This window comes from Equus przewalskii, chromosome 12 (assembly GCF_037783145.1).
Source record: "Equus przewalskii isolate Varuska chromosome 12, EquPr2, whole genome shotgun sequence".
Classification (NCBI taxonomy): domain Eukaryota; kingdom Metazoa; phylum Chordata; class Mammalia; order Perissodactyla; family Equidae; genus Equus; species Equus przewalskii.
Genome location: NC_091842.1, coordinates 27392244 through 27463764, shown reverse-complemented (window position 1 = coordinate 27463764; position 71521 = coordinate 27392244). Strand labels below are relative to the sequence as shown.

Genomic DNA, 71521 nt, shown 5'->3' with positions numbered 1-71521 from the left:
CTGCGCCTTCAAGGGTGGCCTCAGCAGCCATCAGAGCTGCCTCAACTGACGTCACATGCTTTATGGCATGGCTCCCGTCCCATGACTGACGGATCCAGGAGGCATAAAGGACTGTCCCAGGTCTGACGCGCCCTGCATCGAAGCTCTAGCTGTCCCTCGGGCCGCTTCCTGCTTCCTGTCTCTCCCTTCCACAGCTGTTGCTCCCGAGAGGCCTCCTCAGTAAGCACGCTTTGCGCTAAAGTCCGTCTCAGGGGCTGCTTCCTGGGAACCCACGTGTGACGTCACATGTCATCATCTCCTCCTTGGGAGATAACCGCTATGAACGTTTTGGCACTTTCAAGGCGATGCTTTAAAATTGTCTCCCTCTTGGGGCTGGCCCCGTGGCCGAGTGGTTAAGTTCGCGCGCTCCGCTGCAGGCGGCCCAGTGTTTCGTTGGTTCGAATCCTGGGCGCGGACATGACACTGCTCATCAAACCATGCTGAGGCGACGTCCCACATGCCACAACTAGAAGGACCCACAACGAAGAATATACAACTATGTACTGGGGGCCTTTGGGGAGAAAAAAGGAAAAAAATAAAATGTAAAAAAAAAAATTCTCTCCCTCTTTCTACATGTCATCCTTTTTGTTTTGTTTCTACAAAGCCGGGATCGCTCTGCACAAACTCCTTCTGTCAGATATGGTATCATGTGGTGGTTAAGAGTGCAGCCATGAAGGACAAGTGGCTGGGGTTCGAATCCCAGCTCTGCCACTGCCCGGGCTGGAAATCTTTGACACGTCATGGGATCTCTTGGAGCCTCATTTCCCTTGTCTACAAAATGGTGGATAATAACAGTTCCATCTTTCTAGGGCTGTTTTGAGGATTCAGTGAGTTCACACACATAAAGCATTTCGAACAGTAATACAGAGTAAATCCTCAGTAACTATTAGCTGCTGTTATGATTTCATAGCTGGGGTTCCTCAATATATTGTAACATTTTTCCATGATATCTGATATTCTCTATCATTTTTAATCTCTTCATGGTATTCTGTTCTAAGAGTGTACCGTAGTTTATCTCACCAATCTCCTATCCTGGAAGGACATTCTCGGCAGAGGGATCAACATGTGCAAAGGCCAGGAGGCAAGAGAGCATGTGGATCTGAGACTAATTCAGCATGGAGGGAATCGGCAAGGGGAGAGTAGGCTCAGAGCCCTGGGGGCCTCGGGCTGAGGTTTGGGTTTAACCCTGAAGTTCACGGCCGCCAGGGAACAATGGCTGTCTAATGGTGGAGTTGCAGATGCTGTGACATCTGGGTCCGGGAAAGATATTTACAAGGAACAGGAGTCTTCCTGGGGACACATTAGGGGTCAGGTTGGACTCGGTCTGGGAGGCTTCTGTGGTGGAGACAGAAGGCAGGGCAGGGGACCAGGTGCTGTCTACCCATTTGCCTCCGGAGAAGCAGCTGTCGTCTGCCCCCTAATAGCAGCCTCACTTCCTGAGCTCTCAGGACGCTGCAGGCTCCCTGGGCCTGAACACACTCCTCAAATTGAATTCCCAGAGCGGGCAAACAGACCGTCAGGTCGTCATTAGCTGTTGCGGGCAGAGTCAATTCACTTGCAGTGAGGGATCATTAGTGAGGGCGAGGAACTCAAGTGCTGGGCCAGAGGGAAGGTGAGCTCATCCGGAGGAGGCCGTGCCTGCTTCCTTTGCACTTTTGCAACCAACAAGCAAACGACATTCATAAACCCCGTCTCGGATGAAAGAAAAGAAGCTCTTGGTGGAGGCTGTTTTGGATTTTGAATCTGATGAAACATTTATACCCTGGAGAAGGCTAGGCTGTGGGAGGAGGAGAGTGTCACCATATGAGGTTGTGCAGGTTGGGCACTGAACAACCCATTTGCATTATAGCCGATGGGATTGGCAGCCCCAAGGGCTGGGCAGTGTTCAGCTGGAATGGTTTCATGCAGCAGCCCTCAGGTAGGTTCCTGGGAGAGGACTGAACCAATTACTTCCGGGTCTGGGAAGGAGGTAGACCTTGGCTTTCTGGTTCTTCACAAGGAAAGAAATTAGAATTTCCCCTGTGTTTGCAAAGGTGGGAATGTATTTATGCTTGGAAATCCTTGTCCCTAACAATGATTAACTTGGCCAACTTGTAAAAAATGTGTATTTTTATATTTGAATAGGCAACATGGCCATGTAGTTCAAAATTCAAAAGGCACGAAAGGGCTTCCAATGACAAGGCTTCCTTCGGTTCTGTGCCCTGGACGGCAGGGGCTTGTCCCTGGGGCAGAAGCGGTGCCAGCGTGTCCTTAGCCTTGGGCTGCTCTTAACCTCACTTCAAGACTTTGAGGAACCTTCTCAGCCCGCCTCCTCACTGTAGCTAACCATCCTTTGTGGTGGAATTTGTCATTCACTCACCAACCTGCCAGTCTGCTTCCCTCTCTCCTCCCTTCCTCCTCCCTCCTCTCTCTTTCCTTCCTCCCTCTTTGTTCTTTCTGGATCCTGGGGGTGGGGGGAGGTGGGGGGGGACAAGGGTTGCGTTATTCATCCTCCTTTGTGCTAGCAGATTATCGTCATTTATCTGGACAAAGCCCTCTTTTGTTTTATTACTAATTAATTAATTCGCCTTTATTCCATCTCTTTCCAGCAACCCATAGACAGCGTTTCTAAAGTCTAGTTTACATCCGTTTGCTTATATGTGTTCTTGTAAACAGGTAGCCATGCATTTTTTAAAAATTCAAGAAAACACCGAGTATCCACCCCGGGTTAGGCCTCGTGCTGGGTCTTGGGGTGACGCTTAGGGGAACACGAGACAGGCTCTTGTTGCTCTGAAGGAGTCTCGGGGTGGGGGTCATTTGGGAGTTCTCCTTTGCCCCCTGTTCCTACACAAATAACTTCCTGAGTGTTCTTGCTGCCCCTCCATCTCCTCTCATCTCTGCCTTCCTCTCTCCCTGTTCCCCGTTCTCTTACTTAACGCTTGCTCCGGCCGGCCGCATTATGTATTGCATCTCGAGAATCTCCAGCCCAGCTCTGTAAAGCGGTGGCCCCAGGCTTGCTGGGGCGTCCAGAGGGGCTGCTGCTCTCTCCACTCCGCCACATAGACTCACCTCCTCTGTGCGTTGCCAATGATGGCTCTTTGTCTGAAGAGTTGGTAGATGTGGGGAAGGTGGTTCATACAGCACATATTCCGCAGAAACCCGACGAGCTTCCCATGAACCACCTGTGGTTTTGCCCATCACGTGTTCTTCCCAAGAGGGGGCTCGTCTCTCCGCGTCTTTATTCTCCTTTTTCTCTTCCCCTTCTCTGCTTCCTCTTCTTCTCCCATCCTGGAGCCTCCGAAAGCCCCTGTCCTGAAGTGTCCTGAAGAATTCCTCCCCCATGCTCACCTAGCCTCCCCCTTAAAGCAGGAGAAAGCTGGAGATGAGCTGTAAAGGCCACCCCGTGGCAGGGGTGGGGCGAGGACAGGAGCGGAGATGAGATGCGGACGACTTAGCAGGGGAGGGGTGATGGGAGCAGCTGCCCCAGCAGGAAATGGGAGGGGGCAGCGTTGTCTGCGGAGAATTCAAATCAATATGAAAACTGACTGAGAGTGAGCATACTTTTTATTATCACCAAGTATCGGCCAGATTTTAAGTAATCCCTGTGACAAAATACTCCCCCCTCTCTGCATGCTACCTCCACCTTTATCCTTTAACTTTTTACCACAAGTTGGGTGTGATATAGCATAACGTTTATGTCTGGAGTGGGACGGCCAGATTTGAACCCCAGCTCTGACGGTTATCAGCTGTGTGACCCTGGGCGAGTTATTGTACCTCTCTGGACCTTGGTTTTCCCACTTGTAAACTGCAGACCGTGCAACATCATGGCATGTAGGTGGGTTTATGCGAGTTAATGCCTGGAGCTGTTAGTAAGCTCTTAACAAATATTGGCTCGTATTGGTGTCCGGAAAATTACGAAAGACATGAGATGAGGGAAACAGCTGGGTGTCTTATCTAGTGTGCTCTTCCAGGTTATCTACACCTCTCACTGTCTTTGAGCTATTTTACAACTATGTAAGTTCCAGAAAAACTAATAGTAATGCAAATCTTGTCTGTAGAACTACAAATGAACGCAATTGACTGTTGTGCTGTGGACACTGACCAGTCTTGCATCTCTTCAGCAAATTTGTTTCCAGAATCCTGATAACCTATATGTGTGTCTTCCTTGCCTTCTTTGAACCAGTTGCAATTCATTTCTGGTTCTCTCATTAATGAATGAGTTAAATAAAATCTTCGACGTGTGTTTATATTTGTATGAGAGGCATTATTTCGCCTGCTTTAAAAACATCCTTTAGCAGTTTGTGCTATTTTTCTTCTATTTCATAAAGAAAGCAGGCACAGCTGAACTCCTTTCCTCTCCTCCAAGCGCTCAAAACCAAAGAAGCGTCTTTAAGCGCCCTGGTGGCTTTGTGCTGTGATGGATGAACCGGCTCACCTGAACTACATTTCCCAGAATCCTCTTTCCTACAAATTTCCGGGTAGGAGGGGCTGTGAAAGAGATGCCTGTGGGAGCTGTGGAGGGCAGGAGGGAAGCAGCAGCCGTTGTGTAGCTGGCCCACCTCGTTGCTCATCTCCTGCCTCACCTCTGGTGTGAGGCTGTGCCTGGGCATGCACCTGCTCCTTTAGTGTCTCCCTCTCCTGGGCAGGTGTGTGTGTGTTCACCTGCGTGGTGAGGTTACCGAGGTGAGAGGCAATAAGAGCTGACATGGGCTTCAGCTGTGCTTGTGGCTGCCGGCCTCCTCTCGATCGCCCCAAATCTAACTCCGTATCTGTATCCACATCCACATCTGTGTCTACATCTGTTATCTGCGACTACATCAATATCTCTACGTGTCCTACTGGTTCGGCTTCTCTCCTTCCACTCTCAGTGAAACAAACACCCGGCTCAAGGACGCAGAGCTGGCCAGTGGTAGAACCAGCTCTGTGTGGCCTCGAAGCCCACGCGCTTTCCCGATGCTCCCCACGCCCCGATTTCTCGCTCCCCCTCTGTCTCGCTGTGTGTCAGCTCTACATGGGGTGGGCTGTCTTTCCTTTCTCTGTCGGCTTCTCTGCCCTCTGCCCCAATCTGCTCTCTTTCTTTTCCAGCTTCCCTTTCCTTTCTCTTAACTGTTTTTGCCATGAAAAGAAGAGATGCTTAACTGTGATGATTATACTTATGTTGACTGAACGACTTAAAAAAAAGTCTGTTGGTGATTTAAAAATCAAGTGACTTAACAAGAGAAAAACAATAACTGAAGTCAAATGGCTTTTAACTGGGGGGTGTGGCGCATGATGGTGTTCCCCTCCGAAGGTCTTCAGAAAGGCAAAGTTCTGCACCCGGTGGGGATCTTCCCGGTCCGAACTGCTCAGGCTCCGTTGCAGGCGTGTCTGACTTTTGGCCCCGTGCAGCGTGGATTTCCACACGCGACATGATTGTACCCCTACCAGGAATCGTTCGTTCTCCCTTCTCCCACCCCCAGCTCTCAAACCATTTTCCCCCAAAGTATGAACAGAGCTCTTCTTTGCAGTGTTATTTCTGTAACCCAGATGTAGCAGATCATGTCCGGGGGCCATATGCCACCCCACCAGCTACCTACGAAACACGGATCATTTGTGAAGAAGCTGTAGGGAGAGGAGGGGTAGGGGTTACCTGACTCACCACACGCCGGAAACTTATCCTCCCTCCTATTCCTCCCCCAACGTCCCTTGCCTCTGGTGGCCACCTCATTTTCCCTCCTCTTTCCCTACACGAACTCCTGAGACCTACTCGGATTTATGGAACCCGGGGTCGGGACACATGAATTTTAACAGGTGTCCCAGGTGATTTGTGTGCAGAAGAAACTTTAAGAGGCACGGCTCTACCAGACACAGTCCTGGCTTGGGATACTGGACTCTTCTGCTACAGATAAAACCCCAAGCCTTGAATTACAAACCAACTGAGTTGGAGTCCCAGCCCAAGCACTTGCCGGGTTTATGACTTAGGCAAGTCTTTTCACCACTGTGAGCCTCAGTTTACTCGTCAGTAAAATGGGGCTAATGTCGGTATCGCTGTCATTGGGTGATAATCAAAATTCATTCATTCCTTCATTCATTCATTCGTTCGCGTGACAGGTATTTACTGAGCATTTACTCCATGCTAAGAACTCTTCTAGGCACTGGGGAATATAGGCGTGGGACATGCACGCGTGCTCGCGTGACACACACACACACACACACACACACATGCCCTAATTGCCCTCCTTGGCTCACATTCTAGTGCAGGAGTTGGCACACTTTTTCAGCAAAGGGCCAGACAGTAAATATTTTAGGTTTTATGAGCCACAGATGGTTTGTATCACATAATTTTCTTTATTTTTTCTAAAACCCCTTAAAAATGTAAAAACCATTCTTAGGTCGTGGGCCATACAGAGACGAGCCACAAGCCGGATCTGGCTGACCCCTGTCCTGGTGGATTCAGTAGAATCATAGCTATAGGGTATTTTAGCAGACGCGATGATGATGGAAAGTGCTTAGCACAGCTCTGGACGGGAGTCCGGGCTCGGTAAATAGGGAGCTGTTTTACTCGCCAGCCTCAACCCCTGACGCCACTCCCTTGCACTCCATGCTCCTTCTCTGGTCTGTGGCCTTTGGCGTCAGTCTCAGACCCAGATCTGTTGGATGCTCCGCCTTTCGGAAGTGAGCGAGGCCCTCCCAGGGGGCTCTCTGCCTTCCGCAAGGTCAGCCGGGTGGCTGCAGGCATCCGTCCTGCCCGTCGGCCGAGCCACGCTTGGCAGCCCCTGGCAGGCTGGCCACTGGCCTCCTGCCTGGCCTCGCCAGGACACACTTCCGCCGGCTCCACTGCCTCCGGGGGAAAATAGCCGGAATCAGCTGGGATGACTCATGATGCGGCGGCCGTGTGGCTTGGCTCTCTGCAGGCCCACAGCCTCTTGATGCCAGCTGAGGGGGTGGTGGACGTGGATGGGCTGCTGCTCAAGATGTCCTCCTCTCACCAGGACGAGGCGACCCGAGGACATCTCTCGGCTGCCGGAAGCTTTCCGGACGTGGAGTCAAATGGCCCAGGGCTAAGTCATGTTCCCCCACTGGGCAGTCAGCCATCAGCTGTCACATCCTGGGGAAAAACAGGGGCTGGGTTGGCCTTTGGCATTTTCAGGAGCCCCTGAGCTCCTGGTCTCACTGGACTGGCGTGTCCTGTCCTTGAGACCACCCTGCTGTCTTTTACGACATGGCAAAAGCCGGTCCCAAGAAGACAAACTCTTCGAGTGTGGCTTGGCTGACTGTGGCAGCCTCCTCGTCGGTCTTGCTTCTCCCCCCCTGGCCCCTATCCATCTTCCATGCTACAGCCAGCATGTTCTTTAGAAAATGCACCTGTGATCTTGACTTTCCTGCTTTAAGAACCCTTCAACAGCTCTTCTCGACTTTTAGGATAAAGTTCTGAGTCCCCAGTGGGATGAGGAGCCGTCCGTATCCCTCCGTGCCTCTCTCCAGCCTCATCTCCCTAACTTTGCACCCAAATCATGCTGAATTACACACCTTGGTTCCTAGAAATTCCATGCCTGCACGGCCCCATGGCTTTGTGTGTACTGTTCTCTTTGCTTTCTCTCCCTCCTTGTGAACTGGAAAAAGCGTGTTCTTTTCAGTGCCACTCAGTTGTCACTTCTTCCTGGAGCCTTCTCTGATCTCCCTGATTGAGTCTTTCTTTCCCTCCTCTGAACTCCCACTTGCGCTAATTTTAATCCTGTCTCCTGAGTGTGGGCTGGTTCCTTAAGAGCCTGGGTTTGAATTTCAGCTCACTTTTTGCTGGCTGTGTGACCTCAGGTAAGTTACTTAACTTCTCTGAGCTTCAGTCTCATCTATAAAGTGGGGCTGATAATAGTACCTGCCTCATAAGGTGCTTCTGTTGTGAAGATTGGTTGGGATCGTACATGTAAATATCATCACTCTGTGAATGGCCCAGAGTAGATGCTCATTAAACTCATCAACATCATCACTGGATGACACCGTGAGCTCTTTCAGGGTAGGGACCATGGTTTAGTCACCTCTGGATAAGCTTAACACAGTGCCTGACTTATACCAGGTGTTAAATTAGGTTTTGTCTGAAAGCTGTTGAATCAAGGTCATGAAGAAACCAGTCCATCCTATGTATCAGGATTTATCCATATACGGTTGTTCACTGTAGCATTCATTTGCAGAGTAAAATGCTAGAAACTACTGTAAGTCCAGCAATAAATTATGGTACCTCCTTACCATGGAATACTTTGCAGTGATTAAAAACAATGAAGTCACCCCAGTGTGCTGACATAGAAAAACATCCAGGACATATTGCATGTGAAAAATGCAAGTTTATATCAGCAGGTATGGTTTGGTACCATGTGTGTGTATGTGTGTGTTTAAAGGATATTTATGTGTAGAAAATGATTTGAAGACCCTATGAGAAACTGTTAACAGTGGTTATCTCTGGAGGAGAGAGGGAAAAGAAAGAGCTTTCTGTTTATTTAGTTTTCTTTTTGTTGAGATATAATTGACACATAACACAGTGTATGTTTAAGGCGCACAACATGTAGATTTGATACATTTGTGTATTGCAACGTGATTACCTCCTGAGCATTAGCGAACACCTCTCTCGCTTCATATAGTTTTTATTTCTTTTTTGTGGTTAGAACAATTAAGATCTAGTCTCTTAGCAACTTGGGAGTTTATGATACAGTATTGTTGACTGTAATCGCTGGGCGGTGCATTAGTTCTCCAGGACTTACTTATCTGCTGCTTGCAAGTTTGTGCTCTTAAATGCCTCCCCCGGCTGTGTGCCGGGAAAGCTTTGTTCACAAACACCGACAGCCGGCTGAACCTGGCTGCAGTTTGCAGGTCCCTGACTCTTCGTGGCAGCAACTATTGTGGTGTATCCTGCTGCTGTCTTTCGAGACAGAGAGATGTCTACTGAGAGCTTTTCTCCACCTTGGTGTCTTTATACTTAGGATAGGGAGACGGGGCGCCCCTTATGAGCTCTGGAGGGTGTTGGAGGAGCTCATCGAGAGGACGTGCCCAGAGGTGGACCTTTGAGCTGGCCCCAGGCAATCAGAGGATCTTCACTTCCTCCCCTGTCCTTGGAATGTGTGTTCTGCCCACTGTTCCCACGGTGGCAGCTGCTTCAAGGACGCAGCCTTGAGAGAGTAAGTGTTCTTGAGAACATCTGGACGGAACACGTGACTGAGCCCCGTTAAGGCATCTGTATCAACTTGTAAGATTCTAGTGGGTTGGCGTGGAGATCCACTCGCCTTGCAGCGCCCAAGACAAGCCTGGGAGGTAAGTTCCCTTGCTTGTTACACCTGCGCCTTGAAATCTGGAGTGTTCTGTCTCTTTCTTCTGTCTCTCCTTGCCCTCCATATATGGGAGCCAGTTTGCAAACCGACAGAAGGGGAAGGGGTAGTCTCTTCTGGTTTCTGGCGGGTGCTGGCGATCCTTGCCATTCCTTGGCTTGTAAATGCCTCTCTGCTCCTGGAGTCACGTTCCATTTTCCCTGTGTCTATGTCTCTTCTCAGAAGGCCCCCAGTGGCTGGATTTAGGGCCCACCCTAATCCAGCATAACTCCGTTTTATCTTCCATCTTGATTACATCTGCAAATATCCTATTTCCAAACGAATTCACATGCATAGGGACGGTGGTTTAGGACTTGAATATACCTTTTTGGGAGACAAAATTCAACCCATTACAGGAAGGAAAGAAGATCACTGCTGTAGGAAATGGTTTGTTTTTCCATCAGAAATCAGGGCCATTGGGGAAACAGGAGCAGTGATTAATGCCCCATGAGCAGAGCGCTGCCTCTCAAGAAAAAGATAACTTTTCAGTTTCTGGTTTAAGAAACTGGGTGGATGGTGGTGCCATTTGTAAAGATCTTCCTTTTAAAGTCAGCTTTAAAAATGGGTGGATTCTGCCTTCTCCCAGATACTTCTCCACCACCCTCGCTTGTCTGTGTCCACACTCATCAGCCGGGTCCAGGTTCGCATCGTCTCATGCCTGGACCACGGTAATTGCCTCCTCTCCTGCATCCCTGCAGCCCCTTTTGCTCATCTATAATCCACTGTGCGTCCAGCAGCCAGAGAGAGCTTTGTAAAATGTGAACTTGACCATTTATTCTTCCAATTAAGCCCTCCAATGGCTTTTCCCTTTGCACTTTGAATGAAATCCAAACTCTTTACGAAGGCCTCCATGGCCCTTAATCATCTGGCTCCTGCTCCCCTCTCCAGCTCATCTCAAGCCTCTCACCAGCTCAATCACTTTACTCCAGCCACGCACGTCTTGAAATTCCCATTACGTGCCAAGCGTTTGCCCACCTCAAGGCTTTTGCACGTCCAGCTCCCTCTACCTGGAATGCTTACCTGCCTACCTGCTACCTAACTAGGTGCAACTGCTGACCATTGTTCAGGTCGGGGAGGATGTCCCTGATTCCCTAGTTTAAACTGGGACTAGTCTTTCTCTTAGTATTCTATTGATTTCCTTCATAGTTTCTGACAGCTCAGAATTCTTTGATTAATTGTGTTTGAGACTTTAGTACCTGTGTCCCCGCTAGACTGAGAGTGACAGGAGGGAGGAACCATGGCTATCTGTTTTGCTGTGGATCCTCAATGCCCATGCCTAGTACGGTGCCTAGGAAAGAGTAGACGATGTTCGTTGAGTGAATAAGTGAGTGACTCAGTGAATAAAGTAAGCTGGGAACAGTTGGTTTTAGTGAATGATGCTGTCCTTCAAATATAGAGAAGGCACAGTTGACTGGAGCAAGCCGATATCAGGTGGAATATCCACTCCCCGTGATTCCGGGGACCTTGTTTCTAAATATTTCCTTTACCTTTGGGCCACTGCTGAGGGTTTCAATTCCCGTTCAAGGAGCGATGGGGGCATCTTCAGTTCTCTAATCTCAGAACCGCTGCTCAAGGCCAGACCCCCATGACCACTTGCCTCTGTGCGAAGTGGCCTCCCAGCCCTCCTGGTCCTCCGTAAAGCTGCCCAGTGGTCACCAGTGCAGATCTGCTCCGTCCTTCTCCAGCTTCAAGTCCTTTAAAGGCCCCTTACTGACCGTGGGATAAATCCAGACTCTAGCTCTCCGAGATCTGACGTGACGGTTACTTCCCGAGTCTTTGCTCTTGCTTTTTCCTTCCTTAAACTTTGTCCTTCGATGACCTCTACTAGTTTAGGATTCCCTCCCAACACCATTTCACTGACTTTCCTCCGCTGCCCAAAATGCCATCCTATGTCTTATCCAACAGGAAAAGCTTCTATTCAGCCCTCAAACCCCATCTTGGATGTCCTCTCCCCTAGGAGTCTTACATGAAATTTCCTTTCTGTCCAGAGAGAGTTTATTGCCCCGGCTCTTTGCTAGTCTGTAGGCACACGTGCATTTCTTGTATTTGCCTCGTCATATTAAAATCTGTTTTATTTCCCAACAGTGTGCTCTGTCAGAAAGGCAATACTTGCTGGAGTGGCCCACTGTCCTGGTGTTCCCAGGTTTGAGGGCTTTTCAAAGACACAGGACTTTTAGCATTAAAACGCAAACAGCTCCAGGCAAGCCAGGCTGCTCAGGCCCCTGCTGCTGGTGTAGGGCATGGACCCTAGGACCAGGCTGTCCACATTTGAATCCTGGCTCTGCCACTTATTGGCTGTGTGATCATGGGCAAGTCACTTGATCACTCTGATCTTCGCTTTCCCGTTCTGTAAAGTGGGATAGTAAGAGTACCTAGCGCCAGAGCGGTTGTGAGGATTGGACGGGTTAATATGATCAATGTGCAGAAGAGCTGGTAAGAGCTTAACCAATATTATTATCCTTGTTGCCTCTTCAACAAATAAATGCTGAGCACTTTCTCTCTTCCAGACCCTGGGCTTGGAGCCAGGGGTAGAGGGGGGACAGGCAGAGAAGGTGGCAGCCACCCCAACTTCCATTTGTATCTCCCAGTTTCCAGCCTGCTGTGTGCTTCAGGGAGGATGCTCAGTAAACATTCGTACAGTGAACGAAGCAGTCTGAAGCCACCTTTTAGGGAGTGTTCGATGCTGGTCTGCCCCCTCTGCTCTGGGCTTCAGAAACTTGGAACATCCGAGAACCTTCTCTATTGACCCCAGCTCTTGTGAACCTGGATGCATGGTGCTAGCTGTGGTTTATAAGATATTCTTTGTCGCCTCTCCACGTGATGATTGAGACGCCCACCTCAGGGCCTTTGCACTTGCTGTTCCCTCTGCCTAGAACACACTACCCTTCATCTTCCCATAGTGGCCAACGTGCTCTCCTTCAAGTGCCTCAGAGAAGCTTCCTGACCCAGCTTCGCTGAGGTGGGGCTCTCCACCCCCAGCTTCTCTTCTATCCTGTCATCTTGTGTTATATCCTTCAGGGCACTTACCCTGGGCTAAATTTATCTAATGGGTTGCCTGCTTACTTTCTCTCCCTCCCACCAGAACATAAGCTCGGCAAGGCAGAGACTTGGTTGAAGTGGCCTACCCACGTCTTCTGAGCCAGAGCTGAGCCCGACACAGGGTAAGTGCTCAATAAATGTTCGTCCAATGAATGAACGAATCATTTAAAGTATAATGGCTATAGTTGTTTGGGCACCTACTACTTGCAGGTGTTGGCTGAGCACCTTAGTCCTGCAGAAGTTGCCACCTCAGCTCTTACAGCTGAAGAAACTGGTTCTCAAAGGGCGTGTAGTGCCTGCTGAAGCTGCAGAGCTCGTGATGTCAGGGCTCGCCTTTGGGCCCGGCTCTTGCTTTTCGAAACCCTCTGCTCTCAGCCACCGTGCTGTGTATTCTGCCTCCCAGGGCAACAGAAAAATGTCTGGACTCCTCTTTCTCCACCCTCAGGCCCTGGGGGCCCTTGAGAAGAGGGTTAATTGCAAAATTCCTGACTGCCCCCAGCCTCCTGCAGGAAGCTCCCCTTCTGGGGTGGGGGCAGCGGCTGGGAGGGGCACCCAGGCATCTGCCGGGTCTGGCTGTGTCTCAGGTCCCAGAGCCCCTGAATTTGCACGCCGTCTGTGCCACCACTGCCTGCACGACAGCCTTGCTGTCACGTAGCGCTGGCCCACAGGTGTTCTGCACCAGACCCTCTTTCAGGAAGAAAATGCAATTAGGGCTGCACGGTTGGCAGACTTCATCTCCATTCCTGCCTTGGGAGAGGAATCAAAGGGCAGCGCGTGGGGCTGCATATGCCTGTGCGTGTGTGTCTGTGTGCACGCGCGTGTGCGTGTGTGTCTTGGGTTAACCCCTGCAGAATTCACGGGGCATTGTTGGGAAGGGGGAAATGACTGTTTTTCATTCCTGCCAGTGACTCTTGCCTCCTCCTTCAGGAATAATAGTTACACTTCTGAAGGGCTTGTCCTGTGTGGGGGACTATGTTGAACACTTTATGCGTACAGGGTCATTTAAAACTCCTAACCTCTCTATGAGGCTAGTGTTACTGTCAATCCTGTGTTACTGATGAGAAAACCGTGCCCTACAGCACGGCAGCAATTTTTATCTAGGATGCGGGCAGTACAGGCTCTCCCCTGAGTTCTGAGTGGGTCTGGCCCCTTGGCCTCCGGGAACCCAGACTATGTGGCTCAAGTCCCACTGCCCCTCCTCTCCCTCTCGGCATCCTCCCCGAGCTCCCTTATGTATTCTCATCAGTGCCGGTGCTGCCAGAGCTTCCCGAGGCTTTGGGACAGAGCAGGCGCACAGTTCCCTGAGCCCTGGCTGGCTGCTTTCTCAGCGATGGCAGGGCCTTGCTGCACTTTCCTGCATGAGAAGCCAAGCTGATGCACAAGGCTCCCATCTCCACCGTGCTGACCGGTGTCTGTCAGCAATGTGCGCCTCTGCGAAGGGAGAGGAAAAGGGTCGCAGCTTTGGGCTATATAGTGCAAATAATGGGCCTCTGCAATGAGAGTGAGGCCTGGTTTACCAGAAAGACCAAAAAACCAGGAATGGAGAGGCCTGGTCAGCCCCTAGTATGCTGTGTGATCTGGGAGAAATCACTTTCCTTCTCTGGCATCGCTTCCCCAATCTGTAGCGTCCCATTCTTAGGGCACCTTCACTATTTTGCCATATCTGTCTACTACCTGGAGGCTTATTTGTTTAATTTATTTTTTCTTTAAAATGACTCACTTTAAATTTATTTTAAAAGGAAAATTTATATAATGTTCATGTCGTATATTTGTATCATGAATGAAAAGCCAATTATCAATCAATTGCCATAAATAGAAGACAGCCATGTAGATAAATAGGAGGAAAACAAACCCATGATATTAAGTTCTACTCAGATCCTGTTGCCCATTGGAAACTGAGTCTGGGGCCTGCCATGATTTGTTAAATCGGGAAATGGCACATTGTAGAGAAGGTGTTAGAGGACCAAATCAGTTTGGTCCTCACACAGTCTGGATGCTGCAGTTAGCCAACGTGAGATGAAACAGATGGTTCCAGATGTGGAAGCTGCAGTCTTCTTAGAGTTTTGGATGAGTCCCCAAGTCTGAGAGTGCCTGACGGAGACTTCCTCTAAGGGGTGACAGAAGGGTAGGAAGAGAACAGAGGAGGAAAGTGCTCCCCTACCATATGAGTTGATATTATCTAATGTCACGTTTGGCCGCAATGTAAAAACCAATCTCCACTCTCATTAGTGCTAACCATCCTTCATTTGGGGGAGCCTCCCTGATTTCTAAGGTCCCTTCTTGCTTAGACATTCCAGGGTCCTTGAATCCCGGGATGAACTAGCTGTTTAAACACTTACCACCACTGGTGGGGCAGGGGGCGTGTGTCATGTGTGGAATGAGTTAGTCAGAGCTTTGCTGTGCTTGGTCCTCATGGCTTCCGTGTCCCTGCTCAGCTCTCACATCCATCGTCCACACGACAATTTAAACCTTCTCCATTCTCCTGCCTCCTGCCTTCTACCACCCTCTCAGCAGGTGGTCTTAGAAGCCACCAGTCAAAGGGGAGTCCTCCTTCCCAACCCGGCCTCTCCTCCTTCCCTTTCTTATGGTCCAAGGGGCATCTTACCTGTTCTCTGGAATCCCCCCTCCTGGGTTCTCAGGGTCTTCAGTCCATCAATTATCCCCACTCTTTCTAACATTTTCTACTTCTCTCCTGTATTGATTCCTTCCTTCCAACATTTATTAGGCTATCTCAAACATTATTTCCTATAAATGTATAACTTATTGGGTAATAAATACGACTCCAAGGAAACAAGATTATTTGGCAAAATATCCCCTATTTTTTGAGAGTGATCACTTACCTTTGGACGAACAGTCCAGTCTGCTAGAGCACGGGTTTGGCAAACTACAACCGATGGCCCCAATATGGCCTCTGCTTGTTTTTACAAATAAAGTTTTATTGGAACAGAGCCATGATCATTCATTTGTGTATCACCTATGGCTGCTTTCACACTGCAGTGGCAAAGCTGAGTGATTGTGACAGAGATGGTACAGTCCTCGAGTCAGAGTTATTTACCATCTGGTCTTTTGCAGAAGTTTGCTGACCTCCATGCCAGAGAAGAACCAGTGCATATTTCTAGGTGAAGAACTGATAACGGGCTGCTTCAAATTTGTCACATGTTTAGAACAATTTCCTGAATAGAAATGTGGCCACAGGCCAGAACAAACCACAGCTTGGTGGTTGAAGATCTGGATCACACGCAGGATATAGAGTCGGACCCATCCAGCTCTTAGATTTTTGCCTGTGTTAAAGGATCTTGGTGAGGCAGCGCATTGTCCTGTGGGAGTGGTGTGAGGTTTTGGATGAGCAGAGCTGGGGGATGATGGTAATATTTCATAGCAGCACGCATCCACTCAGCGTGATAATCACAGCATAGCCACCCGGAGCGGTGTCCGAGTGGAAACCCAGTGCCTTTGTGCTCTCTGTCCGCACCTTGAGCACACCTTCCCTTCAGTGTAACACATTCATTCACTCCTGCCTTTTACCTGGAAGAAACACAGCATTCAAATCAGTTTGGTCCTCACACAGTCTGGATGCTGCAGTTAGCCAACGTGAGATGAAACAGATGGTTCCAGATGTGGAAGCTGCAGTCTTCTTAGAGTTTTGGATGAGTCCCCAAGTCTGAGAGAAATGGGGGCCAGGGATCCTTATCTTCTAAAGCGAGGTGCTAGACTCTTTTGAGAGGACTTTGGCCAGCCCCCAAATTGGATTTTCCAGAATTAGCCCATCCCAGCCTCCAAACCATGGGGGAGAAAGGAGTTGAAGAGAGTAGAGAGTGAAAGAGTGAGAGTGTCTTTAGAGAGAGTTTTTAGGTCGTTGAAGAGTTTCTCCCTCCTTTTCTAACCCTGAGGAAGAAGGCAGGTGGTAGTGGAGATAAAGACATCTGCTTGGATGTCTTTGATAGGCTATCTTGGATATCCAACCTCTCTTGGATAGGTTAAATTATATCCCCTGAAACTTGAGGAATAGAGTAACTCTTACCCATTACATGCCTTAAAACTCCAAGGCGCAGATGCTGGATAGAAGAAGAGTGTGACGCAAGCTTGCCTTTGTGTCTCCTGAGTCTCACAGGCAAGGTTGCTCTCGCCTCCCCCACGGGAGGAAGCTGGCTGTCAGTCATCTTCCAAGGTATGCCACACCTGAGGATCATCCAGCAAGAAGAGGTCACCCCATCAGAAGGGTGGACCCCAGGAGCCAGGACTTGGGGACAAATGAATTGAGAAAGTTTATTTAATGAAGCAATCGTGAGAAGAAAAGTTTCCAATTACACTCCATTCCCACTTTCAATCCCAGGTAACCATTAATCTGCTTTCTGTCTCTACAGAATTCCTATTTTTCTTTTACATTTTATGTAAATGAAATCACACAGTATGTGGTCTTTCATGTCTGGTTTCCTTCACCTTAGCGTACCGTTTGTGAGTTTCATCCGTGTTGTACCATGTATTGGTATTTTGTTTCTTTTTTTATTGTTGAATAGTATTCTATTGCACGGACAAACACCGGCTATGGGCCTCTTTGAAAGTTCCCCAGATGGTCCTAATGTGCAGACTGGGTTGAGAGCCACTGAATACTAAACCATCCCATTATGAGTAAGAGACTGTGAGACACCAAGTAAACCTATTTAAGTTTCTCCTGGTTTATAAAAACATCACAGCCAGCAAACCTCCCTCAGCCTCATGCCTCCATGCAGTGAGCGCCTCCCTCTCTCTCAGGCTTCCTGCCTGACAGACTTCTTGGCCAGCTGTCTCCAGATCCTCACCTCCTTTCTTCTCAATCCCCTGGCACCCAGCTTCTGACCTGCCCACAGCCCTGAAGCTGCAGAAGCCAAAGGAGATGTCTTGATTGTCTTCTACACTGGACTTGGGAGCATTTGTTCAGCTAATACTTCCTTCTTAACACTTGGACATCATGACATCACAATTTTATGGTCCTCTGAACTCCTGTTTCCTTTCGTGAATATTTTATTCGTATTAGCTTTTACTGCTGTGTCACAAATTACTGCAAATTTAATGGCTTAAAACAATGCACCTTTAGGTTCTCAGTTTCTGCGGGTCTGGAGTGAAGGTACAGCTTACCTGGCTCCTCTGTTAGGGTTTGAGAAGGCTGTAGTCATGGGATCTGCTGGGCTGTGTTCTCAGCTGGAGTCTTGACTGGGGAAAAATTCAGTCCCAACCTCAGTCAAGTTGCTGCCAGAAATCCTTTCCTTGTGACTCTATGACTGAAGGCCCATGCTTGTTGCTGGGTGTCAGATGTGGGCAGCTCTTAGATCCCAAAGAGCCACCCACAATTCCTTGCCATGTGACTCTCTTACAAAACATGGCAGCTTATTTGTCAAAGCCATCGAGAATCTCTCACTCTAGTCTGCTAAGGCAGAGTCTCATATAACGGAATGAAATCACGAGAGTGACATCCTATCACCTTTGCCATATTCCGTTGGTCAGGAGCAGGTCTTGGGTGCTGCCTGCACTCAGGGAGGGGATTATATAAGGACGTGACTCACTGGGAGTTACTTTAGGGTGTGTCTTCCATGTTATTATAAAGTCTAGTAAATGCACAGGAAGTTATAGGAGATAGAAAGGATGCTCATCTATACAATATCTTGACATTTTGCCTTGTTTGTTTCAGGGTCCTCTAAAGTGATGAAACATATCAGTGGAGCTGCCGTCCCTTGTGTATATGTCTTCTTCTTATTTTCTTCCTCTTGTTCAAAAAGTATTCACTATCAAAAATTTGGAATTTAGCAATTCCATTCATGTTTTTACACTATTTCCGCAAATGTATGTATATATGCATAGAAGCTTTATATAAATGGAATCATACTGTACAGAGGCGTCAACTTTTAACGTTCCCTTTTCGAGGCTTATCCTTATTGACACATGTAGCTCTAGTTCATTCGTTTGCTTTGTGGTATAGTATTCTATTTATTTATCCTTCTCTTGTTGATGGTCATACAGGTTGCTTCTGAGTTGTTGCTAATGCAACGATGATGCAATAAACATTGCTGTACTCATCTCTTCCAGCACAAGTGTGAGATTCTTTTCCTGGAGTACACACCTGGAAATAGAATCTTTGGTTGTAAGGTAATACATCACCAGTTTTTCCGTATGTTGCCCAAGTTCTCTTCCAGGTGGCTCTATCCATTTTCACCCTCACCAGAGTTCTTTGTCTTTTCCATATCTGCCCAGCACTTCAGATTGTCCATTTCTTTCCATTATTATCAATCAGGTAGGTGTGAACATTGTTGATGTTTTAATGTTCACATTCCTGATTTTTAGTGAACTAGGGCATGCTTTTTATTTTTATTAGCCGTTCAGGTTTCCTATTCTATGAACTGACTATTCACAGGCAGAGCCTTCATCCGTTTTTTCCCAAATGTGTGCTAAGGTGACTTGACCTGAAAGAGGGACCGTTTCCCACCTCTACTTGGACTATGGCCCTGCTCTAGCTCCTTGCTGGCCTTTCCGTGGTGGCCTCTGTCAGTAGTGGCAACAGTGTGGTTCCCTGAAGTGACTGGGAGACACCAACAAGGGGCATCTGGGACAAGAGAGGAGGAATGGGGAAGACTCCACGTGGAGATGATCTGACGGGCTGAGAACATGTGAGATGACTGCAGGAAAGCCCAGAAATATTGAAGGGGGACCTGTGTGAACACATTGGGGCGAGAGATAAAGATTTGAGGACCTTATGATTAACATAATGTCCATAGTGAGGACACTGTGATTTTCAATGTAGCTCTTTGTGTGTCCACAGAATGGTGAGGTTGGGGCATTATCACACATTTTAGCCTTTTCTGGACTATGGGATAAGATGGCATCCTTTATAAATCCTTCTATAACTCTAGCAACATATGTATAAACCAAAGGGAGAAGGTAATCTCTCAAAGGTACTGCTGCTTCCCCAGGCAGAATCTCTCTCATCGTAAGGTCTGATCCTACCTTACTTCTCTGGGGGAGGGAGTTCCCACTTCTGCTGCTGTGTCGTCCCAGATAGCAGGAAACTAGCAAAGAGAACCTCAAGGAAATAGTCAAACTTGAGGGAGAGCTGCCTCCTCAGGCAGACCTGTCTCATTAATGAGGTCTCAGGAAAAATAGCTTGTCCCAGTCCTTTTACTTCCAACTTCAAGCCCCACCTTTGGTGTCTCATCCCCAGGAAAACTACTCTTGACGTCTAGACTGTCAAGTCAAGACGAAGAGAAGCTGAGCCCTCTCGCCTACCTTCCCAAGCCTGTTTCCTTTTCCCTGTCTGATGACCTACTTCTTCCCCAGATGACAGATGCTGTGATGACCTCATTCTTGGGGAAGACCTTGTCCTTTCCCCCCATGGTTATGGCCTTTCCCTTGCAGACCTCACTGGGCCAGCGATGTCAGAGCGTGCCACCATGCCCCAGCAATCAGATACACGAAGAGGCACACACATAGAGCCACAGGGAGTCATTTCCTTACAGCCTCTTAGAAATCAGATATTTACAAGATTAATTTACAATAACAAGAAGCCCTTGGCTCCAGCTGAGGAATATTTGTGTCCTCTCTCAGGGCCCAGGAGACACACTTGACATAGTGAAGACAGCTCACCTACATCAACCCTGACCCACCAGCGGGACTATTTCCATTTTTATCATCAGTGGAGCTAAGCGATAGTGACCCTAATGAGATGGGCAAGTGTCCTTTAGGCAGATGCTATCACATCACACTGAAGGCTGAAGTTTTGCTCCAGAGGTTAACAGTAGATGCAAACTGAGAGAAAGAATTAAGGTAAAACTAGAGAGGCCACATTTTGTGGTATTGAAACTGACTACGGAGTGACTGATGGCCTGCCTCTAGTCTTCCAAATCCTTGATGCTCTGTGTTTTTCAGAAACTGTCACCAGATGACTGCAATGAATGATATGCTTTCTCGACTTTAGAAAAGAAAGAGCTGGAAGATGACATAGCTAAACGCTTTCTTCCTGGGAGTGGCCTCGTCATTGCAAAGGTGACCCAGTTTCCCAGAGAAGTTCTGGAATGTGCCATGCTCCTGTTGTCCCCATCACAGAGAACTAAATAACAATACAACTTATTAGTAATACAAATATGTTCCAGATACTTGAAAATATTAGACATAATTCCCACCACCCCCTTTTGAAGTCAGTACTATTGTTACTCCTGTTTTATAGATAATGTAACACTCGCTCAGAGACTGGAAGTAACCTGGCCCCTGTCACTCAGCTGGAAAGTGGTGGAGTCAGGATTTGAATCCAGATCTGAGTGATGCAAAGCCTTGTGCACCAGGAGTCTGCCTTTGGGAGGTGCAATGCTATGAAGGTGTCTGATTTTGGCACCACTTTTGTTCACTCCTAAAAATGCTATTTGACGTTCTTATTTTAATCAAAGTCAGTTAAAATTATTTTTAACTTCAGAGCTTTTAAAGAACTGTGTGCCAGTTGGGCAAGATGAGTAGACCAGGTCTGAGAATGTCGGACTCTGAAGGTAGATAGAGACATGCCTTCGGAGGCACCCAATAACCCTAATTTGAGGACAGTGAGGCACCAGGAAGATCAGGAGAATCTTTTCCCGCCTTTTCTCTAAGCCTTTTAACAGTGCAGCACACCTGACTGTCTATCTCCTTGTGGGTTGTGAAGTTCCCTGAGTCACATCTGTAAAATTCCCTAGGTCATGAGCAGGTAAGGGAAAACTCTTTCCAACAGTTCTACCTTAGCTCGTAACTTAGGAGCCCTTGATCTTCCTCTCAGAAGTATTTGGAAGGTGACTTGTCTCAATGCTTCTCTTTTACTCCACACCCAGTGGAGAAGGAAGGCCTCGACTGACCTGTAGGATTGGAAGAAGGAGCAAAATACATCCAAAGCTATGGGACTTTCAGCACTAAAACCCGGACAGCTCCAGGCAAACCAGGCTGGTCGGGCACCGGTTTGAGCCAAGATCTAAAATACATGTGAAAAAGCCCCCTTCCCTCTCTATTTCTCAGGCCTCCAGGAGGGAGGAATTCTTCTTATGCTCCCCTCTTCCATACAGGAACCCTAACTCGGTTGTGGTCCAGACCTGACTTCCAGAGGAGGGTCCAGAGGTCCATCTCTAAGGTTCTAAGTAGTTTTGCCCCAAGCATCTTTGCCGCAAGCAGTTTCAAATGTTACAAATGTAACCAAAAGAAACCGTAATGAAACCAAAATTGTCAATCAATCAGTTATTTTATCTTCTACGGCAAAATTGCCTTTATGGCCAACTAGTTATGTGGTGAAAATGTTTGTGGCATCACTGCTTACAGCAAGGATAGTTACAGCTAAAACACCGGACACGCGTCTCTGCTTGTTGTCGCTCACAGGGCTCTATTCAGGGGCAGAAGTTCTGCTTGCAGAGGCCTGGGCAAGTGTCTTCTATGTAGTTCCATACTGTCTCATGGGTGTTTCAGCCAAGATCTAAACTGGCTGGATGGGAAGTTCGTTGGCTCGGGGTTCAACCAAAGTTCTGCAACCCACCTTTCCAGTAATAGAGCTGGAAATTGATCTCCAGTCTCCAATTTCCAAAATTGATCTCCAATCCATTTCTTGAAGCTATTTCTCAACTGGTTCCAAACCCAGAGCGAAGGGATAGATGGGTATGATCTGTCACCTCCCTTAGTTCTCAGCAGGGAGAAGTGCACACACTGTGAAACCTCAGCCAATTGTGGAGAGTCTGAATTAGGGAAATGGCCAAATGACAGAGTATTTGGGAAGGTTGTATTGTAATTTCCCAGTTCTTTCAGCCAACCAAGTGTGACCAAGGAGACAAGTGCTTCTCCATCCTGGCTGTGGAGCAGAATCACTTGGGAATGTTGTAGAAAATTCTGATGCCTTGGGTTCATTCCCAGAGGTTCTGATTTAATTCATTTGGGGGTAGAGTCTGGATACAGGTGTTAAAAAAACCCTCCAGGTGAGTCTAAAGTACACCTAAGGTTGGGAATCACTAAAATAAAGAAGCTGCTGAAGACTCCTTGTTTAATAAATCAGTGCTTCCCAAAGTATAGAGTTTGCAACACAAGGGGTATGAGAATGGGTTTCGATGGCATGAGGCTTGGCTTCAGTAACATTGAAGCACATTGAGGAAAAAATTTCCCTTTCTAATTGGCTATCAATCCTTCTGATTAGGTTAAGGAGAAAGTCTTGATATAGTGGTAGAGGGCCCTTAACATCCATCTTTTGTTTTTCAATGAAAAGAGAGTAGATATCAGCTTCAGACAGTCATATAAGGTAAGAATTACTGCTAATCTTCGGTCTTTTAAAAAAATAGTTTCTATCTATTTATGGCAGGTGATACTAGTTTTCCATTTATGGTAGTGATATAAAATTTTCTTTAAAAGAATCAGTAGTTCTCCATCTCGGCTGTGGAACTTTAAAAAATGCTGCTGTGTGGATTTCACCTTGGGTATTGGGATTTTCAAAAGCTTCCCAAGTGTGTAAAACCCCTGTTTTAAAGAACAGCAATGCAGTGCTTCTCAAACTTTAATGTGTGTATGAATCAGCTGAGGATCTTGTTAAAATTCAGATTCTGGCTTAGAAGGCTAGAGTGGGACCTGTGATTCTATATTTCTTACAGGATCCTAGGTGATGCCAATGTGATGATACTGATAGGTGGACCATGGTTTGCACAGCAAGGTCCTAGTGGAACTTGCTTCTGTAAGAAATCCTATCTTAAATAGTTCCATCAAGTAAATAATGCTGTCCCAGTTTCTTCTCTATGGGGGGGGGAGCAAATCTTTTGTGGGAAGCCATTGAGGAGTTTTAAGTAAGAAATTGATTCATACATAAGATTTTCTTAACAGATATTGCCTTTCTTCCTCAAATTGAAGTTGTGGCCAAATGATTTCAGTACCCTGGACAGAAGCAAGGCAATTGTTTCAAAGGACCCGGTGCTTAAGCTTGAGTAGAACCAAGAGTTGAAATCTGTGTATAAAAGCATTTGCAAAACAATGACATTGAAAATATTATTGAAGGTGGTGCAGGAAAGGTTTAAAAGTGTAGACCTTTTTAATGCCTCACCTGCTAGTAAAGTCCATATTAGTTTACCTACAATCTTGTGGATCTGATACTCTGCTCTGCCAGATTTCATCAGATGCATGAATTGGGTCATGAAATAGAACCCTAGGATATTATGACCTGATGATTTCTGGCTCCTCATTACCGGAATTAGAGGATGGCTTTAGCCTAAATATCAGCCTTGGATGATTAAAAGGCTAATGGGAACAGGCTGCTAATTCAGAAGAGAGAATGTGGGATGTCAATGAAAACATGTCAAGGTGGCTCATGGAACCAGACAGAACTGGGCTGAAGTAACAACTCCTAAGTTACTCATTACAACCTTGAGAAAGCTTAGTTTACTCCCTTTGCGACTCAGTTTTCTCATCTGAAAAATGGAGGTAACAGCACTCACCTAAGTGAGGTGAGAAGATCACATCAATTTCTTACTTCAAACTCCTCAATGATTTCCCACCAAATTCCTCACCAGGGCCCCACAAAGCTCTACATGATTGCTCCTGCCTGCCCCTCCCTGCCTTCTTCCCTACCGTTTCCCCCCAGGATCACTATGCTTCAGCAAGACTAGTCTTCTCTTTGTTGCATGAGCACTCAAGGTAATTCTCATCTCGAGGGCTTTGTTCTTTCTGTTTCCTTTGCCTGGAATGCTTTTTATATGGTCATTTCCTTTTAGTCTGGGTTCCAGTTCTGTTGCTGCTTTCTCAAAAAGATCTTGCCTGACTGACTTATCTCATGTTGCTTCTGCCTGACCCCAGTCAGGCAGATTATTATTATTTATTTCCAAGCACTTATCACTACTTGAAATTATCTTATAGGCTTCCTTGTTTATTGTTTCTCTGACTAGAATGTAAGCACCACAAGGACAGAGTCCTTATCTGTCTTGTTCACTGGCGAATCCCTATGCCTAGAATAGATCTTGGCACATAGTATATTTTAATACATAGCAGTCAAATAAGTGAATGACCATAGGAGTGCCTGGGACACAGTGGTTGTTACATGAGTACCCCCTCTCTTGATCCTCTTCATTTCCATCCCTAAACATGCTCAAGTTGACAGTGTGGTCATTGGAGATGCTGAGGATTAACAAGAGAAATTTCTCATGATGAAGGTTGGAAAGCAATCCTCTGAAGGTCTATAATATATGTTTCTGGGAATGTGCTAGAAAATCATTGGAAAAAGGACCCACCAACATGTAGATTGTGTGGCCTTGGGCAAGATGATCTCTTGGGCCTTGGCTTTCTTGTTTTGATATTTGAGTGAAATAATCTCTAAGATCCTCTCCAGCATTCAATCGCAGTAAATAAGAATCTAACCTTTGCTGGTTATTCTGCAGTCGCTCCCTCTCACTTTACCCTTGATCAAGTTTTTGTTGTTTTGTGCCTTGGGGTGTGTGCACTATGGACTGCATCACCTGCCCTCTCTTCCTGGCTGACTTCTCTTTGGGCTTGGCCAGTGGAGGCATCAGTATGATGTCGGAAGGAAAGAAGAGAGAATTTGGGGCACCCCCTTTCCTCTCTGGCATCATATCTCTGGCAGTGACACGGCACCTGCTTGCTGGAAGGCCCCTCTTCCAAAGCACAGCCCACGCCGACTGCAGTAACACTGTTTCCTCCTGTCACCCCATCAGGCCCAGGGAGGTAAGGCTTTCTATTGCTTCTAGTTCCTAGGGCCCTCGAAGCTCTTCTTGGTTCTCTTACTCTTGCTCAGACCAATTTTAACAGTCTTTTGGTTAAAGTCTTTTCACTGAAACCACCTGAGTGAGATTTGCTTCCTTCCAAGACTCTGCTTGATGTACAATCCATTTGGAAATATATCCAGAGAAGCAGATTCTAAGAACTCCCGCAGAAAACCATTTGTGGAGTTAATAGACATCGCTATGAAGAGTTTTCCTTGGGCTTGATCTGGATCCCTCACCCTGCAGTTTGGGTCTCCCTCCCTCTGGTTCCTTCTCCAGTGGAGGGAAATAGCGTGTTACTGCCATTCACTGGGTAACAAAGCTCCATAGACCTGTTAGCTCCTTAAGCAGAGAGTTGATGAGAAGGCCTCTCTCTTCCCTGTGGCCCTGCTCTGTTCCTTTTTAATCAGAAAAGTTGTCCTTTTCTTGTTCTGACACGACAGTGACACATTCTCTCAATAAACCTGGGAAACTCACGGTGTCTATTTATCCCGGTAGATGTGAGCCTCTTATCCTCCTTATTGGGTCTGGCAAGTATGCGGATTAATTACACACTCTCCATAGAGGCTGAACCATCACATCTAGCCAAGTGCGCTAATAAAAGGATTATTTAATAGTCCAACCTCCATCAAATCACTTGTTTTTGTATTTTAATTAATTAATTACTTTTTTGCTGGGGAAGGTTTTCCTTGAGCCAACATCTATCGCCAATCTTCCTCTTCTTGCTTGAGGAAGATTCGTCCTGAGCTAACATGTGTGCCAGTCTTCCTCTATTTTGTGTGTGGGTCACCATCACAGCATGGCCACCAGTGAGTGGTGTAGGTCCATGTCTGGGATCCAAACCTGGGCCACCAAGCAGAGCATCCCAAACTTAACCACTAGGCCATGGGGCCAGCCCCACCATTGACTTACTTTTATCCTGCCTCCCTGAGTTTGTGGACAAAATTAATGTGGATGCTCTGGCCACGCCTAAAAGCTTCTGTCTGTGATCTTTTCAGCAAATTCTTTGCTTTTCTGTACTTCCTTCTCAACTTAATACCTTCATTCTCCAAGTTGATGCAAAGATAGATTGTGACAATAGTTTGTGGGTGGCTGTCAGAATTGATGGTGGTTTGCGTGGGAAATGCATAGCTAGATTGAGAGCTGTGGTTAGGATTCCAGATAGAGTCAATTTAAAAAAAAAAACTCTTCCTCACTGGGAAAGGTCAAACTAAGTGTTTTAATTATGGTGCTGTTATAATATATCTCATGCTTGGATGACCTGGGCTTGAAGAGTCGGAAAACTATGCAATATACCCAGCTCTAAAAAGGGCACAAAAATAATGTGATCCTTTTGGGGAGGGGTGAATCAGAATCTTGCGGAAAAGGCAATGAGGTCGAGAGGCAAGGATGAAGTGTTAAGTGACCTGGGTTCTACTCTGGACAAAACCATTAACCTCTTTGGGCCTAACACCCTCACACGTACTGGAATTACTATTAGCTCTATTTTATGGGGAGGAAATTGAGATTCAGACAGACTGAGAACATTGCCCAAGATCATACAGCGAGAAAGTGGCAGAGCCTGAAAAGTTATAGCCTACAATAACTGACTCCAAACCTTGATTTCCTGAACATGAGAGTTTCTACTTATCTTGTAGGCAACTGGAAAAAAAATTAACTTTTATACCATTTTCTACATGAGGATAGTCTTTCAGAGATCTTCAAGGACTCCTTCAAGGCCACGCACCTAGTAAATGGTGGAGCTGGAACATGCACCCATGATCGTCTGACTTCAAAGTCTAAGGTCTTAGCCATGACGATAGATTTCCTCTCATGATTACAGCCATCACTGTCTCGAAGGCGTGTAGAGGATGTGGTCAGAAGAGAATTCAGATTGATACCCAGTAAGCCACGTAATTTAGGATTATAGGAAGAGAATTCAGCAGTCTTACATTCTGAAATATATCTGCCTAACCCAGAGGCAGGTGGGACTCAGGTCTCATTCCAGCACCAGCACAAAATATAAGTAAGATGCTCATTTAAAAAATTTTAATCAGACTTCTGCAATTGCTTGAACATATATGCAGATACCAAACACCAATGTGCACCATATTAGAATTTATTATAATACAAACAAGTCCAGACACAATATATTATCTAATTAAGAAAATATGAACATTTGCTGTTTTTCTATGGTAACATTCTATTCCATTCTTTGAACTGGAATAGCCAACATGAGAGTCCTTTATTCACTTCAGATAGGCCCCCCCATGTTGGACCAGTAGGCACCAACTGTGCAAAGTAATCTTTTCCAATTGCAAAATGGAAGTTCATGCCTTCTCATGGTCTGTCTTTTATGATTTGTCTGTTATCCTCCTCATTTCCTTCCCTATGAGACATTTTAGTCCTTGAGTTGTTCAATAAAAAGACACAGTGTGTACGTGTGTAGCATTACTGCATGTCCAACCAAGGACCCGAATCACACAAGCAGAGAGATGCTAGTGACAGTCTTTGTAAGAAGCGTCACAAAACCCCGAGATAAGGCAATTGCTTAAGTGCCATCAACAGCAGCTGTTTACATGACAGACTTCAAAATTCAAGGCTTTATTTCCAAAACTGGCCCGAAAGAAAAGGCTTAAGAGTTTTTTTTTTTTTAAAAAAAGACCCTTGTCATTATTGTCCACTATTATTACTATAAATAATAATAAGTTAAAAGTCCTCAGATTATCTGAAACAACTTTTAGGACATAGGTATCAACCTAACCCAACAGGCATTTGTATTCATCTTAACCAGAAGACAACTCATTGGCGTGCCTTCAAGAATCGGACCTCTTTTAAATATTATTTATCAAAATATAAAATATAGTCAAAAGGAAAAGAGATCACAATACTACTTGATATAGCCTCCATTGTTAAAAGAAGTAATCAATGAGTGTATGAGGAAAACACTCCAAATTCACACCCAGTTTTTACTTTTTAAACAACAACAATGAATTTTACATACAATTAAAAACGTGGAGCAGAGAGCATTGAGATCCACACACATATTTTCCATCTTACATACATTCTCAGAAAGGAATTGCTTAACCTTTACAGATATTGCACTGTGCCGCATTCACAGATAGCTCCAACTAGCATTTTTCAGAGCTATGCATTTAAAAAAAAAATAAATAAATATATAAATATATATATATATATATATATATTCGGTGTAGGTAGCCTTTGGTCAATGTTCTTTCATCAGGGGGTGTGGTGGAATTGCATCATACACACATTTAATGAACACGTATTTGACTGCACGTGCTGGGCAAAAAAGAAACAATGAGAGAGAGATGCCATTTAAGGGGTGTGGGGGAGTCTGCCCACCGCTCCGCTCGATGTGCATATGCCCTGCAGGGAGTGTGACAAATCTGCTTGTCCCTGAAACAACGTCCACGAACCTCCGCTAGCGGGGGCACCTGGCTGCCCCAGTGTGGTCGTCCCGTTCTCAGATACAGTAGAGTCATGCAACATGGTCCCTAAGCACAAGCCAGCTCTGTCTTGTCCTCAACCAAAGAAACAGCAACCTATTCCATTGCTGGAGAAAAACTTAGCTGAGTTAGGTTTTTAAAGAGATAGAATATGGTCTCCAATATGGCTCCTTCCCGAGGACTTCCTGCTGGACTTTATTTTGCACCGACTTTAGAATCGAATCTTTGGGTAAAACGAGACCCTACTGCAATCATTTAAAAGGAGTAGGAATGAGGATCATCAGGACTGATATGACCTGAAGTGACATGGAGTCAGCATTGAGGGCATTGGCTGAAGCTTGGGGCTGGCGTTACACTGGGGCCTTTTCTACCACACTCATTTATTGCAAATTCCCTTAAATAGGGTAGACGTGTTTTCCAATTTAGGAACAAAAATACAGTCAAAATCCAACCTGAGGAACAAAGTGTTCCAGGTGGATGGTCTGCTTTTTGTTTGGTCACCAAAAATATCATGCAATTCCCAAATCATTTTGGGAGATGTCTTCCAGAACAGGGGAGATTTCAAACACTGGGAACCTGGGAGAGAAAGTTAACAACAACAAAAAAGCCTAAGTAAGAGGAACTCCAATGTAGATTTCTCTTTCAAAACACATCACTGGATACACAGGAGCCTAATATAATCAAGAGTCTATGTGCATGGGCACACGTGAGTGGTAATTCCCAGGGAAGCCCTTTTTAATCATATCCTAGAACTAACTGTTCTTGCTTTGGACAGGCAAGGGGAGCATAACTAAATAAATTAATCTTTTATCATTTTGCAAAGGATGTGGGTTAAATACCTTCACCAAAAACTGGCTCCACCCTTTCAGCCATGGGCATCAAAGGGCAGATGAGCAGACCACGTGGGCACCTGTCCATGTCAGTTGTGTCTGCATTTGCCGCCGAATGGCAACGCCAGCTGGAATGTGGGGCAGAACTGAGAATGCCTCCCTTCACATCTGGAAAGCTACAGTTCCTGACCCTCCAAAATTAGATCCAGTTCGGAAGTCACTTTAAATAAAACAATTTGGTGAGGGCTTCAGCAAGCAAGGAGGCAGGATTGGCAACTTTACACGTAAAAGGCTTCTCCAGGAAGCTTGAGTGGCACCGCAAGAAGAAGCTATTTTGAGCAAAAGGATTGTGCGCAGCTGACATGGGGATGGATCGAAACAACGGCAAGAGTGGGCTTATTTTTTTGTTTTTCTGGGCTCAAGAAATCCTCCTTTCCTGCCATGCACCAGGCAGGGTCTTTGTTTTGGAGGAGATAGATAAAATCTATACATGATGGCGAATAGAGAGACCACATCGTAGACCCCCAGGTCTGAGTTATGTTGGTTTGAAGCCTTTCCAAAGAAACCCTGGCCAGAGTTTGAATGGGATTCAATACTCCCCTGTCCCCACAGTGTCATTCTGTAGCCAGGGGTGCCAGGGCTATTTCAAGATCACAGCCCTCTCTAGGACAAAGGGCACCTTGGAAAAATCCAGAATTGGTCAGCAGTTAACTGCTGAGAACAGCACAGGGAAGTGATGCATGACCTCAGCTCTTGGAAGAAGAGTGTGGGCTCACATACGTGCTACTGTGGCTTGGTGTGTCACACAAATGAGCAGTTCCCAGTGACTGTAGATGGTGCCGAGGCTAAGCCACACGCTATTTCTCTACTGTGTGTCCCTACTGACCACAGGATGATGACACTAGCTCAAATGGCATCTTCAAACTGGTAGGAACTTTTGCTGTCAACATGACTTTGTGAAAATAAATGCATCAATGGAAACAAGATTCATGGTTTTCTTTCTTCTCTTCCATCTTCTCTCATCTACCAGTCTGAGAGTTGCTCAGTCTGTGGAGACAGGAAATCAGATTAGCACTCTTAAGGAGAGCTGTTCAGCCTTAGGATGGGCCACCCTCCCATCTGGAAATGGATTAGACAGAGGCACTAGGTGCCAAACCTATGGGGTCATGGGGATACTTTTATAGGTTTTCCGTTTTTGTCATACTGGTACACCAGCATCTTGATACAGTGCGAGTTGGCCGGCGAGATCCAGGGGCTACTTGTTATGGAAAAGTTGTGGTTGGTGTAGAACTGGACGGGTTGCTTCTGGCACTTGAAGAAGGCCTTGAGGGTGGCGGCTGCCATGGTTCGGAATCGCTTGCTGATGAAACAGTAGAGGAAGAAGTTGATGGCGGTGTTCAGAAGGGCCAGCATGTTGGCCACGTCGGACATGATGTGCACCAGCCAGCGGTTCTGGACGGGCGCCCCGTAGAGGTGGTAGAGAATCATGATGACGCGGGGGGCCCAGAGCGTGGCAAAGATAGAGGTTATGGTGAACAAGATGGCGGTGGTTTTCCCGGTGGAGTAGCCACGGAGGCGAAAATTGCTCTTCCTCCTGAGCTTGTACACGATGATTGAGTTCAAGATGAAGAATATGGAGCAGGGCACCAAGTATACCGTGAAGCAGTGAATCCAGATCAGGACGTGGTGCACAGAGGTGCTGTTGTAGTCTTCAGTCCAGATGTTGGGCCACCAGTAGTAGGGGATGCTGGTGAGGAAGCAGGTGATGTAGACACTGACGATGACTTTCCGGGTGCGGGCCGGGTAGGAGACCGTGTGGTACTTGAGCGGGTGGCAGACGGCGATGTACCGATCGATGGTTAAGGGGACGGTGATCCAGATGGAGGTGTGGATGGAGGAGAATTCCAGCACCTCCACGATCTTGTCGGGCACCTGAGGCATCTGCATGTTCAGGATGAAGTCTTCCAGCAGGAAGTCCACGAACACGATGAAAAAAAGGACCAAGATGTCTGCCGCGGCAAGCGCCAGGAGATAGTTGTAGGACGACTTCTGCCTCCGAGCCACCAGCTGGGAGAGGATGATCACCGTCAGGATGTTGGCTGCGGGGAGAAGAGAATCGGGTTTATTGCTGAAGCAAGATGACTTCACTGGCTACCAGGGGGCCCCAGGCGCGGGCTTATTGGGCGGCCCCATGGCAGTCAGAGGGACTGAACCAGTGCTTCTGAGGGACAGGCTCGGTGCTACAAGTCGCACCTCATACAAAGAGCTGGATGTGATTTTGACAGAGTTTTATGCTCGTATTGTAGTTTATTTGCTCCTCACACAGTCATGACAGGTGGTGTGGCCACTGTCCTCACTTCAGAAACGAAACTAGGGCTCAGAGAGCTTGAGGAACTTGCTTAGAGTCACAGAGGAAGTCCTGGTGACAGAATGAAACCTAGATTCCCTAATCCCAAATGCCGTGCTCTTTCTTTTGTCCAACTGCATGGGGGACACGGGACTGGGGTGGCCTTTCCTGCTCCACGTGGTCAGGTAGGAGACTAGACTCAACGGCCTCTTAAGAACCTTTTTAGAACTTCGACTTTAGCACTGCTCCTTTTTAAGGTGGATTTGGAATTGAAGGAGCAGAGACGATCATGACCCTCAGATTAATTTAAAAATAAATTATATCTATTCTTATTTACTTGCATATATAAAAATATGCATTTAAATTGGTTTCAGGATTTTGCGGTTACAAACTGCTGTATTAATACCCTGGTATGTCTCTCCACGAGAGGCGGCTCCGTGTGAGAGTTTCTCTTGGGTAGATGTTCTTGTTCAAAGCACTTTGAAATAATATTTTGAAGTGGTGGCGAGTTCAGGTACCGATGATATTAACTAGCCAGGATTCAAACCCAGGACCAACACCCGTGCTCTAAACCTCTCACAATATTGATACTTCCAAGTCGGGGTAGGGGTACCATGCACACTGTATGCGATAAAGAAAAATTATGAGTACACTTTACTTTCAGTCACTACTTAAGAAAAGAGGCCCATGAAAGCCAAGCTCTTTATATTTGTAAAGCTGAGATTTCAAAAGTATATTCATGCATTCCAAGTGGTTTTTTTTTTGTGAGGAAATTAGCCCTGAGCTAACTGCTGCCAATCCTCCTCTTTTTTGCTGAGGAAGACTGGCCCTGAGCTAACATCCATGCCCATCTTCCTCTACTTTATACGTGGGACGCCTACTACAGCATGGCTTGACAAGCAGTGCCACGTCTGCACCCGGGATCCAAATGGGTGAACCCTGGGCCGCCGAAGCAGAACGTGCGCACTTAACTGCTGTGCCACTGGGCTGGCCCCCATTCCAAGTGTCTTTGCTCACCTACTATGAGCCATGCCCTAGGAGGAGATGTTGAACAAAACAGACACAGTTTGTCCTGCCTTCATGGAGCTTAGAGTACACAAGGCAAGAAAAACATCAACAGAAGAAGCACAGAAGAAAATGTATAACTGGAAACTATAGTAAGTGCTGCTAGTGATCAGGAAGATCTTTGGTGAGGGACTGATGTTCAAGCTGAGATTTGGAGAAGCAGTAGGAGGCAAAAAATGTGGGAGGAGAGTGTGTCCAGCAAAGGGGCAGCACCTGCAAAGGCCCTGAGGTGGGTGAAGCATGAAGGGCTGGGTTCACTAAGGCAAGGAACACATACTGATTTCTACTTGCTTTGTAAGCATTTTTGTACTTCATAGCTCTCTTTTATTAAACAGCCATGTTCTGTTGAAAAGTGTTCCAAAATGTTTTATTCATTTAGAAAGCTTTTCAAGAAGTATGCAGCATCCACCTTTTGTGTGCCAGGGCCCACGGTGGATACAAATTGGTGTTGCAGACACTCGGAGTCTCCCCTCAGAGAATGTAGAAACAACATGCAAGTGGCTGAGTTAAAGAGAGAAACAAGAACTCACATGGTGATACAAGAGCTGCTGGTGACAGAGTGAAGGGCAAGGCTTTGGAGGAGGGTGTGGGTCAAAAGTCTGGCTTCTTTGATCGAATCATATACAGTCAGAGCTTCATGGAACCGAGCTGTGAAATCAGGTCTGATGCTTTCCTATCCAGCCAAGAGCATCGGAGCCCAGAGATTAGGAGTATGGAGTCTGGGGCTAGACTGCTGGGGGTTCAGTTCTGGCTCTACTATTACTGGCTCTTTGGCTCTGGGCAAATTTATTCAATCCTTCTGTGCCTCAGTTTCCCTTTTTATAAAATGAAGTTCATAGGGATATCCACATCATTGGGTTCTTCTGAAGATTAAGTGAGATAACTTTTATGAAGTGGTTAGAACGGGGTCTGGCGAGTGGTAAGTTCTCAGTGAATGTTGGCTATTGACCAAGAGTCCATTCATTCAACAAGTATTAACTGAGCATTTACTATGTGGCAGGCACTGTATGAGGTGTGGGAGATGCAGGGATGAACAAAAAGGACAAGTTCCCTTTTGTCATGGGGCTTAGAGTATAGTGGGGGAGACAGGCAATAAATAAACACAAAAATGTGCAAGAGAATTTCAGATAGTGATACTATACAGAATAAAACCAAAGGATGAGACAAATTGATGGGAGAGTGTTTTTTTCAGACTGAAGAATGACATTTGAGTTCAATTAAGAATGAGGAGAAAGGATCTGCCATGATAAGATCTGCAGGAAAAGAATTCTAGGCAGTGGGAATGGGACGTGCAAAGGCCCTGAGGCGGGAACGAGCTTGGTATTCCTGCAACAGTGCGAAGGCCTCTTGTCAGTCCTATAATCACCCCCATTTTACAGATGAGGAAACCGAGGCTTGGGTTGTTTAGGTAATTTGCTCAATGCCACATACTGAGTAAGTGGAGGAGCCAGAGGGTGACTCTAGCTCTGTCTGACTTTATGGCGTATCAAGTTCTGCTTTATTTTTGGTCGTAGGAAAGTGTTCTCAGCTGGAGGAAAGGGATACCTGCTCCCGGGGTTGCCCCTGACTTAGAAAAGCGCCGTCATCTCTCAGAACCTCTTTTTTCTATTCCTTAAACAATGCCCACACGCTCTCTCCTGTCCCTGTCCCACCCGAGCCTATAAAAGGGCAGGAATGAATAAATGCTGGGGTCTCCGCAGAAAAAGGGTTATATATATATTCTGCAGAGAGTGACTCTCACCACTGTCTCTTACTCCCCAGGTGAACCCTGTTTGAAGGGTGATGCTAAAAATCTTCCACATCCGACCTCCTTAAAAATATTCCAGTACCATCTGATTAACACTTTAAGTCAGACAAGTCATCAGCTCCCAGCGAAATTGCTAGGTATTCATATTTGACATTTCCTTAAGTTTCTAGTCATTGCCTCTCTTGAGAAACGAACCCGCAGACCCTGAGTTTCCCATTTCTTTTGCAGAGGGAGATTTTCCCCCAACGCGATGTCGAGAACACTTAGGAGATGCTGGAGTGAGAGAGGCGTGTGAGGCACAGAGACCCAGAGGGGAGCGGGACGGTCCCGGGTCTTGATTTTCTGAAAAAGAAGTGAGAAGGTGGAGTGTTCAACTCTTAAATTTTGATATTTGCTGTAATTCCCCGCATCAAAAAAATCCTTTCCTTTCCACCGTGGCACGTTTTCCCCCAAGACAAGGGGTGACGTTGACAGGGTCTGTGTGTGTTTATAATGGGTGAAAAAGCGAAGAAAATCTAAGTCCTCGCTGCGGAAAAATCCCATTTTTCAACTTTTCTCTCAAACGAACTGGCCCAAGGCTCTGTGGTTGTAGAAACCCCACCAGTCTCATCCAAGCGAGCCCCAAGGAACTTCACGATCAAAATGTCAATGCTTCTCAAAAGCAAATCCTTTCTGTCAATGGTGTGGTGAGGGCGAGGCAGGTCGAAGCTCCTGGGTAACAGAAAGCACGTATTACGTGACTGCAAAGCTTCTTGGTTCTATTCTGGGGGGAATTCATCTCCTGTCCTGTGCAGCTCGAGCTCCAGAGGATTCGGAGAGTGGCTGAGAGAACAATAAAGTCTGGGCGGTCGGAGCCCGCCGCTGAATGGTCTGCTGGCGCAGAGGGAGAGGCTCGAGCTCTTCCAGAGGCATTTCTGTGCCCGTGAGGATTAAGAGGTCCCTGCAGCTGGAACAGAACACTGAGTGGGAGTTCTGAATTTCTCTTAATTCAGCTACGTTTCTTTTTCTTTTCTTGGTCTTTGAAAATTGTTTTTTCAATGACGAAAGTAAAACGCATAAAAAATTAAACATTTTATGTCAGTGTGTAATAATATTATTATTAGCTGACTTTTATGGAGCACTCATATGAACAGGGCATTCTAAGCATCTTACCCACGATATCTCACTTAATCTTCACAACCATCCTGTAAGGTTGGTACTATTATTTCAGAGCATCGAGGCTCAGAGAGGTTAAGTAACTTGTTTGAAGTCCCACAGCAGGCGAGTGGTGAGCCAGGACATTAAACCAGGTTTTTTGTCTCCTGAGTTTATATATTTAACTACTACATTAGAAATTAGAATGTGGAAGTCTGCTCAAGTCCCATTTTCAGAGATAATGTGGTATCTAGCCTCGTACATGGCCTCCTATGAGCCACAGATACTCCTGCCTTTGTGTAGTCTCTCTCCCTTGAGTTAAAACTAGTCCTGTGACTTACTTTTGACCAACAGATTATGGCGGGAGTGACACTGCATGGCAGGTCACAAGTGGGCCTTTGGAATATTTGCTCTTGGGATGTTCCCTCTTGGAACCCAGCTTGAGAAGCCCAAGCCACTGGAGAAGCTGCGTGTAGTGACTTCGGTTGAAAGCCCCAGGTCAGCTCATATCCATCTCGGATGTCCAGCTCAATAGAAGCCCCACGGAGCTGCCCCCTGGGGCCACTGCATGCGAGCCCCCGAGGAAGACCACCCCGCTGAGCCCAGCCAGCCCAAGAACCACGATAAATAATCATAAGTTGTTGTTGTAAGCCTCTAAGTTTTGGAGTGGCTTGCTATGCTGCAATAGATAACCAGAACAGAGGTTTGTTAGCCATTTGCTATTTATGTTTCCAGGATGTTTCTATGCCTATAAATTATAAATATAATCAGTAATAATGATTATCCTACAAAATGAGATCGTACAATAATGCTGCTGTGCAAGTCGATCTTTTTTCAATTAAAAGTAAATCATGGATTTTTTTCCCCCTATGTCCATAATATTCAAGGAATATTCCCCTATGGATGGACATTACCTACTTTACGTTTTGGCCACTTAGAGCTTCATAAAGCATCTTTTTATATTTCTGTAGAATAAATTCCCCAAAGTAGGAATGCTGGTCTAAAGGGCAACACATTTTTCCTTTCTCCTTCTCTCCTTTCCCTCCTCCCTCCTTCCTTTCTAAAGGCAGATAAGAGAATTTGTAAGAAAGAAAAGAGCTTAAGTTGGAGCTAGAAAAGGATTTAGGTTAGACACCAAGAAGAACTTTTTGACCACGATGGCAGTCATGTGAAGAAAAGCAGGCCACTGACACCACACTTGCTCGGTCCATGCAGGTCTTAAGAAATCGACAGAAAATTGCTTGTCTGGGCTAATTAAATTCCGGGGCTTACCTTCTGCAAATCCTCTTTCTCTGCATCGTAAATTATGTTCTTGTGAATTTCCAAAAAGAGAGCCATTCACCCCTTTCAGCCACCAGTCCCTGTGACTTACATGCATCGCCCTTCCTTAAAGTTGCCTACCTTTTGCACTAGAAGACTCAGCCCCATGTCCTGCGGATACACAAGGACCCCTGACATTACGAGCAATTCCAGTGGTGTTACTTCAGCTGCTCGCGGGAGGTGCCCCAAGGACAGACTTTTAGGAAAAGCAGTTTCTAGGCCTCCCAGCCAAGAAGCCAGCACCGCCCTTGTGCAGATCAGCGGGGGAGTGGAGAGGGAATTGTGTGATGGAGCCTTGCCTCTTGCGGGCTGTGACCTCCTCAGGGCTACCTGCTCCACCCTGGGTCTTGGAGCAGAGGAAGGGGAAAGAAAAAGATGGGGCTGACCAGACTTGGCGTTCAGTCTTGGTCTCCGAGGATGGTGGGAGGAGGTCTCCTGGAAGTCCTGCCCTCAGGGATTCGAGGAGACGGGTAGGGCAGGATGTCCTGAGGGCAGCTGTCTTACCATGTGGTCCAGCCTCAGGCACTGCCAGCCGGCTAGTGACCATCCTTGTTTCCTGTTGCTCCACTTGCCCCAGGGCAGAAACTATGGAATGCAGAATCTTTCCTGTAGTTGGTTATCAGGGGCACAAAACTGGCTGTGGACTAGTGAGGTGGAGGGCAGGCAGTGGGACCCCATCCCATGGGAAAGGCCATCCTGAAGGATGGCTTCCGGGTCCCCAGAAGCGCTATTTGATCTTGTTGCTCTTTGCAGAAAAAGCAAACCTCGCTCCAAATATACAGGTACCTAAGAACCCATCCTGGCTGGAAGAGGTTGTGAAGTGAGCCGTGGTTCCTACATCCGTGAAACGGGCATCATCATAAATAGCACTCTCACAGGTTGTTATGAAGACACAGGAAATAACGTGTGTCAACTGCTTAGCATGGCTCCTGCCACACAGTGAGCACTCAGGAAATGTTAGCTATTGTTCCTTTTCACGCCTGGCTTATTTAGTTCAGCAGACAATTACTGAGTGAGAGGCCAGAACCTGTGCTGGAAGCAGAGATGGGCAGGAGAGAGTCTGAGCTTTCAAGGAATCCTACAGAAGATTCTCGTTTCCCTCCATGGATCATTCCAGGCGCTAAGAGCCCTGTCACCCTGTCAGGAAGTTCTTCATGGCCTCTAACCTGATCTCTCTAGCTGCCCGCTGTAATTGCACCTCCCACTCCACTTGTTTCTCTGTTTGCTGGGGAAGAACGTTGGTCATTGTCTAGGGAAATATGCCCCTGAGAGCCATTATTGCACGATGACTCAGTTGTCTCTTGCATTCTCTGAAACAGCCTTTGTTCTTTTTAAATTTTAGTTCTTATTTTGATCGCTGTTTAATGTTCGTTATAGCTTTCTGATCATGCTCTTCTCTATTGTTTTTCTTGGGGCGACCCCTATTTGTTACCACATTTAGCCCTTGGGTGGATTCTTTTACTCCTTTCTTTGCGTCTCCCTCTCTAGAGTCTCCTGCCGAGAGGGAGAGCGCAGCCTGAGGCAGGAATGGCAAACATGCTTCATCTTCAATCGACTGGTAGTGGCTGTTGGGTGCCATGTTGAAAAGTATTCTAAAACCATGCCCGGGCTTAGTAGTGTTGCAATGGGTTGGTGACGTCTACCATGGGGAATCAAATGCTGTGGATTTGCCCTGAGGGTCTTGGGCCCTGGAGCCATGGTGCGGCCTTCCTGGCTTTGCCCAGAACTTAGCCAAGCGGTGGTTTCCATTGTAGACCAGAACTAGTGGCGACCTCGCAGGACTGCCCCCTGTAGATGAGCAGTCAGGAAGAGCTAAGATGGCGGCCATCCCAGGGCAATCCAGGTCAGGGCAATGGAGGAAAGTGAGTCAGCATCCTGCTGGTCATCTCATTCATCCGACCACCCCATTGGTCTTCTCTTCACTGCAAAATGGTTCTGGCTTTTTGACCAGGGGCAACCTCTTTGGGTAACCGTGACAAACGCTAGGTCTCAGCTGTGAAACCACATTCAAGTTGGCCAACAGACTCAAAAAGTTTGCACACTATACTCCGAGTGCCAAAATTCAATACGTTGAGCGCTTCCTATGCGCTAGGTGGTAAAGATGAGATGATTTGTGTGATTCCCTGATGAACGTTTGTACTTGACAAGTTGTGCATTTAGTTTCACTGGTATTGGAGGAATGTTATTTTTCCATTTAGGCTAGTGATAAAAGCCTGCTTACAAAGTAAGTTCAGTTTATTTTAAAAAGTGAGTTGATTTAAAGGAAACTGTAAGAGGATAACACTGCAAGGAGAATGCAGGCCCTGGTCTCCATTTTACAAGTGAGAAAACTGATATTCAGAGAGGGTTAGCCACCTGCCCAAGACGGCACAGCTGGCGAGTCAAAGAAGCATTTTGAAAGCACTGGATGGTGCCATCGGGGTCAAGATCCATACCACGTGATGGATGCAGCTGTGTCTTCTCAGCTCTGGGGGTTCATCACAAAGACGATCGGGGCCTGACAAACACAGAGCAGAAGGGTTACCAGAAGGGACTGGCTCCTTAAAATGAGAGGCATGAGTTTTGGAGTCTGGCGGAGCTGCGTCAGCATCCCGGCCTCCCAGCGTTTCTGGCTGGCACTCTTAGAGAAGTTGTGTCAGTGCAGTGAGCTCCAGATCCCTCATCAGTAGAATGGGCGTGACGGTGGCATGGGGCCCAGAGGGTGGCTATGAGGATTAGATAGAATCACGCACATACAGCCCTTAGCACAGAGCCTGCCACAGGGAAGGCGCGCAGGGAGTGGCCACAGTTCTTACGCGAGAGTGTGACCACCAGTATCGTGGTAAACTGAGGCAGGCGAAGGCCCGAGGTGGAGGAAGAAGCACTGGGAGATGAAGGCAGGGGCTTCACCTGGTGTATGTCTCGAGGACGGGAGTATTGGCTCTAGAAAAGAGTTCTGACTCATTGCTCATCCTCGGTCAATGGAAGTGTCCTTAGACTTCCCAGCTGAGATGGGAGCCGCCTCAGGGTTAGTCTGGGTCCTGACGTAGACCCCTGTGTGCCCCTGGACAAGCCACTTCCCGTCTCAGGGTCTCAGGTTCCCGATCTGCAAAACGAGCCAGTGAAGAATAAAGCAAGAATCATAATGATGGTATCATCGCTCACCTCCAGCCGAGGTGAGCAGGAGTTTAACAGGCAGACCAGGCAGGGGAGGGCACTCCAGGGAGAGTGAACGCATGAGCAAAGGCCAAGAGGCGTGAAGGAGGCAGGTCTCCTCATCTTCTCGGGGCAGCGAACAGTGACCGAGTGCTTGCTGTGTGTCAGGCCCAGAACTCACGTCTCATACACATGAAAGATATCTCATATCTATCATACTAAATATTGTTTAATATTATAAGGTCTAGCACTAAATATCCAATACTTAATCCTTACTGATAAAGTAGGGAGCTTTTTCATCCTCTCGTTATATATGAGAAAGACTGAAGCTGAAGGGTTGGGAAGTTGGCTGAGGTTGGCCGCACAGGTATCGAGCGCCTCCTCCAGTTCTGCCGTCCACGGACGCCTGTCATATGACAGCGGCGCAGGACTTGCACATTTAATAATAACTTTATTAAGGTTATTAAGCACTTATTAAGACTTACTATGTGTGGCTCACTCGGTAGAGGTTTTACTTGCATTAACTTGAACGCTCACACGACATTGCTATGAACATCCCCCTTACAGAGATGAGAACACTGAGGCTCAGTGGGTCAGAGTCTGGCCCAGATCAGACACCAGCGTGTGCTGGACTCAGGATGCAAAAACAGTTCATCAGACTCTGGAGCCCATTTGATGTACCTGCTTGTCCAGATGTTTCCAAGATTAGCTCGAAGGAACTGACCATTAAACAGAAACAGGTCACTTCCTTCTTTCTCTTTCTTTCCTTTTTTTCCCTAAACAGTGTCTATCAGCTGGCATGTATGTGGCACGAGGGAAGAATTCACTTCAGAGGAGTTGTAGGGCCTTCGAGAACTCCCGCCACTCCCAGCCCTAGGGAATAAGTGGGGGTAAAGAGACAGTGAGTTTGTCTCTGTTTCTGAGGATTGAATTGCTTCCTGGAAGTCCAGGGCACACGAGCGCGACCCTCTGCACTGTCCCTTCCACTGTCGGACGGTGCTCTCCACTGGCTAATTTCCCCAGTGCTCATTTCTGCCCACTCTGCCCGTCCCCTCACTTCCAGCTGGTGACTGCCTCGTGCACAGGATGCTCATTTGTTTTTGCTGTTTTGTGGGCCCAGGGGGATAGTCACTGGGTGTCAGGGGACCAACAGGAAGTCAGAGGCTTCCGGGCTCTTCATCTGGAGTTCACTGGGGTGTCAGAGGCTAATTGTGGCTCTGCCCGGGTTGTCGCTGTTTGATTAAACATCTTGCACTGAGCCCCATCCATCTGCCTCCCAGGGGCTGCCAGGGGTAGGTATTTTTAGCTGTGGGCAACTAATTTATCAATTGTGCATACGGAACGCAGCCAGCACAAAGCCTTCATTTTCTGTTGCCTGTCTTCTTCCATGCAGGCAAGGACAAAGAAAGAACAGAGGACAAAGGAGGTTGGCGCTCACTTATTCATTCAACAAATGTTTACTGAGCCACCCACCATGCACCAGGCACTGTACCAGACACCGGGACGCAGCAATGTGCAAACACACAAGTGGATCGTGTCCACATGGAGCTTACGATCTATTTTGACCGAGCTGACTTCTGCTCTGCTATCTACTAGCTCTGCGGCCTTGGGCAAGTCACATATTTCTCTGGGCCTCCTTCTTTCTTTCAAAAAGCATGTGCTGGTGGTGTGCTGTGTGCCACTCACAGTGCTGAGGCTGCTGGTGAGGGGGCAGATGCCTCCCTGCTAGCAAGGAGGGCACAAAGGGAAAGAGGTTCCATGACCAAGCAGCAGGTGGGACCCAGCTGGCCCAGGCCTTGTCACAGGCCCAGGGAGGGAAAGCGGCAGTGGGTTCTGACGTTGGGGCCGGGGAAGGCTGCCCAGAAGCGTGAAGAGATGGGGAGTCGGGCGCTCTGGCGGACTGTGGGCGACACGCTCAACAACTAGAAACATTATAAATAAATTAAACAAATAGTTCATTAGCCAGTGACCCACGCTGCCTTTCCAGCCTTAAGGTGTCTCTTCCCAGCGGCTACTTCCTAAGGACAGCTGGTTGCCCACAGCTAAGTCCACGTAGAAATGACAGCAATCAGCTGTCGACTTTGCACCTGCAGCTGCTTTCTCATATTAGGTCTGTGTCAGGTGTCTCCAACTTAAAAGAAGGAAAGGCAATAACACGTGATATCAGGGAAAAAAATTTACTACGATATACAAAGATGAGGTTCTTATGGTTAACCTACATACCCAGGGTTCCACTGCTATAGACACTATAGACACCTCCAGAGCGGACCACAACCGTAACGACTACTGATTAGACGATTCAGGAGGCACTTCTGGGGCCCCCACTGTCATCCCAGAAAGGCAAGTGGCAAAAAGCACAGATTCTGGAGCCTGCCTCTGCTGCTTTCTAGCTGTGTGATCGTGAGGAGTTTACTTAACCTCTCTGTGCCTTGGTTTGCTCATCTGTGAAAAGGATGATGATACGGCACTTATTACAGGTTTTTGTGAGCATTAAGTGAATTACCGCAGGGAAGATGCCTAGCCTAGTGCCTAGTGCCTTGCATGCTACATAAATTTTACCATTATTCCTATTAGACAGGTTAGAAATCCAGAAGGGCAGGAAGTGTGTCTGCTTTGCTGATTGTTATTAATATATTACCAACGTCTTACACAGTTTCTGGCATATAGTAAGTGCTCAATAAATATCTGTTGAATGAATGATTACGAATATAGATTAATAGCATCATAGACATGCAGAAAGGCTGGTTAAGTTTTGAATAGACTGGAAGATCACTGAGTTTACTGCTAAAATGCATCAGGTGACGTGATCAAAGGTAATTGGAAATGAATTGGAAATTGACTCAGTGTTCAGTGGGTGAGAGAGATCTTTTTGAGGTGATCAGCTCCCGAGAAGAGGTTTTGTGCCAGAATCTTCCATGTGAATCCAATTCAGTCCAACATAAATTTCGTGGTGCTCAATTGTGTGCCAAGCCTGGATCAGGCAGGCTCTCGGGAGTGTGAGACCCATTCCTCGGGCTCCAGATGCTCAGAACTTACTGAATAAATCATCGCAAGGGAGCATGAGAAGTCATTTCAAACTTGCTGCTAGTTTCACAAACTCCGATGGTAAGAGGGGCCAGGAGGGAACATGCAGGAGGGAACGCCAGCCTGCAGATGTGTCTTGAAGAGTTTTGAATCAGTTGCCATAATTACCAATCGGAGTATTTCCTGGCCAATCCAGGATTGGCGCTTCTTTTGAAAATCAGAAGGAGAGGCCACGCGGGGAGCACATTTCCACGTGGGGCTGCCCTCCGGCTCAACAAGTCCCCGCCAGGCCTCACTCTGTTTGTGTCACCTGCCCTCCTGAGCCCGGAGAGAGTCAGGGGAGGCCTGGCTGGCGGAGAGGTGGAGGGGTAACGGCACTACATTCTAATGCTTTGAGTTGAATTTGTCCTGAGGCAACAGAGGGTCATCACAGGGCTTTACTATGTAAGATGCTTGTTTCTGCACCAAACCGCAGATACGCCTGAAGGGAGGTGAGGCAGGGCTGAAGAAGAGAGGGCCCCTTGTCCACCTCTGGAAGCTTTCACACACGGTTGGTATCGCAGCTTCCTCGTGTATAAATTTTGACAGCAGCCAGCGGACCTGCTGAGAGGTACCATCCATCCTCCCACGTGACGTCCCCACCTTTTGTCCTCTCGGTCTAGCCAAGGAAGGTTCCTCGGGTCTGGTTGTTCAAGAACATCCGAAAGGCCCCTCCCGCACGCTGCCCAGCTGTGCGCTCGCCAAGGCCGCCGTCCTGGCGGACATTCTGTTCTGCTGTGGGACCTGAATCCTCCCAGGAGAGGCGGGGTGGAGGTGGCGGCACGTGTACCAGGGGACGTGGTCGGACAGGGAACAGGCCATGCCCAGAAGACAATGTCTCATTACCGGGGGCCTCGGGAAGCAATTTTCTGTGGTTGGAGAAATTGGTTTTTGTGCCTCCAGCCTCTGCACACAGCCGAATGACATGTAGGTCAAGGAGGCGTAATTATATGGAAATGGTTTTATGTTTGGGAACTTCTAACAACTCACTTCTGCATACTGAGAGGCCGCATAGAGAGAGAGTGCTTCCACTCTGCCCAGGCTCGGTTCAGCAAGTGAAGGATGGCTTGCTTCCTCGTGACTCTAGAGGGGTCTGTTTCTTTCCTGGCTTTGGACACATGTGTGATTGTCATAGAGAAAGAGAAGTGATGCCTTCTTGGTGCAGTGGTAATGAGCATGGCTGCTGGATCCAGATCTGACATGTACTTGCTGTGTGACCTTGGGCAAGGTACCTAACTTCTCTGTGCCTTCATTTACTTATCTGTAAAATGGGGCTGATTGTGAGGACTAAATAAGTTAATGCACAGAAAATGCTTAGAAGGAAGTGGGACATGTAGTAGATATCACTGGAACTGTGGCCTCTGCTCCCCTCTCCCTCCCATTTCGGTCACCACTCCTGTCTACCCTATGTCCCAGCTGAAAGGAACCACTGTCCCTGAAGCTCCACAGACAAGCCACCCCCTGCCTGGCCTCTGGGCCTTTGCCTATGCAGTCCCCTCTTCCCACAACACTTCCCCATCCACTTTGTCAGGATCACCCTCGTCCGTCCATCATGAACCAGCTCGTCCAGCCACCAGCGATGGCAGATCGATGCCCCACACGCTTTGCTGTCCCCCTGCCTAGGACAAAACAAACCTCTTCTCTTTCTCCCCTGAGCAGAAATGTCATTTCCACAGAGGACAGGGAAAGCGTCCGTAGGAAAAGCAAGTGGTTTTTTTTTCCTTTAAAAATAAGAGAAAATGTAAATAATAATAGCAGGAGTGACAGTCAGAGTGAGGATGCTGGTAAGTGATTCTATGCCACGAGGGAATTGGTCGTAATAATGAAAATAATAGCTTCCACTTAGCAATCTCTTATGTATGCTAGAAACTGTGATGTGTTTTCAATGTAATTGTCACTGCCGCTCCCCTCTCTTTAAAGGTGTGGATACAGAGCAGGGAATTTAGGATTAAGTTTAGAGACTCGCTCAAGGTTACACAGCTAGTAAGTCTCAGAGCCAGGAGTTGAACTTGAGTCTGTCCAACTGCAAGTGTCAACTGCTACACTTGTTAAGGGCCCTTGGGACCATTGTTTCCACTGACACCCAGAGCGGCTGCGGGACAGGACCTGTGCCCTCCAGCCTGCTGGTCTACCTCTGACATGGGCACCACTGTCGGGTGCTCCCTACTCCAGGGCGCTGGATCTCCTTCGCTTCCCCAGGGAACAATGGCCTTGCCCTGCCCACCCAGGGTTTCCCCGAATGAATAGGGCACCCCTTAGTTGAAGAAGAAAGGGGTGGGCTTCTTTCTTGGCAGAGGGAACCACAAGTGCAAATTCAAGGAGGTGTGAAAGCATGCTGTGCTTGCAGAACTAGAAAACGACAGGCTCAGCTGGTATGTGGACCGTGGGGAAACGAGGGACGAGAATCCAAGAATCCAGTGCGATAACCTCGGTGAAACTGCTTTGCCCCCTTCCATGGTGGTTGTGGGGCCCGAAGGAGACAAGGCGCAGGAAACGGCTTTGCAAACTGGAAGAGCGTCAGGCAAAGGTCCATTATCACGAGATATTTCAGAGGGGGCCTGATGGGCGTCGAGAGCGAGATAGCAGAAAATGAAAGTGTCTGCTAATTTCTCTGGAATGCACATTCTCAAAAGCATTCATAAATGAAAAATTCTGACTTCATTGCTCTCTCCTTTTTGCAGATGACTAGATTGTAATAGATTTCGGAAGCTAATAAAAATTCAGTCACTTTCCTGGTCATTATCAGTTACACTACCGGGTTCTGAGACTTGCAGTAATTTTCTTGTTGCCCACGGGTAAGTCTTTATCCTGATACCTCTGAGGTGTACCGTCTTTTCTCTTTTCCTTGGTCATCCTGGCACTGGGAGCGCTGAGACGGCAGGCCTGTGCCTGTCTCGTTTCAGGTCACGTTCTTAGTTGCTAGCACAGTAACTGACACATAGTAGGCACTTGATGCAGATTTGTTTCGTGCAGCATCTGAGTCTAGATGGCATCATATCACACCTGAGTGACTGCAGGGGCCTCTTAGCTCTGCTTTGGCCCTGTCCCCTGCTCCCAAAGCCATCTGTCTACATTTGCTCAGAAACTCAGTCCGTCCTCCTCATTCTCATGCAATACTACGGGAAAACTGATTTAACTAATATTAAATACTAATGCTACTAACAAAGAATCCAAATCTACAGTTTAGCTAAAAAGATAAGGTAGGAAACTAAAATCGGAAGTGTAACTATTCGAGAAGGCATAATTATGATTATTTGCGGATAATCTAAGAGTATGCTTAGAGGACTCAAGAGGATTAGCTGAAATGTTATTGGAACCAGCAAGAGAGTCCTTGTGAGGACCAAAGCCCCAGTGTGACGGTCACGACTGACTGGAAGATGGAACGGGAAGGGGGCTGGCCCCGTGGCCGAGTGGTTAAGTTCGCGCGCTCCGCTGCAGGCGGCCCAGTGTTTCGTTGGTTCGAATCCTGGGCGCGGACATGGCGCTGCTCGTCAGACCACGCTGAGGCAGCGTCCCACATGCCACAACTAGAGGAACCCACAACGAAGAATACACAACTATGTACCGGGGGGCTTTGGGGAGAAAAAGGAAAAAATAAAATCTTTAAAAAAAAAAAAAAAAAAAAAAAAAAAAGATGGAACGGGAAGAAAATTCCATCCCGACACGCCCAGTGCCAGCACCTCAGAGAGCTAGGCCCCCGGCAGAGGCAGAGCATGGCCTCCTTTCCAACTCTGGGCTGCACTGTGTCTCCTGGGTCCCCAACCATCCTGCTTGTGCTCCAAGTGTCTCACAAAAACCTTGGTGATCTCGGAACCTAGGAATTGTCCCAGCTGAAAGCACTGCTGAGGACAGGGGAGCACAAGTTCTAGCTCCCGATGTCTGGGTCAGAAGCCTGGCTGCATGAGCTTGAGCCCCTTAACAACTTACCACGTGCCTCAGTTTCCTCATCTGTTGAAAGGGGTAATAACAGCACTTACTTCATGAGGTGAGAAGGATTCAACTAGCTAATTCATGGAAAGTGCTTAAAACAGGGCCCAGCAGGTAGGAGGCACTCGATTAATGTTAGTTATAATTAGGGTAAATGACCATTAGTTTAGTTTTTACCATCGAGGCTTCAGCAATCTTAGTGTCCACGTTTCAGCCGTGGATACAGCTACACGGGGGATGCGGTGGTGGAGGAGGCATGAATGCAGCAGTGGGCCACAGGTTTGGGGCTCCCACATCATCCTGAGTTCTTTTCAGAACGGCAAATGATTACACTGCAGGGTAATAGGTTGAAACACATAAAATGGACAATTTAAAAGGTCAAAAGTGGCCAAATATTGTCAATTTCACATGGTAAAACCTAATTATTTTCAATATACTTGTTTTGCCCACTGGACAGTGCATGCCTCGAAAGCAAGGGAAAGTTCATTCATCTCTCTTGTGCCCAGTCCTTGGCAATGGTTCTGATGCGAAGGAGACGCTCAGTGCACGTGTATGAGGAAGAAACAGACTCGTGGTCAGAACACACACTGTGGATCGGTCTCAGAAAGGAGGAAGATGAGTTCCAAACAGTAGGGGCAAAAAGTTTGCCCTGATAGCCCCCATGCCATCCCGGCACTGCCCTCAACCCAAGACTGGGCTGACGTCCTTCCTCTTTGTCCTATGGTACATGGGCTTCCGTCTAGCACGCGACACATCCATCTTCACATTAATGTAATTTACTTCTTCATCTCTCCAACCAGACTGTGCCCTCCTGAGGGCAGGAACCCAGATAAGTTTGTCTCTGGGACATCAGTAGCTATCATACAATTTGCAAATGAATGAATAATGGAAAGTCCCAGCACGATTCACAGGGGTGGCTCCATTTTGGGGATCATTCCTGCCTCTGGCAGCTTTGTATATTTAGTGGGATGAGGGGCCCTGGGCTGGAGGTAGAGGATGTCGTTTCGGGTTTCACCCCTGCCTACCGGGAGTAACTTGGGAAAGCTATCTGACTCCTCTGAGCTTCAGTTTCATAATGGATGAGAAAGCCCTTTGTAAATTTTAATTCACTTTGCATACTGGCCAGCACTATATTAACATTAATGGCTGTTATTGATGACTCTTTTTAAGCATTAGGAATAGAGCCTGACACTTAATAGGTGGTCAATAAACACATTCACGACCTGAACTGGATTCAGCCTTCTGAGCACTTGACTGAAATGGAGCCTGCTTATGGCTGGTAAAGGAAATCCTGGAAGGGTTTGGAAGACGGCAGATTGTTCAGGGAACTGTTTCATCGCAATATGCTACTTTAAAAAAAGAGGCAACTCGCTTTCCATTTTGTAGGTTAGGTGTGGGGCGGAGAGGGCATTCACCTGCCTGTCCTTGCTTAAAAATAATTTCAAGTAATTAAACCATGTGCTTGGGGAGTGGGCATTGGGGACACTGGGGGAGTCCTCAATCAGGAAAGAAGACACAGTCCCTCAAATGTCTGCGAAGACCAGGCTGGGACGGTGAACAGGCAGAGGTCTTCAGACTCAGCATTTGTCTCTTCTGATGCCTTGAATACCAATGTCTGCAGTGGGCCCAGCGGCAAGCACAGAGCACCAGCAGTGACGCACAGGCTTGTCACATCTCAGCTCTGCTGCTCAGTAGCTGAGTTACCCCGGGCAGGTCATTTAACTTCTCAGGGCCTCAGTTCCCCCATCTGCCAAATGGAGATGACAGAAGTCTCACCTCACAGCCATCGCTGTGAGGATAAAGTGAGGCAACGTGGAGCAATGTGTTTGATCTAGTGCTCGGCTCGGAAGGAGTGCTCAGTAAATGGCAGTGGTGGTGATGATGATGATGATGGTGGCGAAGTAGTTACGATCAAGCTGTTGTCTTCAGTCTCTCCCAGTTAGTCTGGGAATTACATTTATGGGATTTAAGAAGCGGTCATCTGTTCATCTGTGCATGCATCAATGCATCATCCATCCATCATCCATCCATCATCCGTCCGTCAATCCGTCGTCCATCCATCATCCATCCGTCAATCCGTCATCCATCCATCATCCGTCCATCCATCCATCCATCCATCATCCATCCATCCATCATCCATCCATCCATGCATCCATCCATCCATCCATCTATCCATACAACAGTTACCAAGCCCCTTACCATGTGCCAAGGCCCACCAGACGGTACTGGAGTCAAAAAGAGGACTCTGAGCCTACTGTCAAGAGCTTATAGCCTAACTCAGCATCTTTTTGATGTTCTCAGGCAGAGGTAAGTTGGAATCCCCATGGGGATTTAAATGCCTCACCCTCACCTTTGTTATAGACTTTGTCACCCTGTATTAGGATTATCCATTTTCCTTTCCACCTAACTGGAGTGTGAGCTCTTTAAGAGCGGGGACCATTTCACCTTCATCTTTGTCTTTTCCCCCACCGCTATCCCTTACAACCCCCGGCACAAAGCAGGACCTCATGAAATGGAGCTTCGTCTTTCATGCAGCCTAGAGAGCCTGGGTGGGGATCTCACAGAATCCTCGTCAGTCTCAAGAAAAAACTCCTTCTCTTTGTTAAGCACCTGCCGTGTGCCAGGTACTTCATGCACACTGTCTCATGTGTTCCCCTCAACAAGGGGGGCACGCTCATCCTCATTCTACGGATCTGGAAATAGACGTTCAGAGAACTTAACTACACACAGCTAGGAAGTCCAGTGGATCTCATATCCAGGTCTTACCAACTTCCCTTCTTGCAGGAAAGCATTTCCAGTGGTTGGAAAGAAATGAGGCCAAATGTGTGGTGGTGTAAATGGATATGGGGTGTGCGTGTGTGTGTGTGTATTGTATACATAGTCAAATTCAAAACACATAGCAAATTCAAAATCCTACAGGGGCAAGGCAGGGAAAACAAGTGAGAGAAGCAGGCCAGGTATAAGAAAAAAATCTTTTGTTGGGGAACAATAGGGAGAGGTGGGGACTGCGGTGAACGGCATAGCACAAGCTGGGTCTAAAGGAGGCTGCGGCTATGTGGTTCTAGGCACTGGGTCACAGCCAAGGAGAACTCAGTTTTGCCAGACTTTAAAATTTCTCAGTAGTCTGAATTCTTACGAGCTAACCTCCATATGTTAATAGAGAAGGTGCAGTTTTTAATAAAAACTTTAAACAGGCTTCTCTTACGTTCTAAAAGTTCTTAGTTTCCAGTTGGCTGTTGGCTGGCTCTGCCCAGCCCAGGCCTCTTTAGGGAGCTGAATGAGGGTGGTTGAGAACCATGTTAACCATCACGCATGTGACCAGTATTTCGAGTGCAGCGTTTAGCGCCGACGGTGGTTAAGAAAAAAAAGTCCCCTCATTTGCCAGAGCCATCCTCTTCTGGCCACAAGGTCTGTTCTGAGAACATCCAAGAAGCGACCAGACTTTCCTCTCTGTTCCGCCAGCTCTCTCTGCCCATTCTCAAGATGTCCTGGGAGTCCCCAACTCAATCTTGGGGGCGTCAGAACTGAAAGCAGTCAGGGTAACAATGTCCTTCCACCACGTCGGCCAGAACTCAATCCTGTTCGTTTGTCAAATGACAGTGCCGAGGGTGACCCTTTTCTTCTTGTCCAGGCACTTGCCTTCTCTCTGTTCAGGACTGTCGCAACTGACAGCTGGCTCGTTAGCAGGACCTGCCCACTGCCACGACCAGGATGAGAGCGACCAGTTGTGCTGGGACGCGTTCCCACGCCCCCGGGGAGCCGGGCGCAGACGTCCTTGGTGTCTGAGGACATCATTAGTTTGCGCACTGCTCTTGGCTGTCTCTTTTACTTGCAGACTGGGGTGATGGTGGATGGGAAAGGAGCAGGATGAGACAGGCTGTGAACGTGACCCTTGGCCCGCACTCCTACTGTGTGCCGGCCCTGTGTCGGGCGCTCTGTGGGTACTCCTCGCCCTTCCCCCCGGAGCCCCGCGTCCGCCTCCTCGCTGCTCTTGCTGCTCCCCTCTCACCACCTTCCATCTCCTCTTTTTACAGGAAGCAGAGAGACCTTTGGAAAACTCAAATTAAATCATGCCACCTGCTTAAAAGGCTCCTGTGTCTTCTTGCAAAACAGAGTAAAACCCAGATTTCTCACCGTGGACCTACAAGGGTGCCTGGCAGATGAAAGGGGCTCCGCATACATGTGCTAAGTGAAGAAATTTATTATCACTTCCATTCCCAGATGAGGAAACTGAGGCTCAAAGAAGAAGAAATTACCCATTCAAGACCTCACAACTAGCAAAGTTGCAGCACTGGGACTCGAACCCAGGACTTCTTCCTAAAGCGGTATGACTTCCCCACTGCCCTCTGGGTGAGAGAAGTGGTGTTCTGGGAGGGTCCTGGGTGTGGAGGGCGGACATGATGTGGGAGCCATGCTCTGTGAGGGTCCAGAGCGTGGGCCTGTGATTCCTTGAAGGAACGCCCATCCCCGCCCTCCTGGCAGCACCAGCCCCTCTCGGGTTCTCTCTCCAATCACTGCTCCCTTCTACCACCTTCCAGGGAAGCCGCCACTTTCCTTGAGAGGCAGATGATGGTTCTTGTCAGCAGCTCTGTGGAGCTGAACCATGGTGGCGAGGACAGGAATGCTAAATGCAAAGGGCTGCAGCCGGAACAGAATCACCAGGCCATCCTGTGCCTCCGACTGTGGGGAGTGTGTGTGTGTGTGTGTGTGTGTGTGTGTGTGCGCGCACGCGCACACACGTCTCTGTGCATCTGTGAGTGTCTGTGTGTCTGTGTAGAGTCCCTAGCTTGAAGCGATGTGGCTGATGGTTTGCTTTGCACTTAGCTGAGAATGGTAAGAAACGTCTGTGGCAGGAAAGCAATTCCCCCAGCTCTACCAACGGCCACACATTCCGGCAAATGACGGGGGAAGAAAAGTCGCTGGTGGATACCTCAGTGTTCACATTATAGTATGTGTTGTCCCAACTTGGTCAATTCGTGTGGTTTTTGTAAAGCTCTGGCTTCCTGTTTCCCTCTGCTTGCGCCTCACACCATGTTCTCGCCACCCCCACCCCGCCTTTTGGTGCTGCAGCCTCTGGTCCTCTTTCTGTCCTGGTATGTGGGCACTGGGTCCCCTCCTGTCTCAGGGTCATCACCCAGCCTTCTTCCTTCGCTCTCTTCCTTCCATTCTTCCCTTCCTCGGCCTTCAGGTTTCAGTTGTTCCTCTCGAGGGAGGTTTCCTAGGCCTCCCCATCTGGGCATGTCCCCCCATGAAAAGCTCTCCTGTCATGGTGTGCCTCTCCTCCATGATCTTTTCACAGGTAATAGTTTACTTTTATTTGGGTTTCTAATCATGCCAGTCGTCTCTGTGTGTGTGTATGTGTATGTGTGAGCACAAAGGCAGGGTGCAGGTCTTTTATGACTTGCCATGTGCCTAGCATAGTGCCTGGTACCTGGCCAATGCTGGGCAATGGATGGATGAATGGATGGATGAATGGATGGATGGCCGGATGGATGGATGGCCGGATGGATGGGTGGATGGATGGATGGGTGGTGGGTGGGTAGGTGGGTAGGTGGTTGGATGATTGGTTGGATGGATGGATGGGTGGGTGCATGGATGGATGGGCAAATAAGTCAATCAATGAATGCACTAATTGTTTTCTAATTGTGCTGTCTGGTTTCGTGTCTCATCCTTCTTTGCCGTGGGGCAAAATAAAAACATACATTAGGGTTAAAAGTCCTAGTGTCCTCTCAGGGTAGTTCAGCTGGTCATGACCTTTACTCAAAGGAAGCCCAAGTCATTCTGTTTCCATTTTATAGAAAAGTAAAGACCCTGAGTTGTGCATACAGAGAAGCTCCCTCTCTCGGAGTCCCACTGGGATCCAAGGTAGCCATGTCCTTTCCACGCCCTGACCCAACCTTCCTTACATTTCCCTTGGTGAGGGTGGTTATCCCCTGGCACACTGGATTTGGAATCCAGAAGATTTGGGGTCAAGTTCACCCCTAATTGGCTGTGTAACCTTGGAGAACTTCCTTGCCCTCTCTGGGCCTCAGTTTCTTCATTAAGAGCATCGTATTAGATCAGTGCTCCCTAGATTTTAGTGATCGGCCCACTAACGTTATGATTTTTGCCATATTCTTGAGTCCCCTGTACTATTATTTACTTAACATTTTGTTTTAAGGTGATTTGCCTTTTTTTCCTTGAATTTACACTTTATATCATACTGCTGTCCAATATAAATGTATTGTGAGTCACATATACAATCTCAATTTTTTAGCAGCCACATTGAAAAAAATAAGAAACAGGTGAAATTAATTTTAACAATATATTTTATTTCACCATGTTCATCTAAAATATAATGAATATAAATTAGGAATGAGATATTTAATTTTTTTTTCATATGAAGTGCCTAAAATCTGGTGTGTATTTTACACTTCCAGCACATGTCTCTACGGATGCTAAATTTTTACTGGAAATCCTTAATCTCTGTTTAGATGTCATAAAATGTAAGTTGAAAGATTAGATTCACAGACCCAAGTTGTTCCAAGTATACAGTTAATTTCCAGGAACTGAATCGAGTACCAGATTTTAATTGCAAATTAATTGAAATGAAGCGAAATAAAAAACTCAGTTCCTCAGTTGCGCTAGTCAATGTCAAGTGCTCAGTAGCCGCGTGTGACTGGTGGTGACTGTATTGGACAGCACGGATGTATGACAACCCTGGACAACAATCCTGCTTCCCTGTTGTAAATAGAAGGTCGCCTTAAAAACAAATACAGTGACAGTACAAGAGTGACATTGAATCCTAGCTACATACCGCTGTCTGCCAAGGCGCTGAGTCCTGAGCCTGCCCTGTGTCTGTTAAAAAGGGAGATTTAACACATAAGGAAAGGTGTTAAAGACGCTCTAGTGCCAAACTGAGACTTTCCCTTTGATGGAGTCAGAAGGATTAAGAAGACTGGGAAGGGATCGAACGCTGCAGCCTCGTCCCACCTAAACAATCCTACATAAAACAACAAAAACAACAACAACAACAAAATTCTCCCCAAATCCAGAAGGTCACTCTGAGCTCTCGAATTCCCCAGCCTCTTCCTCCTTTCCCCCTATTACTGTGTTTCCTCTTAAGAGACCACTAGCTGTATGATTTTGTGAAAAGCAAACTATGGAAGACTTAGAAAAACTAACTTCTGGTTCAGACTCTGCCATTCCAAGCTCTGTGACTTTGGGCAAGGTCATTGTCTCCTCATTTTGTAAAATGGAGGTGTTTGGACTCCTCAGAAGACAGCAGCCATGGAGTGACAGGCTCTGGGCTCTGGGCGAGCCACAAATTGTCTCATTTTGTCCACACCACGACCCCTGTGAAAAGGCACTGTTATACCCATTCTGCAGAGAGGAACACTGAGGCTCAGAGAGGTTCAAGCCACTTGCCAGAGCCCCACCAATAGGAAGCCACAAGGCTGGAATCTGAATCCAGGTCTGGGCACCACCGAGCCGACATCCTAACCCACCATGCTGTCAGCTTCTCAGGGTTCTTCCCACTCCAAAAAACGGTGGATTTGTGTTCCAAGACATTGTCAACATGCAATTTGTGTTATTTCTTGGAGCTTTTCCTTCTAGTTTATGCCAAATCCCAGGTTTCCTGACTTGGCATGCTTTTCCTACTAAGCCATATATTTCTTTGGGTCTCCATCTCTATTATTTCTTGCTCCTCCCTCTAGCTTCTTGTTTTTGTTCTCCACCCACTGTGACCCCCCTTGGTGTTTCTTGGTGCTTCTTGAAGCTTTACCCACTCTGGAGTGTGTGAATTGGCAGTCTGGTGGGCTGTATGCAGCCTGTAGACATGTTCAATTTGGCTTACACAATACTGGCTTGCATAGTGTTTTTTAAAATTTTTTAATTAGTTGCCAACCTAGAAACATTGGGACATTTCATATAAAAATCTGGATTTCTAGATTTTTGGGAACAATTTGGCAACATTGGACCATTGGTGGAAAGCTGAGTGGTGGTGGCACTTTCTAAGTCCCCAGTCCCCACTCCTCCCTGTTGTCTGTCACCCTCACCTCTTGACCCAGCCTGAGTGTCAGTTGTCAGCTGTCATTGTGCGTGTGCTGTCATTTTCTTATAAAAAGCTGGACAGCAGTACCGAATATTGCTCTGTCATTTTCCAGCTGTGTGACCTTGGGTAGGCGTCTCAACGTTGTCATCCGAAAAATGGGCATGTTAGTTACCCATGCCTCAAGGGGTCGTCGTGAGAATTAACTGAGTTAACGCCTGTAAAGTGCTTTGAAGAATCTCCAGCACATTGTAGGTGCTTCATAAGTGCTAGCAATTATTAAAAGGAATGTGCAGTGCTTTTGGTCCATATGTCTCTAGCACTGAGGGGAAATGAGAGAGACCAAGAGAGCCACGTTTGCAGACAAACAGCAGGGAAGCGTGATTCTCTGGGTAAGTGAAGCATTGCTTCAAACTGGGCCACTTTGCTCATTTATACTATCTGGCTGCCCCTTGCAGGTGTGTGAACTCAAGACAGCCGTGCTCCCCTGCCCCCAGCACTTCCTGGTCTCCCCTGCAGGGCTGGTCCCCTCCATCAGCGTTGTCCGTATATTTCAGATCCGCACGGAGGTTCAGTGGCAGGATCTGTGTCTGCCTCCCTGCCCCCTTCCGTTCGCAGTCCCGGCTGCAGCACGCAGGGTAACGTTGCTGGGGGTGCTTCTCAGTCTCCACCAGCTTCAGCTAAAGACCATTTCCTGTTCTGGCCTGATATTATTTCTGCAGGTTTCACTGAACCACAGGCCACTCTCTTCGGGGTACAGATTTCCTAGGCTTCTGATGGAATTGATTGCTTAATCTGTTGGATTGCTCTCTCCTAGTTGGCCAGGGCGCAGAGCTCCATTTCTGGGGCGTGCACTTTGAGCGGGACTTTGCATTTATGGAAAAGATCTACGTATAAAGCAACATGTAGCTTCAGAGGATTTACGAGGCTTGAGCACATCGACATGTTAGACAATCCAAACAACGCGAGCTGCTATTTACTGAGCTCCGACAGTGTGCGAGGGACGGGGAGAAGCCTTTTGATTTTAAATTGCCATGATGACTATGCAGGGCACAGAAGGTTAATAACATTCACTGAAATCTTACTCTATATGAGAGCAAACACGTGCCCAGAGTGGTGCTAAGCATGTTTACAATTTCATTTAATCCTCAAAACAACCCAGTGAGATAGGTAGTATTATTATGCCATCTCATGGTTGAGGAGGCTGAGGCTCAGAGAGGGTGCAACTTTTTCCCAGCATCACAGACTAGCAAGTAGGGGAGCCAGGATTCAAACCCAGGCAGCCTGAGGTCAGAGACCACTTGCTCAAATGCTGAAATTGATTGCCCATTTTCTTGCAAATGAAGATTAGGGCTCAGAGAGACGGAGCATCATCCCTGAGATGACACAGCAAATGAGGGTAGGAGGATACAGGATCCACATCCATGCCTGTTCAGTTCCAATACAATATACATTTTACGCTCAACCTCATAAAGCAGAACTGACATATGGGATCGTTACAGAAACCGTGCAGGGGCAAGGACAACAAAGCTACTGCTTCAGACCCCAGCCCAAGGCCAGCCCAGGCAGCCTCCAGCATAGCTACTTCGTCGGTCTGTGCTTGGGTCCCCTCCATGGGCCATGTCTCCAACTGAGAGACACAAGCAAAACCTGGCTCTCCGGGGCCTACGGCAGCCCCCACAGTGAGTTATTGCCAGAGCCAACCCTGGAACCCAGGACTCCTCGTGCAGTGCTGTTTCTCCCACTGTCATAATGGGGATCCTACGGCCAATGTCCATAAAGACAGGTTACAGGGAATAATCAGGGGTAGCACGTAGAAACTGCTTCAAATTGGAGTGCATGTGTGCTTTTGAAAGGGGCAGCCATCAAATACAGTCATGGGCCGCATAACGACGTTGCGGTCAATGGCGGACAACATATACGACAGTGGTTCCATAAGATTAGTGCCACAGCGCCTAGGTGTGTGGTAGGCTGACCATCCAGGTCTGTGTAAGTGCACTCGGTGATGTTCGCACAGTGACAAAATTACCTAATCATGCATTTCTGAGAACGTATCCCCGTTGTTAAGTGACTCTTGACTGTAAATTACGGTGTAAATATACAATGGAATACTACGTGGCCTCATAAAAGAATGAAAAATCCTCACCTATACTATTATGGATGATTAATATGTTAAGTGAACAGAGAGTAAGATGTAGGACAGTAGGTATAATGTGCTCATTTTGGGGAGAGTAAAAAAAGGGAGACTTGAAATCCCCTATTCATGTTTGCCTGTATATATGCTAAAAATCCCTGAAAAAGTAAATAAGAAACTAAGCCTCTAAGAAAGTGGCTGTCTGTGTGGTGGTGGTGATGACAGAGTGGATTTGGGAACTGGTGGACAAGGCAAAGGGATGGGAGGGAGACTTTGCAATGTGTGCCTACTTATGTTTTAATAATATGAATATATGAATATATGAATATGAATAATATGAATATCGTTACCTATTTAATGCACACACACAACTAACTCTGTAGGAAAAGCAGCCTATTCTTCAGCTCCAGCCAATTGCTGCCTTCTGGGACTATGAACCTAATGTCAGTTCTGGTTTTTCAAGGGAACTTGGAAATCTATTTTAAAAAACAATCCCAATATTTAATTTCAAATTGTTCATTGCTAATATATAGAAACACAGTAGGTTTTTGCATGTTAAAAGTGTGTCCTGCAAACATGCTGAACTCACTTATTAGTTGTTAGGAGCTTCTTTTTGGAGTCTTTACGATTTTTCTGCGAAGCCAATTATATCATCTGTGAATAGAAACAATTGACTTTTATCCTTTTTGTATACCTTTTCTTTCTTTTTCTTGCCTTATTGCACTGGCTAGAACTTCCAGTGTGACGTTGAATAGGAGTGACATGTTGCCTTGTCCCAGATCTTAGGGGGAAAGCAGTCCATCTTTCATCTTTAGATGTGATGTCAGCTATAGGTTACTTATAGATTCCCTTTATCAGGTTGAGGAAGTTCTCTCTCTGTTCCTAGGTTAAGATTTTATCATGAATGGATGTTGAATTTTGTCAATTACCTTTTCTGCATCAGTTGAGATGATTATACAGATTTCCCTTTTAGTTTTTTAATATGGTGAATAACATTGAATGATTTTCAAATAAGAACCAGCTTTGCATTCCTACGATAAACCAACTTAGTCTTGATGTATTATCCTTCTTATATATTCCTTCTTATATATCCTTCTTATATATTAGATTTGCTAGTATTTTGTCAAGGATTTTTGTGTCTATGTTCATGAGGAATATTGATCAGTAGTTTTCTTATAATTTCTTTGTCCAGCTTTGATATTAGGGTAAAGCTGGAGTCATAAAACAAGTTTGGAATTTTTCCATGATTTTCCTAATTTTTAAGTGATGAAAAAAATGACTTACAGAGTGCTTATCGTGTGCCAGTCATTGTGTTAAGTGCTTAACCCATTGAGTCCTCCCCAACCCTACGAAGTATGTACCATCATCATCATCATGCCCACTTTACAGATGGGGAACCTGAGGCACACAGTGGATAAAGTCACTTGCCTAAGGTCACACAGCTTATAAGCAGCAAAGCTAGGACTCAAACCCCAGAGGTCCAGCTCCAGACTTTGTACTTTGAATCTGTTTACTGAATTTTGCCTGAAGATGTTTACAGGTAAAAGAAAACATATCTGGGGGGCTCAGCCCAGCTTACGGGTCGCCATTTTTTCCACCTCTGGTTAACAATAACGGTAACTATCACATGTCAAAGCGCTACCTGCCAGGCTGCAGACTCGTCATCTCCCTTCATGTTGCACCAACCTTCAGAGGCGGGTATCACCACCCTCAGTTGGCAGTTACGGAAACGCTCCCTTCCGCCGGGTGGCAAGAGGTTTCAGGCTGTCGTCTGCCTCCCCTTGTCTCCCTTACCATCTGTGGTGCCTTTGAGAAGGTAAAAATTTAAAAATATCTTTCGAATCTCAGTTTAATTTCGCGCTGCTCCTTCCTTATCAGGCAGGCTCACCTGTCCTCCCTCCCACTTCCTCCCTCGCGCATCTCAGGTTCATCTTTTTCTCCTGCACTGCCTTCTGCTTTGCACTGTCCTGTCCCAGCTGGCCCAACCAGGGTCCCCAACTCGACCTTGTTGGCTCTGCTGGCTTACTGTATGTGTTTCCAAAAGGTAGAAACATCTTGCTGACTTAAAAAGGAGGAGGAAAGAGATGGATTTTTAGGAACAGCTGGGACACAAATTATCTCCATCGAACACACAGCATGAAGGACCGAGGTTAGTTAAAGGAACTTCCTGGCAGTAATGAAGGTACCGTGATGCGATGGAAAGAGCAGGTGTTTGCACGCTGGTTCAACTGCATGACTGTAGGCAACATGCTCCACGTCTCTGAATCTCAGTTTGCTCGTCTGTAAAATGGGTTCAGGGCCAGGAACAGGTCATGGGCATGTGGTGGGGATTAAGTGCAATACCATAAACATTTAATATGGAAAAAGATCCAAGGCACTGAGTAATAAGTGCTTTCCTCAGGCCAGGCACCGAGCGAAGCCATCTTTACGTAGATTATCTTATTTAATACACACTACCTGTATGGCGGGTAGATACTGCTGTTATGCCCATTTTGCAGATGGAGAAAACTGTGGTACAGAGAGGTTAACAGTTCTTAACTGGCAGAGCTCTGCCCACGCTTCACATTAGGACCCCCTGGGTCCCACACCAGACCAGTTAAATTAGACTGTTAGGAGCCATTCCTGGAGGCAGAGGATTGGACCACATGGCCTTTCCCAAGCTCTTCCTCTCAATCTAGAGATTGAAGGTGGTTAGAAAATCCTCGCTTTCTAGTGGCTCCCCCTTGCCAGCCCTCAGCCACTGCCCGTCCCTCCCTCAGCTCCCAGCCACGTCTCCAACCACCACAGTGAGAATCTGGAACCGGGGTGAGTCCACTGCCAGGAAAGGTGATTCAATTAAAATCTCAGTTTTCAACAATATTACCAAGCCCTGCGGTCTGTTACTTCACACCCAGCGTAGCTGTGCCTCCCAGTCAGAGGCAGGGTAATGAGGGTTTGCTAATTGCTGGTGGCTGGGGGTGGGGCGGGGAGGGGAGGATGGTAGGGAGCTCGGCCAAGCGAGCAACTGTGCCTGCGGTCCCTTCTCTGGCTCACTGGCTGGGCTGTGCAGCCCCCTCCTTACAACCAAACCAGCTCCACGCTAACCCCCACTGCAGCAGCGCAGCGGCAATCAATGCCTGGGGGGTGGCAGGCCCTAAGCAAGCGCTCGGCTTGCACCATCATCTCCATCAGCATCCTTACTTCCCACCACAATCCCGTGGTGGTGGTGGGGGGGTACTCTCATGATGCCCGTTCTACAGATGTGAAGACCGAGGCACAGAGACACGAAAGGCCCACAAGTGGACAGCCAGCTCTGCCTCATTCTACAGTCTGCAGTCTTAGTCGCCAGAACATGCTTGCCTGCCCTTACGGTTGGAAGAGAACGACTTCAGCTTTCACCTTTGAACCACCTTGCAAGCCAGGGACAAAACTGTTCTCAGCCTTCGTACAAGCCTGGCCTCTCCGACTGCTCTTCTCCAGAAGGCCTGCTCCTTCTGCATCCATTGCTGCCTCTAGAGTCATAAGCTTCCACTTGAGAGCTCCTTGAACTCAGGGACTGCACCTTAGGGGTCTCCGAGTCCCTTTGGCACTTCCTTACACCTGGCACACAGTAGGTGGTCATAACTCTTAGTCCAGTGTATGGACACATCAACGCCCTCCAAGTTCCATTCCTAGTCCCTCTCTCTTAAGTCTCCAAGCCCTGGGCTCAGCCTTGAAGAGCCTGTGCCTAGCACCGTGCCTGGCATACAGTAGGTGCCAACGCTGTGGGTCTGGAAGGCCCTTGCTGGCGTAGGAGTTAGGCTGTGAAGGTGTGATTTATGTGGACTTCCACCTTGAGGGTTTGAAAGTCTGAGCTTTCCCTCATCCTCCCCGTCCTCATGTCCCTGCTCTGGACCCTTGGAACCTTCCCCTGTCTTTGTGTCTCTGTCCCTTAAGGGACTGTCTGAGAGAGTGGCTACTTGAGTCAGCAGAGGAGATGGAGGGGTGAAGGGGCGGGGGTTAGGTACATTCTGAAGTGAGGGCTGAAGGGAACAGGGGGCCTGTCACTTCTCCAGTTCAGCAAGTGTCGCCAATCACCAGCCTTCTCAGAAACTCACTCCCCAGAAGAGAGCTCTGGGAGAGGCTCAGGAAGGCGGCTTGGGGAAGGTGGGAACTGGGCCGGAATCGATTCTAGCTCAAGGTAATTACAGGACACGTGCTGCCGCTTCAGCAGGGCGAATCAGGGGCTGAGCATCTCTCCCAGGGCAGCCAGAGCGGTTAGTTAGTAATAAAAGCCTCATCATTTGCTGGGGGAGAGGCTCAGCATCGGCAAACTGACGCTCTCTCGTACCTGCCAAATTAGGGAGGGGGGGTTTATGTAAACAACTTCCTCAGGGGCCCTGGCTACCAAGTTGAATGTTTTGGAAAGGAAACCTCAGCAAGGCTCTCAGAGACCCAGCTCCCAAGTTCCCAGGATCCCAGGATGCTGAAGATGACGGGGTAGATGATGCTCCCTTTCTAGGCTGTACATTGGATTTTTTTCTTTCTATTCCCTTCTGTCCCTCTCTCCTGTCCGTCTGCAAGTGATCTTTAGGAATCTTTCTGCCACAGAGGCTGCCTGCAAGAAGGGGCCATCTCAAGCTGGAGCCCCAGGAAACCCCTCCCCCTCTCTCACAACCGGCAAGCACCCCGCCATCCCACCCCAAGCAGCTCAGTTCTCTTCAGGAATTCAGCACAAGTCCCAGCCACACTTTGGAGAGGACGTTAAGATGTGGGGCCAGCCAGACATCTGCAGCAGCCGTGAGCTTCCCAGGGTGGGCAGACAGGGAGGCAAAGCCAGGGGGCGAGGCATGTCCTCAAGGAGACTCTGACCCCCTGAAGTGGCGGCCTCGGCAGCCCGAGTGGAGTGTGTCTCTGCACCCTTGCCTGGCCAGGGCATGGTCCCGGAGCGACCCCCAACTCTTTTCAGCCAGCCTGGAGGCCGTTCCCCGCTTAGGGGGACAGCAGGGGCTCATCCCTTACGCCATCCCAGCGCCCCCCAGAGCAAGAGAGTGCCCAGCATCAGGGTCTCCGGTTTCGTCTCAGGTCAGGCGGGGACACGCGGCGGGGCAGCAGGGCTGGGGCGCCCCCGGGCTGGGGTGGACGTGGGGGCCGACGGGTAAGTGAAGCCCCTACGAAGCCGTTTGTCCGGACGTGCAGTCAAGTGACACACGCAGCCCTCACTGGACCCGCGCACGGACGCCGATCCTTTCAGACGCACACACGGATGCACACCAACACACTCGAATCCGCGCGCACACTCACACCAAGCCACACTCACACCCTGCCCATCGCCAGCCGCGCACACACACCCGTGAAACACAGACACACGCACAGTCCGCGCCAGGCCACAGCAACTTCCTTTTCCCCCGTTCTGGAAATGTCCGCAGTTGCCCTTAAGGCTTAAACTTTTTCAGAGGGGGCGCCAGGGATCGCACGGAGAAGGGGGATGGGCCTGGGGGGTCTGGGCAGGGTCGCTCCGCACTTGGGCTCCTGGCTTCCCACCCTCTCCCCACACCCTCACCTACCTGGTAAACCGAGGCACAGCAAGAGGCTGTAGTAGACCACGGGCACCAAGCCCAAGCCGCAGGCCGAGCCGGGGGACCAGGACAGCGAGCTGTTGGCTACGAGGTGGGCGTGCGTGTGCTCCATGAGCGCGCCCCTCGCCGCCCTCGTCTCCGCGCCCGGCCTGCCAGCCCCGCTCTGGACGCCGGCTCGGTGGTGGCGGCGGCCGAGGCAGCAGCTGGAGCAGCAGCTCCTCTCTCCCCGCAGGACTTGCTTCCACCCTTGGCCGTGGTCCCCTCTGCTCCCGCCGCACCTGCCCGCCTGGAGTGGCGGCTCAGCCCTCCCTCAGGGCGCAGGGCGCAGGGCGCTGGGCGCAGGGACTCGGGAGGGGCTCCCGGAGCCGGTTTGTGCGCCTCCCACCTCGGACCCGCTCGGCTCCCGCCTCAGAGCCGGGGGGCTGGGACGCCGTTCCCCGCAGCCAATCAGCAACGGCCTGGACACGGGGGGTGAGATGCTCGGGAGGAGGGGGTTCCAGCCGCCTCTCTGCGCTCCAGTGTCCGGAGAGAGAAGGAGTTAGACCTGGGAACCCCAGAGCGAGACCCAGGTGGGAACAGGCTACCCCCATCTCCAGCCCCGCGGGAGGGGCGTGGTGTGGGTGGGACCTGCTTCTCCCGCAGCGGCTCCGTACTCACCCGGCGTGTCCTCGGTTTGCCTTTCTCGACTCTCCTCCCAGCCACCTCACTTTCCTCTCGCCAGGGCTTCGAGTCCATCTCCATAGAGAGGATTCTGTACCCAGGGCCCGGGCAAGGGGAGGCTGTTGGAGCGAAGATGGTCAAAGGTCGTGCGTTCCCCTGGACCAGAGGCGCTGAGCTTGAAAGGAGACCCTCTGAGTGCGTGTGTTGATTCTGGGGGAGGCCAGAGGTGGACTGTCCTTGGGCTGGAGTGCCTTTGAAGGGGTTGCCGGCAGGCTAAGAGGAGCCCGCCACACGGAGCCCTTCTGCCAGGAATAAGGACGTTGCAGCTGCTCCGACACACACTCACCCACTCTCACACAAAGACACACAGTACCCAGTCATGCAGGCGCACGCACACTCACACGGGCACGCGGCGGCCCTCTCACCCCACAGCCAGAAGAGTGAAAACGCAGGGGCATCCTCATCAACACGTGCAAAGACCACACTCACACACACGAGACCCCAAACACATGCGGGAGTCATCCGGGGGGGGGGCGGTCTGGTGTGTGAAGGTTGTGTGACGGATGAGAGGGGTAACGCAGGCCGTCTTGGAGAGTTTTGGTGAATGGGCACCCTTCCTTCTCCTTAGGGTAGGCCGATGAAGAGTTCCCTGTGCAGTTCTTTGGGGTCACACCCGAACTGGGAAGGGAGAGAAATCTGTCTGGGGCTCAAGACAGCGTGTGTGAGAGAGTTAAAGATTCTGCAGAAATATAGAGAGTGGCATTTCCAATGGGGGAGCGGGGGGGCTGCAGCAGCTGCCAATGCAGGAGCATGTGATGGGCTGTGAGAAGCATAAGACCCCCCCCTCCGCTCCCGATGGCCCCTGCGTCCCTATCACATCCATTCCCCGGGGAGAAGGAACTGACTAGGCTTTCCCCAGCCTCTTCCAGGTCTCCCAAGACGCAGGGGACCCCTGCCCCTCATGCCCAGAAAGGGGGGGGGGGGGTGAATCCAGTCCCCATCTTTGTTATGGGCAGGGACTGAGGGTGGGGCGGGGCAAGCCCCAAGGCATTCAGGGCAGAGGATCTGCCTGAGGGAGGCATCTGCTGGACCTGGCTGCGTCTGTGGTGAAGAAGGTGGCCCGTGCCCCCTAAAGAGTCGGGTCAATACAAAGCATCATGCGGACCCAGTGAGGCTGGGTCTAATAGCTCAAGCCACGTTAGATACTGAAATTTTGTTGTTAGCGCTCACATTTAAAGGTGACTCCCCCAAACAGAAACCTCATTGCCTTGACAAATGAAGCACTGCCCTTATAGAGGCTCAATAAATAAGTGTTCAAAAGCCTATAGATTGGATTTATCTGCAGGCAGCAGGGCTGAGATGAGAAACTGTGACCAGGGACGGGAGCGTGTTCGATTTGACAAAGCTCCCCAGTCTATTTAGAGATCTCTCTACATTGTGAATCGTGGATAATGCCTCAGGGCTTTTGCACTGGCTGTTCCCTGTGCCTGGAAGGCTCTTTGCCCACAAAGCTGCATTAATCTGCTTCTTCACCTTTTTCGGGTCTTTGCTTATATATCTCCTTCTCATTGAGGCTTGCCCTGACAATCCTTTTTAAAATTGAAATCCCCACCCCTCCCCTCCCAAAATATTCACTTCCTCTGCCCCTCCTCTGCTATTTTTTAAAGGGGGGGATAGTCTCAGATTTCACAGAGTATTATCATGTCTGACTAGCCACTCTAAAAAGGATTTGCATAGTTTGGATTCTGGGGCTCTAGTTAGAGACTCTTTCTAAAACTAGAAACTTGGCTGGGCAGAGGAACTGGTCTGCGTGGGGAACCTTGATGGACCTGATGGTGTCCGTGCCTCCATTTCCCCATCTGTAAAATGGGCATGAAGGAAATCAGGGAGGCCTTGTTCCAGGGATGCTGAGCAGGGCGAGAGGGAGCGGAGTGGTGGAAACGGTGCACACTGTGATCTGGAGAATGAAGGATGGGACAGGGTCCTCTGCTGGCTCCACCGGGGATCTTGGCAGCTTGTCAAGGTGCAAGTTTCCCGGGAAATGGATGGGTGGATGAGAAGGACTTTAAGGTCCTAGGGCAGGCTTTTGGTCCTGGGGGAGGGGCAGGATGAGTCAATAACAAAGTCTCTTTAATTTTGCTTGCGGGCTGCCCCGCTTGACTGGCTCTGGAAGACAATGGCGTGCTTGAGCCGATGATTGTACTTGGCTAAGTTTATTTACTTATTCAGTCTTTCAACGGACTTTTACTGGACATTTAATGTGTGTGGATCAGAACTGGCCACATAATTGCAGGGCCTGATACAAAAATGAAAATGCAGGGCCCCTTGCTGAAAAGTTAGGAATCTCAGGACAGCAACAACAGAGCATTAAACCAAGCGCGAGCCCTTCCAAGGCGTGGGGCCCTGTGTGACTGCACGGGTCACACAGCCGTGAAGCTGGTCCTGCTCAGGCACAGAGGTGGGTAATAAGACTTAACATTTACTGGGGTTTGTCATGAGACAGCTATGTCTGAACTCATTTTATGCTCACAACAACCCTGGAAGGAAGGTTTCACAGGTGAGAAAACCAAGGTACAGAGAAGTTTAGTAATTTGCCCAAGGCCACCTGGCTGGGTTTAGGTCCAAGGCAGTCTGGCTCCAGAGTCTTGCTGTGACCACTGGGGAAGCTTAGTTTAGTGGAAGGACAGATCACAAAGAAATGTGGGCTCCATGTGACACAAGGACAGGGACTTCATCTGTCTTGTCCTCCATCATAGGCCCAGTGCCAAGACAATGCCAGCTAGGTGTCCAGGGTTAAATCTTAAATGAGTTAGTAAATAAATAAATATAATAGAAATATATGAAGAGTATTACGAGAGGGCTTGCAAACTCAAATGCCTGGAAGTCTGGGCAGGTAATAAACGTGGGCAAGGCAGAACGATTGGCCATTCTTCACTTCCATAAAGAAATGTGCTGTCTCTCATTTTCCTGGAAGCATTTGGACCTGCTCTCTAGCTTCCGTTTCTCCACCCTTTGAGAGAGGCAGTGGTCTGAAGGAATAATTCTTTACTCTAAGAAAAACAGCAGCACAAACATAACATAAATTGTAACGAACACTTTACCCAGTGTGGAGAAGGCAATAGGGAGTGGTGGGGACTGGAACAAACTGGAAGTGTGTGCTAGCCACTGTTCTGAGTTCTGGGTATACAGTTGTTTAAAAAAGTTGATGTGGTCTCTTCTTTCTTGGATCTTAAGTGTGAGAGATAGGCATGAATCAATCCATCTGATATATAATTATGAACTTGGATAAGTGCTATAAAGAAAAAGTCAAAGGAATGAGAGAACACATACCAGCAAGATCTGAAGTGATCTGGCAATCAGGGAAGTCATCTCTGAGGAAGCCATATTTGAAGCTGAGAAGAGACAAAGGATGAGTAAGGATTAATTAGGTGAAGAGATGTGGGGCTGAGGGTGAGGGGAGCATCCCAGGGAGAGGAAAGAGCAAGTGCAAATGTCCTGGGGTAGGAGCAAGAAAGAATCTTTGAGGAACCAGAAGACCAGGGAGGCTGGGGTACAGTAAGTGGGGGTTGCATGGAGCTTGATGTGGCTGGAGAGTAGGAATGGCCTTGCAGGCTGGATGAGGAGTTTGTCTTTACCCCTGGCTTTAAGCAGGGGAGTGCCAAGATTCGGTTTGCATTTTAAAACATTTGCTTTGTCAGGGAGGTGGAGGATTGATAGAAACAGAGGCAGGAATGGAGGCGGGATACCAGTTATGAGGCTGTCATGTTGGACATGTGAGAAATGATGGTGGCATGGACAGGGTGGTATTGATGATGGAATAGACTGCTTCCCGGAAGTCAGGGGAGTGAAGGGAGGGGGGAGAAGAAGGGGAGGGAGAGAGAGACAGAGATAGAGAAAGACAGAGACAGACAGAGAGAGACTGAGAGGAAAAGAGAAAGAGAGACAGGGAGAGACAGAGATGTGGATAGAGACACAGAGAGACAAGAGATAGAATAGACGGACAGACAGATTGACAGGGAGAGACTCACGCAGTTGTCATGGCTGAGATTGTTCTGGATGGGAGGGCTGGTGAATGTGGCTTGTAGCACCCTAGGGCCCCTCTTCTGACCCACCCTGTCCCCCCACCTCCCATAAGAGTGTAATTGTCCTCTGGTCACCTCATCCTCAAAGGCTTTCCTCCCCTGCAAGTGCCCCTGCACTCCTGACACAGATACCCCTCCTCTACACGACTTACCACATTGTGTTGCCACTCAAGGCTTACCTGTTACCCGCACTTCCTGGATTCAGATGGCTTCGTGGGCATGTAAGCTTCCTTACTCTTTGAATCTTAATGCCGGACCTAACCGAAGGGTATGTCGTGAGTCCCTGCACCCAGACCTGGGTGTTAATCTCAGCTCAGCTCCCTAGTAACTGTGTATTCGTCAGAACTCTTTTTATTGAAATTGACAGAAAAGAGCTCCAACTAGCTTAATTTTTAAGAAGGAAGATATTGTCTCAAAAGTGAAAGCCACAGATGTTTGTTGGAGTTCAGGCCTGGCTGGATCTAGAAGTAAAAAGTACCTATCCCTTTCCATTAATGGGCTCTGCTTTGCTTTGGCTTAGCTGCATCCTTAGGCAGGTTCTTACAACATCATAAAAAGATGGACACCAGCATCCCCGGATGTATCTTATCAGCTTAGTAAACTGAGCTGGAAGAGAATTTCAGCGACAGTCCTGGGAAGGCTCTTGATGAACCAACCTGAGTCGTGTGCCCAACTCAACAGAACTCACCAGTTGAGCTGGATTTCTGTGGCCAAACAAAAATGCACTGATTGGCCAGGAGGGGCTTATAGGCGCAGTGATGGAGCCAAGAGAAGGAGTTAGTTCTTCCCAAACCACAAAGACTGTGAGAGGAGGTGGACCATTTATCCAAAGGAAACTTGGGAATAGATGCTGGGCAGGCAAAGGCAACATGTCTGCAAGTTGAATTCAGGATGTCAGTGCACTGGTCCTCTGTTACAGCTAGGTTGTATGTTTTATTCTGTTTTGTATTACTTATTTAATTTTTAAGAATAGACTATTTTTTAGAGCAGTTTTAGGTTCACAGTAAAATTGAGCGGAAGGTACAGAGATTTCCCATTTATCTCCTCTGTTCCCACACGTGCACAGCCTCCCCCATGATCAACATGCCCTACCAGAGTGGGACATTTGTTACAATTGATGAACTTTGACACATCATTATGACGCAAAGTCCATAGTTTATGTTACTGTTCACTCTTGGGGTTGAGTGTTCGATGGGTTTAGACAAATGCATAAGAACATGTATCCACCATTGCAGCATCATAAAGAGTATCTTCATTGCCCAGAAAACCCCTCTGTGATCCACCTATTCATTCCTCCCTTCCTCTAAGTCCTGTGTTTTATTTTTTTTATATCAAAAATGTCTTGTGTGTGGACCATAAGCAAACACTGAACTCTAGTTAGTGACATGCGTGCTGAAGTTCTGGGATGGAGTGTCCTACTGCATGCCACATGCCTGGGACGTGTACCCCCAAATTAAACGGATTGATGGGTATACAGAAGAATGGATAGATCTGTGTTAAAGCAAGGAGATGTTAATAGTAGAAGGAAGGTCATGGTGTATGAGTTTTCACTGTAAAATACTTTCAATTTTCATGCATCCTTGAAAATTCTCATAGCAAAATATAGAAAAAATGTCTTGTGTAATGTCTCTTAATCAAGTAGATTATTACAAGCTATTATGGAAGCCAACACTTGCTGCTGGTGATGTAGTTCTTTAGAAATTCAGCCTTCGGAGTTGTTGCGGAAGACAACTCCTTCGCTATTAGCCTGTCAAAATGGTAGCTGACATTTCCCCTGATGCTCCTGGTTCTCCACTGACCTTGGCCAGAGCTGCTAGAGCTTTTAAAGTTTACCTCTGTCTGCAGCTCTGGTTTGCCTTCCAGTAAGAACTGTAGCCTCGCGTTGCTCTGCTGTGTTGGTTTTCTTCCACACTCATGGCTCGTGGTTGAGGACGTCTTGGAGAGCCGCCGAGGAGCCATCCAGCGTTCCTTGTAACAGCCATTCACTACAGGTCTCTGAGGTACACATCCGTCCTCACAGAATTTGGATAAAGTCTTTAGTTGCTTGTCACTGGGCTGTCGAGGTGGTCTGGGGCTGCCACAGAGAAGGAGGAGATTTCCACATCTGCCTGCCTCTCTCTCCCCTACAGCCCCGTGGGGGACAAAAAGAGCCCAAGTTGCCCCCGGGTAAATGTCATCAGGGGGCACTGGAGAGTTGCTGCTCAAGGGGCACAAAGTTTCAGTTATGCAAGTTGAATAAGTTCTAGAGATCTGGAACATCGTGCCTATAGTTAACAATATTGTATTAGACACAAAAATTTGTTAAAAGAGTAGATCTCATGTTAAATGTTCTTCCTAATATTAAAAAAGAACCCAAAAAACATAAAGATTGTCAGCTAGGGCTCTGTGGAGATGTGAAGAGTACTTGTCAAAAAAAAAAAAATTCCCTTTCATTTAAGTTTGTCAGAGAAGGATTCTGTTGCTAGCAACTCAAGGACATGCATTGGCCAGTGGGTGACCTTTGTTCTCGTTACAGTAACACTTCACAATGGGTAGAACCTTACTTTTAACAAAGTAGAGACACGTACAGCGTTTTATTTTAATCCTCATCATTACCTAGGTGAAGCGGCCAGGGCTTAATTAACTCTTTTTACACATGAGAAATCCATGGCCTGGAGAGTGAAAGCAATGTGCCCACGATTACCTGGTGTTTGAGAACGGTGGGACCCACAGCAATGATTCTGTCCAACTCCCCCATTTTACAGATGAGGGAATTGAGGTCCAGAGAGTTAAGTGAGGTGTCCACGGTCAGTGCTGTGTTCGTATCAGGGCTGGAACGCAAACACAGCCTGTCTCACTCTAAGTCTAATGCCATTTATTGCTTAATTGAGAATTGGCTCCAAAAGAGAAAATAACAAACAGTAACTTATAATTGACATCGAGTCTGTGTGTGTTGTGTGAATAAAAAGTTACCAAATATCATTTTCCTTTCATCTGTAGTTTCAGAGGCCAAGAATTCTCATACACAGTATAACACCTCGAACATTCCAGTTACTGTAGTTGTCAAACTAGAAGACAAGAGAAGGTTTGAATATTCTTTCCAGTCAGCTAATCATGAGAACATTCCCCCCATCTCTGAGCCTTTTTTTTTTTTTGCAACCACTGCACTCCAGCTGCCGAAAAGTTCAATTTTCTTTAAGAGCCTCAGAAATAGTCCTAAGAGGGAGGCATGGGGTATTAAGAGCAGTGAGAGGGAAGGTACTTACCAGAATCTTCCCCGCAGGGATAAAACGTTGAAATGTACAGAAAAGCATGACTCATCAAGGTACAGATAAGGCCGGTTCCACCCAGCAGCAGCAATGACAGAAGCAGAGCAGCTCAAAAGGCCAGCAGGTAGCAATCCAGTGGCTGGGCCGGGCTAGGTGGGGGCAGAGGAATGAGCTGTCCAGCTCGGGACAGCTCAGAGTGTCCTGAATCCCCGAGCCCTGAAGGCTGCCCTCTCTGGAATGGCACTGTCATCCCAGGGACTCTGCATTGCTGATTTAAGAGGCCAATTGACAATACAACATTGAGTTCTAGTCCCACTTGCCTCTCTCTCTATAGCTGACGCTGTGGGAGGAGAATCTGCCGGACGCTTGAAGAGCTTTCACAGGTGAGAGTGAGCATGCACCTGGCAGCTAATTTCTAAAGCCAGCAGGTCCCTGGAGCCTTAAGATGCGTATGAGGGCTTCCCAAGTGGACCGCTTCTGATTCTTGAAACAAATGCCGTGATCTGTCAATGTGGCGAGATTTCAAAGTTTGGAGCCAAGTAGAACCGGGTTTAAGAAACCTGCATGAGCTTGGCTGGGTCACTTCTCCGCTGTGTGTCCCAGTTTCCTGCACGTAAACTAGAGATGAAAATGGCACGTAGCTCAGAGGGCAGCTCTTAGGATAAAAGAAAAAACTCAGTATTTCCTGAAATTTAGCCATTTGAGT

The 71521-nt window shown here is 47.9% G+C and overlaps 1 protein-coding gene across 1 annotated transcript; it reads right to left on the bottom strand.

Moving 5' to 3' along the window:
• Positions 1 to 29783: 29783 nt before the first annotated feature.
• On the bottom strand, positions 29784 to 63163 carry GPR139 (G protein-coupled receptor 139). Its single transcript, XM_070566568.1, has 2 exons — positions 62814 to 63163; positions 29784 to 31483 (listed from the first exon to the last, which is right to left on the bottom strand). The coding sequence occupies exons 1-2, from the start codon at positions 62935 to 62937 to the stop codon at positions 30549 to 30551; spliced, it is 1059 nt and encodes a 352-aa protein (XP_070422669.1). The 5' UTR covers positions 62938 to 63163; the 3' UTR covers positions 29784 to 30548.
• Between the last annotated feature and the right edge of the window lie 8358 nt (positions 63164 to 71521).

Excerpts from the sequence above, each read along its gene's own strand:
- GPR139 (XM_070566568.1), bottom strand. The coding sequence starts at position 62,937 with ATGGAGCACACGCACGCCCACCTCGTAGCCAACAGCTCGCTGTCCTGG. Across the intron at positions 31,484-62,813 it reads GCTGTGCCTCGGTTTACCAG|CCAACATCCTGACGGTGATC; the intron begins GTAGGTGAGGGT and ends TTCTCCCCGCAG.